General features: G+C 44.4%; 2 protein-coding genes across 5 annotated transcripts; one reads left to right on the top strand and one right to left on the bottom strand.

Moving 5' to 3' along the window:
* Positions 1 to 14,385: 14,385 nt before the first annotated feature.
* On the bottom strand, positions 14,386 to 28,010 carry mix23 (mitochondrial matrix import factor 23). Of its 3 annotated transcripts, none has more exons than XM_014159939.2 (5): positions 27,757 to 28,010; positions 21,852 to 21,977; positions 15,997 to 16,143; positions 14,837 to 14,896; positions 14,386 to 14,685 (listed from the first exon to the last, which is right to left on the bottom strand). In XM_014159939.2, the coding sequence occupies exons 2-5, from the start codon at positions 21,960 to 21,962 to the stop codon at positions 14,635 to 14,637; spliced, it is 369 nt and encodes a 122-aa protein (XP_014015414.1). In that variant the 5' UTR covers positions 21,963 to 21,977; positions 27,757 to 28,010; the 3' UTR covers positions 14,386 to 14,634.
* fam162a (family with sequence similarity 162 member A) lies at positions 27,749 to 50,592 on the top strand. 2 transcript variants are annotated; one of them, XM_045701898.1, is made up of 5 exons: positions 27,749 to 27,934; positions 33,758 to 33,898; positions 36,340 to 36,451; positions 38,091 to 38,199; positions 48,794 to 50,592. In XM_045701898.1, the coding sequence occupies exons 2-5, from the start codon at positions 33,784 to 33,786 to the stop codon at positions 48,908 to 48,910; spliced, it is 453 nt and encodes a 150-aa protein (XP_045557854.1). In that variant the 5' UTR covers positions 27,749 to 27,934; positions 33,758 to 33,783; the 3' UTR covers positions 48,911 to 50,592.
* The last annotated feature ends 21,497 nt before the right edge of the window (positions 50,593 to 72,089 follow it).

Genomic DNA, 72,089 nt, shown 5'->3' with positions numbered 1-72,089 from the left:
TCTTTGAAGCCCACCGCCAACTCTCTAACACACAACACTATACTTCTATCCCTGCTTCTACACAGATCCAGACACAAATAAAAATTAGACAGATAATATCAGATCTTTATAAAAATAAATACATTACATATAGACAAAAGGAATATCTAGATGGACCAGACTTACCCAGACAGAGACTCTTCTATCTCCTCCCTAAGATACATCAAACACCAGATACCTGGACAGTCCCTTTTGAGGTCCCGAAGGGAAGACCTATTGTGTCGGACTGTGGGAGTGAGTCCTCGCCAGCAGCGGAGTTTATTGACTACTTCCTCAACCCCATTTCACAAAGGCACCCCAGCTACCTGAAGGACACATACCACTTCATAGACACTCTTCACAACATTCCAGTCCCAGCAAATGCATACCTTTTCACCATAGATATAGATTCTCTTTACACTAACATAGATATCTTGTCAGGTTTAGCAGCAGTGAAATCTGCACTCCGGAGATACCCAGATCCAGACAGACCAGACTCACACCTCCTACAGCTTCTAGAACTTGGATTAAGAAACAATGACTTCACATTCAATAATAAACACTACTTACAGATTCATGGGACGGCAATGGGTAAAAAGTTTGCCCCAGCCTATGCTAATATTTATATGGCTGACTGGGAGTTGACAGCCTTAGATAAATGCCCATTGCGTCCCATGTTTTATAGACGATACCTGGATGATATCTTCGGAGTGTGGGAACACGATCTGGTACATTTCAAAACGTTCATTGAAATACTCAATAATCATCATCCGACCATAACTGTTAAATATGTCATTCACCAACATACAATCAACTTCCTGGATACAACAATATTCTTTCCAGATACTGACACACACATAGTCTCTTTACAAACAAAAGTATACTTTAAAGACACAGACACACATGCCTTACTTCACAAGTCCAGTTATCACCCAAAACATACATTCACTGGTATTGTAAAATCACAACTCATTCGATTCCATAGACTATGTACACAACAGAAAGACTTTCATCTAGCCACACAGACTCTTTTTAGTGCACTGAGGAAGAGGGGATATTCAAAGAGATCACTGAGGTACATAAAGGCTAACACACTGGCGGGCTTCCCCCAAAACAGATTGCCTGATCCCCCTAACCCTACCTCTAACACTAACCTTAACCTTAACCCTAACCTTAACCTTAACCTTAACCCTAACCCTAACCTTAACCTTAACCCTGACCTTAACCTTAACCTTAACCCTAACTTTAACCTTAACCTTAACCCTAACCTTAACCCTAACCTTAACCCTAACCTTAACCCTAACCTTAACCCTAACCTTAACCTTAACCCTAACCCTAACCATAACCTTAACCTTCATAACGCTCCCGCTAGAACTCTGGACCTGGTACTGACTCCTGACCTGGGCGAACAGCCCACACCCATCCTTATCCCTTTCCCGATTCTGGGTCCGTATCCCTATCCCCCCCATCCTATCCCTGTCCTCCACCCTCAGACCTTTCCCAGACCCCCCTGCTCCCACTCCCCCAACAGACACAGAACCCCACATTATACCCATTATCAGCACCTTCTCTGACGTAAACAGACTCCTTCACTCCAGACTGAAAGCCGCTTTCACCCAAACACAACGCACATTTCCCCCACTTCAGGAATTCAGACCCATATCAGCTTTCCGCAGAAACCCCAACTTAAGGGATCTTTAATTTTTGCAAAATTTTCCAATAAACCCACTCCTAAACTACCCATTGAACAACAGTATTATAGACAACTTTCGCACATTCAAAATCCACATGCACAAACCTCCAGTCCTATCTCACAACTGATGACCATTCAAAGCACTAATATTGTCTATGCCATAACATGCACACTATGCCATAACATTTATATAGGAGAAACCGGTCACACAGTCTTGACACGCCTCAAACAGCACCTCTACACAATTGTAAAAAACATTTTACAAACACACCTGGTCCAACACTTTCAAACCCATCCAACCACCTCCCTCCGTATTACCGGTCTGGAGATGAAATCCACCTGGACCACAGGCCAGAGGAAAGCGGCCGAATCCAGGTGGATTTCAAAACTTAATACTTTGGCTCCACTGGGCATGAACATTAAGGAATGATAGAAAACACTAATAGTGGGAGGGGGTGGGGAGCTAATTAAGAGGGCTGGAGGGACCACTGGAACGAGGAGGAGGTTAAAATAATAAGAAAGAAGCATTTGATTGCTGAACCTGGTGGTGTCTTTTTTTGTATTTGGTGCTGAGTTTTATTATATTATACATTTTAACATGACAGGTGATTCCTTCATCTTATTTACTTGATTATTTATTCAACTTTTAAAGGAAATCCAATTTTTCTTTTTTAGTTGCCTATTGATCTGGTATGCATGTTTTAATGTGATTTTATATGAAATTTGGTTTAAGGTTAAACATTTTACTCCCAGGTGGTTTTTGGATGATTGTCCTCCTCCTACTTTTGAATTGTTGTGGATGGCCCCTCGGAGCGCTCAGTCTCTCATGCCCTCCCACTTTCTCCGGACCGGTAGGGGGTGCAATAGGCCCGTGCAACCTAAGGTTTGACACCAACACAAACATAAACCCTCTTAAACCTAACCCTAACCCTAACCCTAACCCTAACCCTAACCCTAACCCTCTAACCCTAACCCTAACCCTAACCCTAACCCTAACCCTAACCCTAACCCTAACCCTACCCAGCCCTGCCCTTAGAACCAATCTTTACCCCGAAGTTACGGATCTGACTCATCAACTTTCCTTAACATGCATTGTTCTAACATGCCAGAGGATGTTGCCCTTGGAGACCTGCTGCGGATATGGGTACGGCCCGACGTGAGATTTACACCCTCTCTTACGGATTTTCAAGGGCCAGCAAGAGCTCACCGGACGCCGCCCGGAACTGCAACTCTTTCCAGGGCTTGGGCCCCTCTCTCGGGTTTCCCGCCCAGCTTCCGTGCTCACCGCGGTGATCGGACAACCGATTTGCACGTCAGGACCGCCCAGGCATAGTTCATCATCTTTCGGGTCCTATCGCACACGCTCACGCTCCACCTCCCCGACAGAGCGGGCGAGACGGGCCGGTGGTGCGCCCAACCCCGTAGGGGCCGGGATCCCACCTCAGCCAGCGGCGCCGGCCCTCACTTTCATTGCGCCACGGGGTGTGTCGGAGAAAACACTCTGACTTGCGCGTGCGTTAGTCTCCTTGGTCCGTGTTTCAAGGGTTGGGAGTTGGGGAGGTTGCCCTCCTTTCCTCCGCCCTTCGCCAGAGCGAGAGGTCATAGTTCAAAGACAGGTAGGTTTAACTTTATGGGGCCTCCGGGTGCTCCTCTGCCGCCGTCGCGAAGCGCCGGTGGGGCCGGGAGACATTAAACCCCGCCTGCGCCGGGCGCAGAGCGGTTGACTGGGTTCCCAGTGCCCGGCGAGGATACTGGGTGATACTCAAGCCGCTTAAAAATGTGAGACCATTTCGGGAAGTCCCGGTTCACCGGACACCCCCAGTCCCCCTCGGTAGCGGCCTACACACCCACCCATCGGTGCGTCATCTAGCCGTGCCTAACGGGGAAAGGGGATGGAGCCAGTCGGGCGCATCCCAGGCAAAAAGGAACTGCGGGGAACCGGGCTAGGACCAGAACCCTAACCATAACCCTAACCATAACCCTAACCCTAACCACAACCCTAACCCTAACCATAACCCTAACCCTAACCATAACCCTAACCCTAACCATAACCCTAACCATAACCCTAACCCTAACCACAACCCTAACCACAACCCTAACCCTAACCCTAACCACAACCCTAACCCTAACCCTAACCCTAACCCTAACCATAACCCTAACCATAACCCTAACCCTAACCACAACCCTAACCCTAACCCCCAGACTTCCCCTAGAAACCCCATTCCCACATTGGGGACGGGGCCGGAACCCAAGAGGCTACCAATCATCAGCACCTATTCACACATAAACCAACGTATACATTCAAGACTGAAAAGTGCATTTTCTAACACACAACAGGCCTTCCCCCCACTACAACCATTCCGACCAATCTCAGCATACAGGAGGAATCCTAATCTGAAGGATCTCCTAGTCAATGCAACATTTTCAAACAGGCCCTCTCCCCAGTACCCACTGAAAGCACCTACTACAGACAACTGACAAACATACACAACCCATACGCACACACCGGTAGCCAAATCACACAACTGATGAACATAAATAGCACCAACATAGTCTATGCAATCACCTGTGCATTATGCAAAAAAATCTATGTGGGGGAAACTGGATCGACAATTCTAACACGTCTCAAACAACATCTATATACAATCACCAAGAATAAACTGTCAACACATTTAGTTACACACTTCCAAACACACCATATTATACACCTCAATATCACTGGGCTAGAAACAGTCTCTACCTGGACCATAGCCCAGAGAAAGGCCGCTGAATCCAAGTGGATAGCCAACCTTAGATCTCTGGCTCCACTTGGATTGAAAATGGCAAACTATGAGTAGGGAAACCATTCATACATCTCACATATCCACAAACACAACCCTCCCAATAAACACCAGACTGGTAGCAATAACAGAGATCACAATAGGCCAGTGCAACACAGGGTAAAAAAAACCACCAAAAACAGAATTTATCATAAACCCAACCCCAACCCCAACCCAACCCTAACCCAACCCTAACCCTAACCCTAACCCCAACCCCAAACCCCAACCCCAAACCCTAAACCCAACCCAACCAAACCAACAAAAAAAACTAAACCCTAACCCAACAACCAACCCCAACCAACAACCTAACCAACCTAACCAACCAACCCAACAACAAACAAAACAAACAAAAAAAAAACAACCCCAACTAACCCAACAACCTAACCCAAAACTAACAATAACAACAACAACAAAAACCAACAACCCCAACCCAAAACCCAACCCAACCAAACCTAACCCAACCAACCTAAACAACAAAACCCAACCAATAACTAACAACAAAACTAAAACAAAAAAAACAAACCCAAAACAACAAAACCTAACCCTAACCCCAACCCTAACCCCTAACCCTAACCCTAACCTAACCCTAACCCTAACCCTAACCCCAAACCCCAACCCTAAACCCTAACCTAACCCAACCCTAACCAACCAATACAACCCAACTAAACCTTAAATCTAACCTTAACCTTTTGTATCCCTTTATGTAACCTTTATATCCCCTTAGCTCTAACTCTTAACCTTATACCCCTTATCTAACCCTAACCCTTATACCTGCTTATCTAACCCTAACCTTGATACCCCCTTACCTACCCAAACCTTTACATCCCCTTATCTAACCCTCAGTTTACCCTTTATATTTCTTTATTTAACCTTTACATCCCCTTAGTTCTAACCTTAACCCCTTATACCCTTTTATCTAACCTTAACCTTTATACCTTCTTATCTAATCCTAACCCTTATACCCCCTTATCTAACTTTCATATCCCCTCATCTAATTCTAACCCTTATACCTCTCTTGACCCTTATATCACCCCGTTTGGCCCTAACTCTTGGAGCTGGTGTCGTACTTCAACCCCTGTATGTCTATGACCATCCTAATTTCAGGCTGGTGGTCTTGACCTTGGGTTTTGGCTTCATCCCTTAGGGATTGCATCTTGGGTTGCAAAACCTAGGTTTATCTTCCGGGAATCTGTTTGTAAATATTTTTATTTTCCTTCTTTCCTCCCCCCTTTCGAATTAAGGTATTTTATATAGGTTTTTAATTTATTTAAAGTTTTGTGTGCAGTGCATATAGATCGGCCTGTTTTTTTAAACTAACCCAACCAACCCAACCCTAACCCTAACCTAACCCAACCTAAACCCAACCCCAACCAACCTAACCAACAACTAACCCTAACCCTAACCCCAACCCTTAACCAACCCAACAACCAAAACCCAACCCAACCCAACCAACCAACAAAACCCAACCCAACCAACCCAAAACCCAACCCAAACCCAACAACCCAAAAAAAACAACCCAACCAAAACCCAACCTACCCCCAAAACCAACAATAACCAACCTAACCCTAACCCAACCAACCCAACCAACCCTAACCCCAACCTAACCCAACCCAAACAAAACCCTAACAACAACCCAAACCAAAACAACCAAAAAAAAAACAAAAAAACTAAAAAACAAAACAACAAAACCCAAAAAACAACCAAAACACAACAACCAACCAACCCTAAAACAACAACACTAACAACCAACAAAACCCTAACAACAACAACAACCCAAAAAAAAAAAACCAAAACAACCTAAAAAACAACCAAACCAAACCCAACTAACAACCTAACCCAACCTAACAAACCAAAACCCAAAACAACACCCAACCCCAACTAAAACAACAACAAACCCATAAAACACAAAACCCAAACACAAAACCAAAAAAAACAACCAACCAACCCACAACAAAACAAAACCAACCCTAACCCAAACCCAAAACAAACCAACAACCAAACAACAAACCCAAAAACCCAAAACCAACAACCCAACTAAACCAACCCTAACCCAACCCAACCAAACCAACCCAACCAACCCAACCCAACAACAACCAACAAAAAACAAAACAACCCAACCAAACCAACCCAACCCAACCCAATAACAACAACCAACCAAACAAACAAAAACCAAACCCAAAAAAAAAACCAACCCTAACCCTAACCCAACAACAAACCCAAAACCAACCAACAAAAAACAAACAATAAAACCCAACCTAACCAACCCAAAACCAACAACCAACCTAACAACCAACAACCCCAACCCAAAAACCAACCAAAACCCCAAAACCAACCCAACCAAAACCAAACCCAACAACCCCAACAACCAACCTAACCCCAACCTAACCAACCAACAAACCCAACAAAACCCAACCAACAACAACCCCAAAAACCTAACAACCAACCAAAACCAAAACCCAACCCTAAAACCACCAACAACAACAAAACCAAAACCAACAACCCTAACCCAACCCTAACCTAACCCAACCCAACCAAAACCAAAAAAAAACAATAACAATAAAAAAAACAAAAAAAAAACCAACCAACCAACCCAAAAAAAAAATAACAAAAAACCAACAAAACAACAACCCTAACAAAACAACAACCTAAAACAAAAAAAAAACAAAACCAACAAAAACAACAAAAAACCCAAAAAAAACCCCTAACCCTAACCAACTAACCAACCCAACTAACTAACCCAACAAAACCCTAACCCTAACCCTAACCTAACCCCTAACAACCAAACCCTAACCTAACCAACCCAACCTAACCTAACTAACCTAACCCTACTAACCTAACAACCCAACAAAAAAAAAAACCAAAACCTAACAAAACAAACCCAACCCTAACCCCAACCCAACCCAACCAACCAACCCTAAAACCAAAACCCAACCCAACCAACCCAAACCTAACCAATAACCATAACAACCCAATAACCCTAACCCAAACCCAAACCCAACAACTAACAACAACCCAACCCCTAACTAACCTAACCCAACCCTAAAACTAACCCTAAACCAAACCCAACCCTAACCCCTAACCCCTAAACCCTAACCCCTAAACCCTAACCCTAACCCTAACCCTAACCTAACCTAACCCTAACCCTAACCCTACCCTAACCTAACCCTAACCCCTAACCCTAACCCTAACCCTAAACCTAACCCTAACCCTAACCCTAACAATTGTAGTTCTTCTTTCTAATCCCTATCGAAACTACAGTGTCTGTGGGGTCACGTTGCACTTCCTAAGGCTTCCATTGGCTGTCAAAAGCCTTCAGAAAGTTTTTTCATCCGTCTCCTGTAACCGGGCAGAGAATAGGAGCTCAGTCAATCAGTAGACTGCCTGGGGACAAAGGGATTGATGATGCGCGATCCCGTGAGCGTGCCGTTCCTTCTTTTTCTTCTTGAATGAATACGCTATTGTCCAGTTGGAATATTATCGCATTTTTACATAAAAAATACCATAAAGATTGATTTTAAACATTGTTTGACATGCTTCTAAGAACGGTAATGGAACATTTTGACTTTTCGTCTCTGGTACTGCGCTTGCGCGTTATGCCTTTGGATAGTGCTCTGTACGCACGAACAAAACGGAGGGATTTGGACATAAATATGGATTATTTCGAACAAAAACAACATTTCTTGTGGAAGTAGCAGTCCTGGGAGTGCATTCTGACGAAGATCAGCAATGGTGAGAGAATATTTATAATACTAATTCTGAGTTTAGGTGACCCCAGAACTTGGCGGGTGTCTGTATAGCTTGCTTTGATGGCAAGCTATGTACACAGAATATTGAAAAATGTGCTTTCGCCGAAAAACTATTTTAACCTCTCTAGGGTAGGTGGCACCAAATCGTCCCACCTACGCAACAGCCAGTCTAATCCCGTGGCGCGATATTCAAATACCTTAAAAATGCTATTACTTCAATTTCTCAAACATATAACTATTTTACACCATTTTAAAGACAAGACTCTCCTTTATCTAACCACACTGTCCGATTTCAAAAAGGCTTTACAACGAAAGCAAAACATTAGATTATGTCAGCAGAGTACCCAGCCAGAAATAATCAGACACCCATTTTTCAAGCTAGCATATAATGTCACATAAACCCAAACCACAGCTAAATGTAGCACTAACCTTTGATGATCTTCATCAGATGACACACCTAGGACATTATGTTATACAATACATGCATGTTTTGTTCAATCAAGTTCATATTTATATCAAAACAGCTTTTTACATTAGCATGTGACGTTCAGAACTAGCATACCCCCGCAAACTTCCGGGGAATTTACTAACAATTTACAAAATTACTCACGATAAACGTTCACAAAAAGCATAACAATTATTTTAAGAATTATAGATACAGAACTCCTCTATGCACTCGATATGTCCGATTTTAAAATAGCTTTTTGGTGAAAGCACATTTTGCAATATTCTAAGTACATAGCCCAGCCATCACGGGCTAGCTATTTAGACACCCAGCAAGTTTAGCCTTCACCAAAATCAGATTTACTATAACAAAAATGTTATTACCTTTGCTGTTCTTCGTCAGAATGCACTCCCAGGACTTCTACTTCAATAACAAATGTTGGTTTGGTCCCAAATAATCCATTGTTATATCCAAACAGCAGCGTTTTGTTCGTGCGTTCTAGACACTATCCGAAATGGTAAATCAGGGTTATGAGCATGGCGCATTTCGTGACAAAAAAATTCGAAATATTCCATTACCTTACTTCGAAGCATGTCAACCGCTGTTTAAAATCAATTTTTATGCAATTTATCTCGTAAAAAAAGCGATAATATTCCGACCGGGAATCTGCGTTTCGGTAAATAGAGGAAAAAAAAAGAAAGACGGGGGCGACCAGTGCACGCGCCTAACCCTAACCCTAACCCTAACCCTTCAACAGGAAAACCTTGTCAGAACCCGTAGCATTCGGGTAACCATCCAATGCGTCCTCTATGCCAGCTAGGAATATATCAGTATCGCATTTAAGTTGGTAGCAGGTTACCCCCTGAGTTTTCACCTTCCCTTGACCAGCCCAGGTAATTTACATTTTTACACATACACAAATTCCTTCACAATCCCAGGATTGGAAACAATAACAGAGAAGGAGACCACAATAGGCCAGTGCAATTCAAGATGTAAAACCTCTACAAACAGAATTTATCATAACCTTAACTTTATCGGTAAATAGTCTGGTCTGCAGCGTATCATGAGCTATCCTCCCAACATAGGAACTACATTGGGACAGCGGTAAAACAGCAACTTTTTTACCTACTACACTGGAAGTGTAACTCTTGGCCAGTGCAAGCAGAACGCAAGCCACTTCTATCGATTTTTCTCAGTTGTGAGCCACACGTCAAAATCCTGTAAATATAACCAAATCGTAATTTTTTGTTTCTTGTGGAGCCAGCATGCTTCCACCCAGGTTTTTTACAATTATTTTTTTAGGGGGAAGATCAGCTTTAATATTGCAGCTAGATTGTGGCTTCTATCAATGTAATAGCCTGCATAATTTCCAAATATATTATTTTAAATAAATATTTCCTATATAATTTCCTTTATTTTCCCCTAACCCTACGACACTTCCCCTAATTGGAGTAAACAAATTAAATATATTTTGCTTTATTATTTTCCCCTAACTCTACCATCCCTCCCCTAATTGAAGTAAACTAATGGACAACACTTAGGCTTCCACTTCCAGCTTATACATACATTTCACGGACACAGTATATTTTACAATAGTTATCTTGTTGTTTTTAGTCCCAGGATTAAGCTCTACTCAACCCCTGCCATCTATCTCTGAACACCATCCAGTTTTGATTTTTAGCTGCCATATCTTTCCACTGTGCTGTGATGTTTCTGAAACTTCTATTCTCATAGTTTCTACCAGTGGAGGCTCCTCAGAGGAGGAAGGGGAGGACCATCCTCCTCAGCATATCTTACAATAATACAAATAGTGATACATAAAAAAGTATGCTTTTTAGATAAAACTATTATAAATATATTCACGTCACCAAATAATTTTAAAACACTGTTTTGCAATGGTCTACAGTAGCCTCAACAGCATCTGTAGGGTAGCACCATGGTGTAGCTGGAGGACAGCTATCTTTTGTCCTCCTCTGGGTACATTGACTTCAATACAAAGCCTAGGAGGCTTGTGGTTCTCACCCCCTTTCATAGACTTACACAGTAATTATGACAACTTCTGGAGGACGTCCTCCAATCTATCAGAGCTCTGAATCTTCAGCATGAAGATGGCTGGCCATGCTTTCCACCTGGCTACCCCTAGTCCAGTCAAGAGATCTGCACCCCCCACAGCAACTTGCCCAAGCTTCCCCCATTTCTCCTTCACCCAAATCCAGATAGCTGATGTTCTGAAAGAGCTGCAAAATCTGGACCCCTACAAATCAGCCGGGGTAGACAATCTAGACCCTCTCTTCTAAAATTATCCACCAAAAATTGTTGCAACCCGTTTCTAGCCTATTCGACCTCTCTTTCATATCGTCTGAGATCCCCAAAGATTGGAAAGCTGCCACGGTCATCCCCCTCTTCAAAGGGGGAGACACTAGACCCAAACTGCTACAGACCTATATCTATCCTGCCCTGCCTCTCTAAAGTCTTCGAAAGCCAAGGTAATAAACCGATCACCGACCATTTCGAATCCCACCATACCTTCTCCGCTGTGCAATCCGGTTTCCGAGCTGGTCACGGGTGCACCTCAGCCACGCTCAAGGTACTAAATGATATCATAACCGCCATCGATAAAAGACAGTACTGTGCAGCCGTCTTCATCGACCTGGCCAAGGCTTCGACTCTGTCAATCACCGTATTCTTATCGGCAGACTCAATAGCCTTGGTTTTTCAAATGACTGCCTCGCCTGGTTCACCAACTACTTCGCAGACAGAGTTCAGTGTGTCAAATCGGAGGGCCTGTTGTCCGGACCTCTGGCAGTCTCTATGGGGGTACCACAGGGTTCAATTCTCGCGCCGACTCTTTTCTCTGTATATATCAATGATGCCGCTCTTGCTGCGGGTGATTCCCTAAACCACCTCTACGCAGACGACACCATTCTGTATACATCTGGCCCTTCTTTGGACACTGTGTTAACTAACCTCCAAATGAGCTTCAATGCCATACAAACACTCTTTCCGAGGCCTCCAACTGCTCTTAAACGCTAGTAAAACCGAATGCATGCTTTTCAACCGTTCGCTGCCTGCACCCGCCCGCCAGACTAGCATCACTACCCTGGACGGTTCTGACCTAGAACATGTGGACTACAAATACCTAGGTGTCTGGCTAGACTGTAAACTCTCCTTCCAGACTCATATTATACCCCCGTGCTTCTACACCTGCATTGCTTGCTGTTTCGGGTTTTAGGCTGGGTTTCTGTACAGCACTTTGAGATATCAGCTGATGTAAGAAGGGCTATATAAATACATTTGATTTGATATTAAACATCTCCAATCCAAAATCAAATCTAGAATTGGCTTTCTATTTCGCAACAAAGCCTCCTTCACTCACGCCTCCAAACTTCCCTAGTAAAACTGACTATCCTACCGATCCTCATCTTCGGCGATGTCATCTACAAAATAGCTTCCAATACTACTCAGCAAACTGGATGCAGTCTATCACAGTGCCATCCGTTTTGTTACCAAAATCCCTTATACCACCCACCACTGCGACCTGTATGCTCTAGTCGGCTGGCCCTCGCTACATATTTGTCGCCAGACCCACTGGCTCCAGGTCATCTATAAGTCTATGCTAGGTAAAGCCCCGCCTTATCTCAGCTCACTGGTCACGATAACAACACCCACCCGTAGCACACGCTCCAGCAGGTATATCTCACTGGTCAGCCACAAAGCCAACACTTCCTTTGGCCACCTTTCCTTCCAGTTCTCTGCTGCCAGTGACTGGAATGAATTGCAAAAATTGGTGAAGCTGGAGACTTATATTTCCCTCACTAACTTTAAACATCAGCTATCTGAGCAGCTAACCGATCGCTGCAGCTGTACATAGTCCATCTGTAAATAGCCCACCCAAGCTACCTACCTCATCCCCATATTGTTTTTATTTACTTTTCTGCTCTTTTGCACACCAGTATCTCTACTTGCACATCATCATCTGCTCATTTATCACTCCAGTGTTAATCTGCTAAATTGTAATTACTTCGCTAATATGGCCTATTTATTGCCTACCTCCTCACGCCATTTGCACACACTGTATATAGACTTTCTTTTTTTCTATTGTTAGACTGTACGCTTGTTTATTCCATGTGTAACTCAGTGTTGTTGTTTGTGTCGCATTGCTTTGCTTTATCTTGGCCAGGTCGCAGTTGTAAATGAGAACTTGTTCTCAACTACCTTACCTGGTTAAATAAAGGTGAAATAACATTTTTTTTAAAAGCACCCCCACAACATGATGCTGCCACACCCATGCTTCATGGTTGGGATGGTGTTCTTCGGCTTGCAAGCCTCCCCCTTTTTCCTCCAAACATAACAATGGTCATTATGGCCAAACAGTTCTATTTTTGTTTCATCAGGCCAGAGGACATTTCTCCAAAAAGTACAATCTTTGTCCCCATGTGCAGTTGCAAACCGTAGTCTGGCATTTTTTATGGCTGTTTTGGAGCAGTGACTTCTTCCTTGCTGAGTGGCCTTTCAGGTTGTCGATATAAGACTCGTTTTACTGTGGATATAGATACTTTTGTACCCGTTTCCTCCAGCATCTTCACAAGGTCCTTTGCTGTTGTTCTGGGATTGATTTGCACTTTTCGCACCAAAGTATGTTACTCTCTAGGAGACAGAATGCATCTCCTTCCTGAGCGGTATGATGGCTGCGTGGTCCCATGGTGTTTATACTTGCGTACTATTGTTTGTACAGATAAACGTGGTACCTTCAGGCATTTAAATTGTTCCCAAGGATGAACCAGACTTGTGGAGGTCTACAATATTTTTCCTGAGGTCTTGGCTGATTTCTTTTGATTTTCCCATGATGTCAAGCAAAGAGGCAGAGTTTGAAGGTAGGCCTTGAAATACATCCACAGGTACACCTCCAATTGACTCAAATTATGTCAATTAGCCTATCAGAAGCCATGACATAATTTTCTGGAATTTTCCAAGCTGTTTAAAAGGCACAGTCAACTTAGTGTATGTAAACTTCTGACCCACTGGAATTGTAATACAGTGAATTGAAAGTGAAAAAACCTGTCTGTAAACAATTGTTGGAAAAATTACTTGTGTCATGCACAAAGCAGATGTCCTAACCGACTTGCCAAAACTATAGTTTGCTAACAAGAAATTTGTGGAGAGGTTGAAAAATGAGTTTTATTGACTTCCGACTTCAACTGTACAGTATATTTCATTCTATTGGTTGCAAGAATTTAGTATGATCATTTAAATCCGGCGTCGTTTTGTGTATCAGTTCATAAACCATGTACCATGCAATCAGTACATCTAAAATCTCCTCCCAACTATGTTGCAACCTGTATGGCACAGCTGTCAATAAAAAAAATGAAACTGGTATACTTCATTTATCACAATTATCTTTAGCCAATTTTGGTATTTAATGCAGGGCCGACAGAGAATTTCCTCACCTTCTCTCCTTTCCTTCTCCATTTTTGCATTAATGCTGCAATCAGTTGGTTGTAATTTTAGATTGAGCAGACATTTCCACCCAGGTTTCATTGAAATGAATAGGAGCGTCTCACGCTCAGCAAGTCTAGTGTAGCAGGACATTAAGTTACGCCTCGACTGGGGGAGGGGCCATTGGAAAACACTTCATTGTTTAAAAAATAAGTCAGACACCAGAGGGCCATTGGAAAACACTTCATTGTATAAAAAAATTCAAAAAAAACTACAATCATGAAAATAAACAGAGCAGATTGCTTGATGGAGGTGGCCTTGTGAGGCAACGCAGCGGTCCCCATGGGTGATAACAGTCGGCTGGAGGCCAGGGGTCCCTCAGGTCAAGTCCACAGATGACTCAATGGCTCGGTCTGGTTCTGGTCCTGATGCAGCCACCTGGATCTGCAGCTATTCTCACCAGAGCAGCTCAGACAGTCACTTGACCGTAGGAGGCGTGTAGTGGGTCCGGCACCGTTCACTGAACACCTGAGGAAGGAACAGCACAAGAGAAGGTCATTAAAGTGCATATATCTGTGTCTGTGTGAGAGATCTTGTGAGTGTGCTTGAGAGGTCAAACAGGCCATGAGGTGAGAGGTCAAACAGGCCATGAGGTGAGAGGTCAGAGTGATGTTCTAACCTTCAGACTTCTGTCATTAACAACCTCTTCAACATTCAGCTCCGACCGCATGAGTTTTAACTGGAGGAGAAAAGACAAGCAGACACTCATATCACTACAACAAGGTAACACTGAACCCTGCTTCTAATACAGTCCAATACTGCCAACAACAGAAACCTGGAGACTATTGAGGATTAGTGTTAAGAATTACAGCTCCTAGTTAGCAGTTTTAGCAACCCTGAACTGGTAGTTTGTTCTGCTTGCCCATCACTCCTTATTAGTGGTACCTACAAGTCACCTCACTTGTATCAGCCAATCACAGTTCGCCATTCCCTGTGTGCCTCACTGAACCCCGCTGCTGCCGTCCGAGTGAGATCGTGGTCAGAATGGACTGACTGTTTGACCTGTGTTTTAGGGCATCGAAGTGTCAGTACTGTTATTGCTTCTTTAGGTCATTACTTCATTGCTGTTAAGGGAGCCATTGTTATTTACCATGTTAATAATGTTTACAAGGTATTTTCCTGTTCCATGTGCGTCATGTCATTTCTAGCCTGCTAGCCAAGATGTTAGCCAGCCATGCTAGCTCATTTATGCTGTGTGACACATGCCTCGTTTAGGATATATATTATTCTGTTTATACTGTCTGGTTAAGTTTATAGCCATTTATAACCTTTGTGACGCGTCACACTACCGGGTAGTGTATTTACCATGTAGCCTCATTTAGCCCGTCTTTCCTCGTGTGTCTTTTCCACGTTAGTCGTGGTCTCGTGTTGCCATTTTAGCTAACAACTGCTGCATCCAAAATAGGGATTTTGCAACGATCAAAAGCAAATAATCTTAGCGACTGTTCAAGCAACGATGAAAACAACATTGTATGCATATATAATTTAGTTGTTTTTATCTATAAAATATGTAGAGAATCTTATAAACCTAGCCTGGCTAGCTGGATTCATCATAGTGTTGGACCCATTGTTCACCTAATACCTGTTTTGCACTATTGGTTAGAGCCTGTAAGTAAGCATTTCACTGTAAGGTTTACTTTGATTTGATTGTGTGTTGTCAAAAAAATGTCAGCTGTCTACCTACATTACCATGGAGGGGTGTAGCAGCGGGAAGAGGTTTGGGGGTCGGGGCAGCTACGTGGAGGGCTGTAGCTTAGTGTAATATAGGTCATGTATTACCTTGGTCTGTTCCTTCCTGAGTAGTTTGACAGTTGTCATGTTGTCTCCGTCCTTGGCCCTCTGCTCTCTCAGCTGGCCCACCACCTCAGAGGTCTGGGCTATACACGTCTTAATGGCTCGGTCTCTGCTCAGGTGGGCCTCCATCAGCTGCAACACAACACCACAAACACATCAGCAAACATGACACAAACACAACATACACCAAACATGACACCACCTATATACACAACACCACATAACAAACATCAAATACAAAACTCCACATACAGTTGAAGTGGGAAGTTTACATACACCTTAGCTAAATACATTTAAACTCAGTTTTTCACAATTCCTGACAATAAAATCCTAGTAAAAATTCCCTGTCTTAGGTCAGTTAGGATCCCCACTTTATTTTAAGAATGTGAAAGGTCAGAATAATAGTAGAGAGAATCATTAATTTCAGCTGTTATTTCTTTCATCACATTCCCACTGGGTCAGAAGTTTACATACACTCAATTAGTATTTGGTAGCATTGCCTTTAAATTGTTTAAGTTGGGTCAAACGTTTCTGGTAGCCTTCCACAAGCTTCCCACAATAAGTTGGGAGAATTTTGGCCCATCCCTCCTGACAGAGCTGGTGTAACTGAGTCAGGTTTGTAGGCCTCCTTGCTCACACACGCTTTTTCAGTTCTGCCCACACATTTTCGATATAATTGAGGTCAGGGCTTTGTGATGGCCACTCCAATACCTTGACTTTGTTGTCCTTAAGCCATTTTGCCACAACTTTGGAAGTATGCTTGGGGTCATTGTCCATTTGGAAGACCCATTTGCGACCAAGCTTTTAACTTCCTGACTGATGTCTTGAGATGTTGCTTCAATATATCCACATCATTTTCCTCCCTCATGAAGCCATCTATTTTGTGAAGTGCACCAGTCCCTCCTGCAGCAAAGCACCCCCACAACATGATGCTGCCACCCCCGTGCTTCACGGTTGGGATGGTGTTTTTCGGCTTGCAAGCCTCCCCCTTTTTCCTCCAAACATAACGATGGTCATTACAGCCAAAAAGTTGTATTTTTGTTTCATCAGACCAGAGGACATTTCTCCAAAAAGTACGATCTTTGTCCCCAAGTGCAGTTGCAAACCGTAGTCTGGCTTTTTAATGCGGTTTTGGAGCAGTGGCTTCTTCCTTGCTGAGCGGCCTTTCAGGTTATGTCGATATAGGACTCGTTTTACTGTCGATATAGATACTTTTGTACCCGTTTCCTCCAGCATCTTCACAAGGTCCTTTGCTGTTGTTCTGGGATTGATTTGCTCTTTTCGCACCAAAGTACGTTCATCTCTGGGAGACAGAATGCGTCTCCTTCCTGAGCGGTATGACGGCTGCGTGGTCCCATGGTGTTTATGCTTGCATACTATTGTTTGTACAGATGAACGTGTTACCTTCAGGCGTTTAGAAATTGCTCCCAAGGATGAACCAGACTTGTGGAGGTCTATCATTTTCTTTTTCTGAGGTCTTGGCTGATTTCTTTTGATTTTCCCATGATGTCAAGCAAAGAGGCACTATCAGAAGCTTCTAAAGCCATGACATCATTTTCTGGAATTTTCCAAGCTGTTTAAAAGAACAGTCAACTTAGTGTATGTAAACTTCTGACCCACTGGAATTGTGATACAGTGAATTATAGGTGAAATAACCTGTCTGTAAACAATTGTTGGACAAATGACTTGTGTCATGCACAAAGTAGATGTCCTAACCGACTTGCCAAAACTATAGCATCACATTAGCCCATTACAATCTGCTAGCTAGCATTTGCCCCAGCACTTTTCAAATCAGCACTTTAACCTAATGAAAATATTGACACAAAATCATTCAAAGACAATACTGTTTTTTGAGATTGATTTGTCAACTTGCGAATAATTGATCAGAGTGCTGCAGGGTGTGTGTGAGTGTTGACCTAATCAGATTCACGGAAATAAAAGGTGGCGCCGGCCACAACGCACCTTGTCTAGCAAAGCATTCCACTTACCTCTGGTATTCATTGAGAGATAACACCTCACTCCCAATAGACAATCTCTACACAGAGATGTTGCAGAAACCTACACCTAAACATTAGCAATCTGACATGCTGTATGGTATGAAAACAAAATGTTCAGTCTGATCAACTGTAGGCTACTGATCTCAACCACAGCTGCTACGGCCAACGCGCCCAGTCCCCTCTGGCCAGGGTAAATCAAGTGGTAACCTTCTGGTTCTGTATTTATAACAGAGGTGGCACCACAGGTCCCAGACTGGTAACCTTCTGGTTCTGTATTTATAACAGAGGTGGCACCACAGGTCCCAGACTGATATAACTCCTGACCCCATAGGACATGACAGGGATTTATCAGTTGTAAAAATATTTAATATGTCTATGATAGCACCAGTTTCCTAATCAGGCTCCATGTTTTTTTATTTAATTTTATTAAACCTGTATTTCACTAGCCAGCCCAAGATGGAATATAAACCACTTTAACTAGGCAAGTCCAAATTATATTATATTCACATTGTCTCCTAACACAAACAAACGGACTATAAATACATGACCAATATGTTAACCCTGGCCAGATGGTCAGGGTGCATCGGCTGTTTGCAGCTGCTGTTGTTAGTAGCCTACAGTTGATCAAATCAAATCAAGTTTATTTACATAGCCCTTCTTACATCAGCTGATATCTCAAAGTGCTGTACAGAAACCCAGCCTAAAACCCCAAACAGCAAGCAATGCAGGTGTAGAAGCACGGTGGCTAGGAAAAACTCCCTAGAAAGGCCAAAACCTAGGAAGAAACCTAGAGAGGAACCAGGCTATGAGGGGTGGCCAGTCCTCTTCTGGCTGTGCTGGGTGGATATTATAACAGAACATGGCCAAGATGTTAAAATGTTCATAGATGACCAGCATGGGTCAAATAATAATAATAATCATAGTAGTTGTCGAGGGTGCAACAAGTCATTAACACAAGAGTAAGTGTCAGTTGGCTTTTTCATAGCCGATCTTTGAGAGCATCTCTACCGCTCCTGCTGTCTCTAGAGAGTTGAAAACAGCAGGTCTGGGACAGGTAGCACGAGGACTGCAGACTGAAACATTGTCTCATTACAATTTTGGGTTCTAGTTTGAAATACTTGCTACACCAGAAGTGAATTGTTACATGTATGAGGAATGTAAACTCGGCAAAAAGAAATTCCCCTTTTCAGGACCCTGTCTTTCAAAGATCATTCGTAAAAATCCAAATAACTTCACAGATCTTCATTGTAAAGGGTTGAAACACAGTTTCCCATGCTTGTTCAATGAACCATAAACAATTAATGAACATGCACCTGTGGAACGGTGGTTAAGACACAAACAGTTTACAGACGGTAGACAATTAAGGTCACAGTTATGAAGACTTTGGACACTAAAGAGGCCTTTCTACTGACTCTGAAAAGCACCAAAAGAAAGATGCCCAGGGTCCCTGCTCATCTGCGTGAACGTGCCTTAGGCATGCTGCAAGGAGGCATGAGGACTGCAGATGTGGCCAGGGCAATAAATTGCGATGTCCGTACTGTGAGACGCCTAAGACAGCGCTACAGGGAGACAGGACGGACAGGTGATCATCCTCGCAGTGGCAGACCACGTGTAACAACACCTGCACAGGATCGGTACATCCGAACATCACACCTGCGGGACATGTACAGGATGGCAACAACAACTGCCTGAGTTACACAAGGAACGCACAATCCCTCCATCAGTGCTCAGACTGTCCACAATAGGCTGAGAGGGGCTGGACTGAGGGCTTGTAGGCCTGTTGTAAGGCAGGTCCTCACCAGACATCACCGGCAACGTCACCTATGGGCACAAGCCCACCGTCGCTGAAACAGACAAGAATGGCAAAAAGTGCTCTTCACTGACGAGTCGCGGTTTTGTCTAACCAGGGGTGATGGTCGGATTCACGTTTATCGTCGAAGGAATGAGCGTTACACTGAGGCCTGTACTCTGGAGCGGGATCGATTTGGAGGTGGAGGGTCTGTCATGGTCTGGGGCGGTGTGTTACAGCATCATCAGACTGCCTGCAATGACAACAAGCTCAGTCTCAACGCTGTGCGTTACAGGGAAGACATCCTCCTCCCTCATGTGGTACCCTTCCTGCAGGCTCATCCTGACGTGACCCTCCAGCATGACAATGCCACCAGCCATACTGCTCGTTCTGTGCGTGATTTCCTGCAAGACAGGATCGTCAGTGTTCTGCCATGGCCAGCGAAGAGCCCGGATCTCAATCCCATTGAGCACATCTGGGACCTGTTGGATCGGAGGGTGAGGGCTAGGGCCATTCCCCCCTGAAAGGTCCGGGAACTTGCAGGTGTCTTGGTGGAAGAGTGGGGTAACATCTCACAGCAAGAACTGGCAAATCTGGTGCAGTCCATGAGGAGGAGATGCACTGCAGTACTTAATGCAGCTGGTGGCCACACCAGATACTGACTGTTACTTTTGATTTTGACCCCCCCCCATCCCCTTTGTTCAGGGACACATTATTCCATTTCTGTTAGTCACGTCTGTGGAACTTTATGTCTCAGTTGTTGAATCTTATGTTCATACAAATATTTACACATGTTCAGTTTGCTGAAAATAAACGCAGTTGACAGTGAGGACGTTTCTTTTTTTTGCTGAGATTATATGGTGGGGTTGGATAAGAAGTATGGGCCTGAAGAGTTACTAAGTGAAGGAAAAGGCAATCACTTGGTTGTGGCAACTGATAGGGTTGGATACCTGTGGATTAGTGAGGAATGTGGGTCAGGTCAGACGAAGTGAGGAGGAACAGTCCTATGACATACACACATGGGAAGCAGGGCCATGACTATACCAATGAGAGGAAGCACTTTAGTTCCTGCCTAGCAACAGAGATGTATTGGCTAGCTGACTCCACCCAGTAGAGGGTATAAACATATATACTTGTGAAAACATGTCTTTGTCTTTTCAGCTGTTTGACCCAGTGGGTGAATAAACTTGGCTTGAGCTTTTCTTAGTCGTCCGTGAGTTTTACCCTGTTTATTTAGAACCAAGCACTATCCAATGCAAAGGCTACAGCATGCCGGATATCACAGGCTTAAGGTATACTGGTGTAGAGGCGAGGTTAAAGGTATACTGGTGTGGAGAAGAGGTTAAAGGTATACTGGTGTGGAGTAGAGGTTAAAGGTATACTGGTGTGGAGGAGAGTAGAGGTTAAAGGTATACTGGTGTGGAGTAGAGGTTAAAGGTATACTGGTGTGGAGTAGAGGTTAAAGGTATACTGGTGTGGAGTAGAGGTTAAAGGTATACTGGTGTGGAGTAGAGGTTAAAGGTATACTGGTGTGGAGTAGAGGTTAAAGGTATACTGGTGTGGAATAGAGGTTAAAGGTATACTGGTGTGGAGTAGAGGTTAAAGGTATACTGGTGTGGAGTAGAGGTTAAAGGTATACTGGTGTGGAGTAGAGGTTAAAGGTATACTGGTGTGGAGAAGAGGTTAAAGGTATACTGGTGTGGAGTAGAGGTTAAAGGTATACTGGTGTGGAGTAGAGGTTAAAGGTATACTGGTGTGGAATAGAGGTTAAAGGTATACTGGTGTGGAGGAGAGGAGAGGTTAAAGGTATACTGGTGTGGAGGAGAGGAGAGGTTAAAGGTATACTGGTGTGGAGTAGAGGTTAAAGGTATACTGGTGTGGAGTAGAGGTTAAAGGTATACTGGTGTGGAATAGAGGTTAAAGGTATACTGGTGTGGAGTAGAGGTTAAAGGTATACTGGTGTGGAGTAGAGGTTAAAGGTATACTGGTGTGGAGTAGAGGTTAAAGGTATACTGTGTAGAGGGGAGAGGTTAAAGATTAAAGCTGTGACTCACAGACTCATAGAGCTGTCTGCATGTCTGGGAGGCGTCCACTCTGCCTGAGAAGGAGACCGTCGGCACGGTGGTGTTGAGAGAATGGACGATACGGTCATCTATGTTACGCATCACCTTCAGAACATCCTGGGGGTTAGGGAGGGACAGACAGATCGTTACTGACAGACAGACCCAGACAGTTTATTGACAAAATAGACAAAGTCTACTGACAATATAGAACAGTGCAGATCTTCTGAGAGGCCAACTGAGGCAGAGACACCGTCCTTAGACCCAGGGGCGAACTGGCCATCTGGTACTTCGGCCATCTTTAGCTCAGTGGGCCTGTCTAACTTGTTTTTTGTTGTTGTGCAAAATCATTATTATCTGTCAAAAAAAAATTGGGGCTTCAAAGAAAAAAAGTTGCCGGTGTGTTAGGGCTGATTTTTGGTCCCTGTCCGCCCCTGCTTAGACCACAAGCAAAAGGTTGTCAAGCGCTAACTACATATGGGGTGTGAAACTTCCATTGACCCTAGCTAGCTCAAACACACAATGCTGTGCTCTCTCTTCTTTAAAAGGATGAATGAATGTGTAGAACTCATAGCTAACTGATTTAGACATTAGGCTACATATCTAGCTAGCTAGCTAGCTGTAACACAGTATTACGTGTGTAAATAATACGTGTCACCTGACCATTTTGTTATGCACGTTGCACAATCTAAGCCAGGGGATATAGCATGATTGCTAAAATAGCAGAGTGCATTCAGCATTCAACACAAGTGAAGATGTTGCCTGACATCAGACTGTGATACCTCTGGTTCACGCATTTCTGGTTCACAGTCAAATTAATGCCATATATTAGTTTGCAAAATTTCCTCAAGCTCTAGAATCCAGAATAAAATGATATTTTAACTTACTTTACGGGTTGTCCGTGTGGTTGATCCTTTTGCAGGTGGGAATATATCCACAGGAAAGTATAATTAAATAACCTTGTACTAAGTTCAGATTTCTAACACCTAAAGCATGTGCAGAACTCGTCAAGTATGTGTGCGTGTCCTGCATGTATTAGAAATCTGAACACACAACCAGTGCTTTGAAAAGTTTATGTAATTATACTTTCCTGTGGATATACAGTATTGTCTCACATTCCTACCTGCATAAGGACCAACCACACAGACAACCGGTAAAGTACGTTAAAATATAATTTTCTTCAACATTCAGGCTTGTAGAGGTCGTGAATGAAATTCAAGTCAGGTCTTCAGGCTATGGAAGATGCAGAGTGAATTTGGCATCCCTAGCTAGGTTTCCATCCAATCGGTGACAGATTTTCATGCGAGTATTCTAAAATCCACATAAAGAAAATATGCACATTTTCCCAACAGTGGTGTGTTTCCACCAAACTGACTTGTTGTGGATAAAAATCAGTGCGCGATGATGTAGTGCACACTAGAGGTCGACCGATTAATCGGAATGGCCGATTAATTAGGGCCGATTTCAAGTTTTCATAACAATCGGAAATCTGTATTTTTGGACGCCGATTTGGCCGTTTTCTATTTTATTTATTTATTTATAAAAAAATTAAAAAAAGACCTTTATTTAACTAGGCAAGTCAGTTAAGAACACATTCTTATTTTCAATGACGGCCTAGGAACGGTGGGTTAACTGCCTTGTTCAGGGGCAGAAAGACAGATTTTTACCTTGTCAGCTCAGGGATTCAATCTTGCAACCTTACGGTTAACTAGTCCAACGCTCTAACCACCTGCTTTACATTGCACTCCACGAGGAGCCTGCCTGTTACGCGAATGCAGTAAGAAGCTAAGGTAAGTTGCTAGCTAGCATTAAACTTATCTTATAAAAAACAATCAATCAATCAATCATAATCACTAGTTAACTACACATGGTTGATGATATTACTAGTTTATCTAGCCTGTCCTGCGATGCATATAAACGCTTAGGTACACGTTGCTCCAACCATAAACATCAATGCCTTTCTTAAAATCAATACACAAGTAAATATTTTTAAACCTGCATATTTAGTTAATATTGCCTGCTAACATGAATTTCTTTTAACTAGGGAAAATGTGTCACTTCTCTTGCAAACAGAGTCAGGGTATATGCAGCAGTTTGGGCCGCCTGGCTCGTTGCGAACTGTGAAGACTATTTCTTCCTAACAAAGACAGCCGACTTCGCCAAACGGGGATGATTTTACAAAAGCGCATTTGCGAAAAAAGCACAATCGTTGCACGACTGTACCTAACCATAAACATCAATGCCTTTCTTAAAATCAATACACAGAAGTATATATTTTTAAACCTGCATATTTAGCTAAATGAAATCCATGTTAGGAGGCAATATTAACCAGCTGAAATCGTGTCAGTTTGCATTCATTGCACGCAGAGTCAGGGTATATGCAACAGTTTGGGCCGCCTGGCTCGTTGCAAACTAATTTGCCAGAATTTTACGTAATTATGACATAACACTGAAGGTTGTGCAATGTAACAGGAATAACGTTTTGTTTTCGAGATGATAGTTTCCGGATTCGACCATATTAATGACCTAAGGCTCGTGTTTCTGTGTGTTATTATGTTATAATTAAGTCTATGATTTGATAGAGCAGTCTGACTGAGCGGTGGTAGGCAGCAGCAGGCTCATAAGCATTCATTCAAAATAGCACTTTCGTGCGTTTTGCCAGCAGCCCTTCGCAATGCATTGCGCTGTTTATGACTTCAAGCCTACCTACTCCCGAGATTAGGCTGGTGTAACCGATGTGAAATGGCTAGCTAGTTAGCCGGGTGCGCGCTAATAGCGTTTTAAACGTCACTCGCTCTGAGACTTGGAGTAGTTTTTTCCCTTCCTCTACATGGATAACGCTGCTTCGAGGGTGGCTGTTGTCGATGTGTTCCTGGTTCGAGCCCAGGTAGGAGCGAGGAGAGGGACGGAAGCTATACTGTTACACTGGCAATACTAAAGTGCCTATAAGAACATCCAATAGTCAAAGGTATATGAAATACAAATCGTATAGAGAGAAATAGTCCTATAATTCCTGTAATAACTACAACCTAAAACATCTTACCTGGGAATATTGAAGACTCATGTTAAAAGGAACCACCAGCTTTCATATGTTCCCATGTTCTGAGCAAGGAACTTAAACGTTAGCTTTTTTACATGGCACATATTGCACTTTTACTTTCTTCTCCAACACTTTGTTTTTGCATTATTTAAATCAAATTGAACATGTTTCATTATTTATTTGAGGCTAAATTGATTTTATTGATGTATTATATTAAGTTAAAATAAGTGTTCATTCAGTATTGTTGTAATTGTCATTATTACAAAAAAATTATAATAATAAATAAATATATATATACAAATAAATAAAAATCGGACGATTAATCGGTACCGTTTTTTTTGGGGTCCTCCAATAATCGGTATTGGCGTTGAAAAATCATAATCGGTCGACCTCTAGTCACACAACATTTTATTTTTTGCTTAAGTTTTCATGTACCGAATAACAAGCTAAAGTTCAATGTGTGTCCAACGCTGACAGTAGTCACCTGAAATGCATTCCAGGTGACTACCTCATGAAGCCGGTTGAGAATGCCAAGAGTGTGCAAAGCTGTTTAGTAGGATGGAGGCGCCATAGCTGTATGGATCTGTAACTACTACAGTGTAGTTTCTAGGATGAAGGCTCCATAGCTGTATGGATCTGTAACTACTACAGTGTAGTTTCTAGGATGAAGGCTCCATAGCTGTATGGATCTGTAACTACTACAGTGTAGTTTCTAGGATGAAGGCTCGATAGCTGTATGGATCTGTAACTGCTACAGTGTAGTTTCTAGGATGAAGGCTCCATAGCTGTATGGATCTGTAACTGCTACAGTAAGTGTATCTTTTTTATTCGAAGGATTCTTTCTTGCTGATGATAGATCAAGGCTATATGTTTTGAAAGTCGCATCGCAAGCGATGATTATTCACGTTTCTAAAAGCTAATAGCTGAGGACTGTAACGGGAAGGCAGAATGCCGCCTAGCTAAAGGCAGGTTAGCTTTGCTTTCTTGGGCACAGAGACTATGGTGGCCTGCTTGAAACATGTAGGTATTACAGACTCGGTCAGGGAGAAGTTGAAAACGTCAGTGAAGACACTTGACAGTTGGTCCGTGGATGCTTTGAGTACACGTCCTGGTAATCCGTCTGGCCCAGCGGCTTTGTGAATGTTGACCAGTTTAAAGGTTTTGTTCACATCGGCTACCGTCAGCGTTATCACACAGTCATCCAGAACAGCTGGTGCTCTTGTGCATGCTTCAGTGTTGCTTGCCTTGAAGCGAGCATAAAAGGCCTTTAGCTCGTCTGGTAGGTTCGCATCATTGGGCAGCTCACATCCGGGTTTCCCTTTGTAGTCCGTAATAGTTTTCAAGCCCTGCCACATCCGACGAGCCGGTGTAGTAGGATTCAATCTTAATCCTGTATTGACGCTTTGCTTGTTTGATGCTTTGTCTGAAGGCATAGCGGGATTTCTTATAAGCGTCCGGATTAGGTGTGCCAAGCTTGTAGCGTCATACCCAAGAAGAGTTGAGGCTGTAATCGCTGCCAAAGATGCTTCAACAAAGTACTGAGTAAAGGGTCTGAATACTTATGCGTTTGGGGACGTTCCATTCACTCCATTTCGGCCATTATTATGAGCCGTTCTCCCCTCATTAACCTCCTGGGGTATGTATGGTGATGCCAAAAGACAAATGTTCATCCTGGATGGACTCTATTCTATGTTTCGGCACCCAGGGTAGACAATCACACCACTGGGGAAGAGGTGGTGGGAAATGTTCAGGAACCACAAGAACCTGAGCATGAGGAGGCCGGACACCCTGGACTGGGAGAGAGCGGAGTGTGCAAACAGTCCGACACCTTCTTTGCTACTAATGAGAAGCACTTGGAGGAGAGCGAGTTGAGGGAGAAACCCAAACAAATCTATAATTGCGATGAGTCTGGGTTTCGTAGCGACCAGAACAGGCAGAAGGTGCTGACTCTCCGGGCGCAAAATATGCAGCATAGAAAAGAGGAAAAACTCCACCAGCAACCTCTGTCACGCCACCACCCTCAGGTACGTTTATATTTTTATTCAGTATAGTAAACACTTCGGAGACGAGGTTAGTCTCTCTTTTTTTTAACACAATTAACTAGATATTACAATTGTAAGGTGGCCAATAACTGGGGACCGTATGCCGATACGGGATGTATTTTCTTTGCTAAACCGCTTATTAAAAAGTGATAATAGTATTTCCACTGAAATGTCAAGCATGCTTTTTATGACACCAGTAATCACATAACGTTGATGGCTTGATCGCAGAATAATACTGTTGAAAATCATATATTTCTTAAACGCTGTTGAATATGCCGATAATACGGGGTTGCACAAGTTTGAGAGCTAGGTCCATATCAGCGGGTGTCACTCATTCAATCCGATCACGACACAGAGCTTCACAATTATCCGTGTTTATCGGTTGTCGTGAATGTCATACTAAAATGCTATTCATGGGAATACAAAAAGATGACACCATTATTACCTGAAACATTGAAAAGTCCTCACAGTTTAAAGTTCCGTCGGGCGCCGCCATTGTGGACTACAAGGTCCCCCCACGGGTCCTACATGCGCAACACGTGAAATACATGCCCTGCCTGAATGCCTGAACATAATAAACTCATCCAAATGATAAAAACGATATTTACTGAAATAACAAACCAATTAACATACAATATTACGATATGATAAAGTTAATTTCCGTTCATAATTTTGCACCAAAGATTCGCCGAATAAACATGGCATTTAATTCTGAAAGGTGCCTCTTTCAAGTGCCATGCCAATGTACAGTACATGTAGAACCGTGATTAAAAATAAGTGACAAGAGTTGCGGAACAGGGAGAGTAAGGGAAGACACCTGTATAAGATCCAGGAAAAGTGGGGGCAGGGAGGTCCTCAGGCCGAGAGAGAAGGAGGGAAAGAGTTGTCACAAGGCTGAGACGCACAACGCTAATTTGTTGAAAGTTGTGGCTGTAATGCACCTTAACGTTGGCTGCCAACCGCCATATAAAATCCACAGAAGAAGAACAGAACAGGTACTAATTTACCAGTTGACCTCTGTCTGAAGTACCATCAAAGACACTGAATAACATTTTTTTTTTATATAACATTTCTGTAATATGTATTGTAATGAAACGGGCAGGGAGCAGGCCCCGAACCCTCGACCTAGCCCGAAGTCCTGCGTGCTTTCGACTGTGATGCAAAAGCATGCTCGAGCAGCAGAGTCGATATCCGCGTTTATAACCCCAGGGTCCTTACAGTATCTTTGTATAACATGTTTTATTGAGCAGGCGATAGTAAGGCACCCTGCGCTCATGTAGGGTCCTTCTTATTTCACTGCAACGCATTTGTCCCTAGTTACCACAGCCACAAAGTCGAAATTGGCAATATCGTAAAGATTCATGAAAACTAAAATTTGGTTTTTGGTCTAGGTTGGGCATAATGTTAGCAGTGTGGATACGTTTATGGTTAGGTTTCAAATCCGATTTTAAGGAGATACATTGTAGAAATAAGCGTGGTTTAGACATAATAATGACTTTGTGGTTGTGGTAACCAGTGAAGTGCCTTCTCCACCCCCTTCGCGGTCGCAGTTATATATTTTGGGACGTACGTGTGTTGTGCTGCGTGACTTTCAACAGCTGAAGGGAACTGTCGAATAACGTTTTTGTTACGTTTTCATGGCATAATAACGGCGCATCTTATTTAAAACCTTTTAACATGAACTTCATCAGACCCTACAATGCCCTTGGCACGACCATAGGTGAGTACTGCATGTCGGTGTTTGAACCGTTCTATATCTGAATAACATTGTGGGACAACAATCACGTACGACAGACGGTCTGAACAGTGCTAGTTAGTTTGAGATTCGATATTCACCAGACATTTGGAGCTTCAAACTTCAATAGCTCGTTAACGATTTGAAGTACAGTATTCAGGTTAGGAAAAATGGTGTAAAACATTGGACATTTCTTATTTTCCCGATTCCGACCTGTTTCATTATCACACGGCATGGAGTAGGCAGCCTGGCCCACGGTCTAATGCAACTAGTTAGGTACCGTCAACAAATTGCATGATTAAAATATTCAAACTTCAATAACTCTGACCACCTCGAAAGTTCAAACAAACTTTAAACTGTTCAGAAGGGAGGGACACATGCTGCACACCTTTTCGTTTTCCTGTAAAGCACTTACACAATTATAACTGAAACTTTTTACAATTTCAGTATTCAAAATTTCACTTCAGCCATGTGACCTAGCAACCTCAGTATGTTGCACACCCCTTTTTTTTCTTCATAAAATGATTCCAACATTTTTCTTATTTACAATACAATAGCTCCTTGACCATGTGACACACCCCAAACTAACTTTGAACTGTTCTAATGGTAGGAAAAAACAACACGCATCCTTTGGTTTTCTGAAAAATGCATGAATTTCTTTGACCTTAATTTTGTTAGTTTTAGTTTTTGACTAATTTCAATAGCTCCTTGATCACATGACCTAGGCATCTGAAACCAACTAATAGCTCCTTGATCACATGACCTAGGCATCTGAAACCAACTAATAGCTCCTTGATCACATGACCTAGGCATCTGAAACCAACTAATAGCTCCTTGATCACATGACCTAGGCATCTGAAACCAACTAATAGCTCCTTGATCACATGACCTAGGCATCTGAAACCAACTAATAGCTCCTTGATCACATGACCTAGGCATCTGAAACCAACTAATAGCTCCTTGATCACATGACCTAGGCATCTGAAACCAACTAATAGCTCCTTGATCACATGACCTAGGCATCTGAAACCAACTAATAGCTCCTTGATCACATGACCTAGGCACATCAAACCAACATTAGATTGTTCAGTGTAGGGAAACACATTCCACACCATTTGGTTTTCCCATAAAGCATTTACACACTTTTATATACATTTTTGAAATGTTACCATTTCTATAGCTCATCTAAGCTCTTTATTTATACCACGGTATTGTTGAATATTAATTTCTGATTGGCTTGAAGGGCATTCTAGAATGGACATTAAAACCAGATATTGGGGCACCTTGCAATCATGATGCAATAATATACCAAAAGATGTGTGTGAAATTTGCTTATAAATGAAGATATCAGCGAAAATGCATATTTCTACCGTTAATTGTGTGCTTTCATATTGTTTTCTTTGGCAGCTGTGGTATAAGCGGGATAAACGCCTCAGTTCTGTACATTAACTTGGAAAAATGAACTCCGCTAAGGGACTAAAATGTTGGTGTTTATCTCCTACATAAGGAGGCAAGTTGCACACAATTTAGTTTACACAGAAAATTATTCGAAAATGTGTGTGTATACATGCATACCTGTCAAAAGTTTTAGAACACCTACTCGGGTTCATGCTATCAAGAAAACCCTGCTAGCGTGATGGGCAGCTAGGCTAGCATCTACGCCAAATAGCTCCTCAGACCCGGACTTAGTCGTTCGTGAGCTATTGACATTTGAAGATGCGAATATCGAATCTCAAACCAACTTTTTACTGTGCAAGACAGTGGTAAACTAGCCAGCACAGAGTGAGTAGCACAGTAGAAATATGTCACCTGCTGTAGGATGTTCCTAGCTAATACCTGATTTATTTATTTTAATAAAAAAAAAAAAAAAACGTTTTAAATGTAATCCGGGCCTCCTGAGTGGCGCAGTGGTCTAAGGCACTGCATTGCAGTGCTGAGGCACCACTCAGGAGGACTGATATTGGTTGTCAGTTCGACAGTGTTTCCTCTGACCACATTGGTGCGACTGGGTTAAGTGAGCAGTGTGGTGTTTCGGAGAACGAATGGCTCTCGACCTTCGCCTCCTGAGTCCGTAGGGGAGTTGCAGCGACGAGACAAGATTGTAACTACCAATTGGGTTGCACAAAAAAATGAGGCGAAAAGGGTGTTAACCTCTCAGGGGTATGTGGGACGCTAGCCCACCTCGCCAACAGCCAGTGAAATTGCAGGGCGCCAAATTCAAACAGAAATCTCACAATTAAAATTCCTCAAACATACAAGTATTATACACCATTTTAAAGATACACTTGTTAATCCAGCCACAGTGTCTGATTTCAGAAAGGCTTCACGGCAAAAGCACACCATGCGATTATGTTAGGTCAGCGCCTAGCCACAGAGAACCATACAGCTGTTTTCCAACCAAGGAGAGATGTCACAAAAGTCAGAAATAACGTTAAAATGAATCACTTACCTTTGATCTTCATCTGATGGCACTCCCAGGTCTCCATGTTAGACAAATGTTCGTTTTGTTCAATAAAATTCATCTTTATGTCCAAATACCTCCTTTTTGTTCGCGCGTTTAGTCCAGTAATCCAAATGCACAAGGCGCGCTCACAAAGTCAAAAAAGTTCCATTATAGTTCGTAGAAACATGTCAAACAATTTTTAGGATGTTTTTATCATAAATCTTCAATAATATTCCAACCGGACAATTCCTTTGTCTTTAGAAATGAAAGGGAACGGAGCTCACGGCCGTGCGCGATAAACAACAAGGCTTTCAGCCAGACCACTGGTTCAAACAGCTCTTATTCGCTCCCCTTTCACAGTAGAAGCCTGTAACAACGTTCTAAAGACTGTTGACATCTAGTGGAAGCCGTAGGAAGTGCAATCTGACCCCATAGACACAGTATATTGGATAGGCAATCGCTTAAAAAAACGACAAACCTCAGATTTCCCACTTCCTGGTTGGATTTTTCTCAGGTTTTTGTCTGCCATATGAGTTCTGTTATACACACAGACATTATTTTAACAGTTTTGGAAACTTTAGAGTTTTCTATCCAATATTTAAAAAAAAAAAAAAATGTAATCATAGGTGGTAGGGGTTTGAGCAAGTGTTCAGCTCATAGCCATGGTAGTAGTGGTTGTCACTAGTGGGTTTTTTTATATATATTTTTGTATTTTACCTCCTTCTCCCCAATTTTGTGATATCCAATTACGATCTTGTCTCTTCGCTGCAACTCTCCAACGGGCCCGGGAGAGGTGAAGGTGGAGTCGTGCGTCCTCCGAAACATGACCCACCAAACCGCGCCTGTTAACCTGTTGGGGATAGGGGGCAGTATTTGCACGGCTGGATAAAAAACGTACCCGATTTAATCTGGTTACTACTCCTGCCCAGTAACTAGAATATGCATATAATTATTGGCTTTGGATAGAAAACACCCTAAAGTTTCTAAAACTGTTTGAATGGTGTCTGTGAGTATAACAGAACTCCTATGGCAGGCCAAAACCTGAGAAGATTTCAAGCAGGAAGTGGCCTGTCTGAGAAGTAGTGTTTCATCTTGGCTCTTTTTATTGAAGACTCAGGATCTGTGCAATAACGTGACACTTTCTACGTCTTCCATAGGGTCTCAGAGCCCGGGAAAACGTTGAACGATATCGAGGCAGGCTCTGGCTGAAACACTTTATCGCTTTTGGCAAGTGGCCACTCAGAGTACTATGGGCTTAGGCGCGTGCCCGCTTCGACCGAACGGTTTCTTTTCCTTTGTCTGTTTATCTAAACGCAGATTCCCGGTCGGAATATTATCGCTTTTTATGAGAAAAATGGCATAAAAATTGATTTTAAACAGCGGTTGACATGCTTCGAAGTACGGTAATGGAATATTTAGAATTCTTTTGTCACGAATTGCGCCATGCTCGTCACCCTTATTTAGCCTTTAGGATAGTGTCTAGAACGCACGAACAAAACGCCGCTGTTTGGATATAACGATGGATTATTTTGGACCAAACCAACATTTGTTATTGAAGTAGAAGTCCTGGGAGTGCATTCTGACGAAGACAACAAAGGTAAGAACATTTTTCTTATAGTAAATCTGACTTTGATGAGTGCTAAACCTGCTGGGTGTCTAAATAGCTAGACCTGTGATGCCGGGCTATCTACTGAGAATATTGCAAAATGTGCTTTCACCGAAAAGCTATTTTAAAATCGGACATATCGAGTGCATAGAGGAGTTCTGTATCTATAATTCTTAAAATAATTGTTATGCTTTTTGTGAATGTTTATCGTGAGTAATTTAGTAAATTCACCGGCAGTGTTCGGTGGGAATGCTAGTCACATGCTAATGTAAAAAGCTGGTTTTTGATATAAATATGAACTTGATTGAACAAAACATGCATGTATTGTATAACATAATGTCCTAGGGTTGTCATCTGATGAAGATCATCAAAGGTTAGTGCTACATTTAGCTGTGGTTTGGGTTTATGTGACATATATGCTAGCTTGAAAAATGGGTGTCTGATTATTTCTGTCTGGGTACTCTGCTGACATAATCTAATGTTTTGCTTTCTTTGTAAAGCCTTTTTGAAATCGGACAGTGTGGTTAGATTAACGAGAGTCTTTAAAATGGTGTAAAATAGTCATATTTTTGAAAAATTGAAGTAATATCATATCTAAGGATTTGAATAACGCGCCACAGGATTCAAATGGCTGTTGAGTAGGTGGGACGCAAGCGTCCCACCTAGCCCATAGAGGTTAACACCAGCCCGCTTAACCCGGAAGCCAGCTACACCAATGTGTTGGAGTAAACAGCATTCAACTGATGACCGAAGTCCGCCTGCTGGCGCTCGACCCGCCACAAGGAGTAGCTGGAGCTCGTTGGGCCTAGTAAAGCCTCCTGGCCAAACTTTGCCTTAATCCGGACAGCGCTGGGTCAATTATGTGCTGCCCTATAGGACCTCCCGGTGAAGGGAGGTTGTGACACAGCCTGGGCTCGAACCGGGTTCTGTAGTGATGAAGCGCCTTAGACTGTTCTCATTGAAGCTGATGTTGTGCTCTTTCTGCTGTGGAGGTTAAAGGTCTCTTCTGACTGATGTGCCGGTCTCTCTCACAGGTCAGTGGTGCAGACAGGTGGGACAGATGGGGGGACGGAGCAGAGCTCTGGCTGAGCTGGGGGGACAGAGGAGGATGTGCAGTAAACCTCAGACAGGAAACCCAGAACCTCCGCCTGCAGCACCTGCAGTCCCAGCACATGGTAGGAACACACACCTGATTCCCTGGTGAGGGATGAGTTCATCTGATTTAATTATCCTGATCCTGTTCGCCAGCCTCTGAGCCTGTCTGTTTTGTTCTCTAGCCTTTGGCTGTGTGCTCAGTCAGGAAGTCATTCCGGAGTCTTTTTGTTCCCAGTGGACTCACAGTACATACAAAACAAATACTTATGTGACGGAAGAGGTTCCTCCAAAAGATAGCACAGCTAGTCATGTCAACATCAGCTGTGTACTGTAGTTCTGTTAGTAAATCACTGAGCCAACTCTTCAGTAATAATATCTTCATTAATCATCTGATCTCAGTCTAGTCTAAGCCACAGGGGTGCCTGATGTTTAGTTGCCATAGAAACTGGGAGGAAGTTCACTCCTGAGGATGAGGGAAGAGATGTCACCATGGAGGTCGACGCTAACAGCCGGAGCGTGGGAAATTAAACGATTCCAAAATCGGAGTCTTAACTGTCTATTAGAGGTCGACTGATTAATCGGAATGGCTGATTCACTTAGGGCCGATGTTATGAAATCTTGAAAATCGCTAATCGGCATTTTTGGACGCCGATTTTGGACGATTACATTGCACTCCACAAGGAGACTGCGTGGCAGGCTGACTATCTGTTGGGCGAGTGCAGCAAGGAGCCAAGGTAAGTTGCTAGCTAGAATTAAACTTATCTAATAAAAATAAATCTTAACATAATCACTAGTTAACTACACATGGTGATGATATTACTAGTTTAACTAGCTTTTCCTGCGTTGCAAATAATCAATACGGTGCCTGTTCATTTATTATCGAATCACAGCCGACTTCGCCAAACGGGGGATGATTTAACAAGGGCATTCTCGAAAAATGCACTGTCGTTTTACCTAACCATAAACATCAATGCCTTTCTTAAAATCAATACACAAGTGTTTTTTTTAAACTTGCATGTTTAATTAAAAGAAATTCATGTTAGCAGGCAATATTAACTAGAGAAATTGTGTCACTTCTCTTGCGTTCTGTGCAAAACAGTCTGGGTACATGCAGCAGTTTGGGCCACCTGCCTCGTTGCGAACTGTGTGAAGACCATTTCTTCCTAACAAAGACCGGAATTAATTTGCCAGAATTTTACATAATTATGACATACCATTGAAGTTTGTGCAATGTAACAGGAATATTTAGACTTAGGGATGCCACCCGTTCGATAAAATACGGAACGGTTCCGTATTTCACTGAAAGAATAAACATTTTGTTTTCAAAATGATAGTTTCTGGATTTGACCATATTAATGACCTAAGGCTCATATTTCTGTGTGTTTATTATAATTAAGTCTATGATTTGATAAGAGCAGTCTGACTGAGCGGTGGTAGGCAGCAGCAGGCTCGTAAGCATTAATTCAAACAGCACTTGCCTGTTTGCCAACAGGCCTTCGCAATGCTTGCTTCACAGCGCTGTTTATGACTTCAAGCCTATCAACTCCCGAGATTAGGCTGGCAATATTATTGTGCCTATAAGAACATCTAACAGTCAAAGGTATATGAAATACAAATGGTATAGAGAGAAATAGTCCTATAATTCCTACAACCTAAAACATCTTACCTGGGAATATTGAAGACTCATGTTAAAAGGAACCACCAGCTTTCATATGTTCCCATGTTCTGAGCAAGGAACTTTAACGTTAGCTTTTTTACATGGAACATATTGCACTTTTACTTTCTTCTAACACTGTTTTTGCATTATTTTAAACTGAAATTGAACATGTTTCATTATATATTTGAGGCTAAATTGATTTTTATTTGTATTAAGTTAAAATAAGTGTTCATTCAGTATAGTTGTAATTGTCATTATATATATATCCATTTTTAATCGGTATCGGATTTCTTTGGTCCTCAAATCGGTATCGGCGTTGAAAAATCATATTCGGTCGACCTCTAGTCTCTATACAATCAACTATATCCCTGTCCAGGAGGTGTACAGTACATCAAGCTGCCTTGCTACAGAAACAGGACCCCATCTCCTATGGGCCGTTCTGGCTCGGACAAGGCTTTCGGAGAATGGATTAAACTATTTACCCATTTAATAACCAGACCTTCATTCAAACTTGCTATGCTGAATTCATGATGCACAACCAAACTGCTGCTATAGACTAGTTGTTTGTTCAGCAACAAAACCGACGTGTGTACAACTATGGGGCCAAAACAGATGAGGTTGGTTTAGATTGACAACACGTAAGCTACATTTCTTCAATGTTTATTGAAACAGTAATACATTTGCACAATGAGTGAATTTTAGCCATATTGGCATAGACATCAGTCAAACACCTCAAAACAAGACATGGTATCCAGATGAAACGAGCCACCACATGGCAGTTTCTTTTCATTGTTGCCATCTGGCCATTCAGGATCACACGGTTTTCGTGACCTCGTCTGTGCATTGATTGTTGTCTTTTCCCAGATCCTCGTCCAGCCTTTAAACTCCCCGGCTACAGACCCTCTCCCATGGACCGGAGGATCCTGGTCTGGTCTGGACGCTTCAAGACCCCTGACCAGATCCCAGAGCAAGTGTCGTAAGTGGACACTTCCTGTTTACAACCAGACCTCCCAACACACCCGCCCCTGATTGGCTCTTAACACTGTAGTTCAAGGTCTCTCTGCGTCTCTCGCTCTTTCAGGTGTGTGTCTCTGTAGCAGGTAATGTTTTAGGTCATTTCTGTGGTTCAGGTTCCTGACATCTGAGAAATTATCTGCTGGTTTGATATGAAGCAGAAGTAGCACACTGTCACGTACACACGCACACACACCCCCCACTCTGTCCTATACACTTAATCACCTTCAAGATCCCTCTTTTAGATGGTCACTCCAACAGGAAGACTCATGTGGAGTTACATTTTACATTTACATTTTAGTCATTTAGCAGACGCTCTTATCCAGAGCGACTTACAGTAGTGAATGCATACATTTCATATATATATTTTTTTCTGTGCTGGCCCCCCGTGGGAATCGAACCCACAACCCTGGCGTTGCAAACACCATGCTCTACCAACTGCGCTACAGGGAAGGCTAACCCTTACCCTTTTACATGGTCACTCCAACAGTTTGAAAATGTTGTGGAGTTTTGAAATGTTGTGCCTGGCTATGTTCCTTGTTTGAGATGCAACACCTCATGATCAAAGGTGTGTGGACACCTGCTCGTCGACCATCTCATTCCAAAATCATGGACATTAATATGGAGTCGGTCCCCATTTGCTGCTATAACAGCCTCCAGTCTTCTGGGGAAGGCTTTCCACGAGATGTTGGAACATTGCTGCACGGACTTGCTTCCATTCAGCCACAAGCATTAGTGAGGTCGGGCACTGATGTTGGGCGATTAGGCCCAGCTCGCAGTCAGCGTTCCAATCAGGGATGCAAACTAGTCACATTAAGGCGAAATTTGCCGTTTTTAATCCAAAATAGGTAACCTACGTGATTCGTGTACGTCCGATGAGAGAAGTTTAAGGGGGGGGGGGGGGCTTTGTATGCGAACGAGTGATGCGCGTTTGGAGAAATCCTGGTTGTTTCCAAGGCTCAGCCAATTGTTCACATAACTACAGAATGCAGCACGTGACTGAAGAGGGGAGACAACCAATTTGCTAGTTACAGCATCAGCGTGTGCTTTGGAATGAGAGTGGAAAGGCAGTTTGCCAATTAATTCACTTACAGCAGCACTTCCCCTGAACAGTAACGAAGAGGTAGGTGAGAAGCCTGACCACGGAGACTGGGGTGAAAAGGTGATGAAGCGTACTTCATGACCTGTAACCGAAAAACTCACGTCGGCCGCGTAGAACGAGAGTCCACAGTCTTTGGTAGCGGGCTGTGTCTGTGCCACTGTTATCCTCAAAGCGGGCGACGGTATTGAGCTTGTCCGGGAGCAAGACGTCGGTGTCTCTGACGTGGTTTTCCCTTGGTAGTCCGTGATCGTACAGAGACGAACGTTTTGCCTGTTTGATTGCCTTGCGGAAGGAATAGCTACACTGTTTGTATTCAACCATATTCCCATATTCCCAATCACCTTGACGGGGTTAAATGAGGTGGTTCGCCCTTTGTTTTGCTCAAAATATGCCATCTATCCACGGTTTGTATGTTTTTAATAATCTGTGGGAACAACATCCCCCCCCCCATACACTTCCTGATTAATTCAGTCACCGTGTCTTTATTTGTGTGTTGCAGGTTTGAGATGCTAGATGCAGCCAGGAACAGGGTGAGAGTGAAAGCGTGTTACGGGATGATGATTGCAACCATTGCAGCCTGCCTGTTAACTGTCATCATGGGGAAGAGGGTGAGTATCATTACAGCCTGTTAACTGTCATCATGGGGAAGAGGGAGAGTATCATTACAGCCTGGTAACTGTCATCATGGGGAAGAGGGTGAGTATCATTACAGCCTGGTAACTGTCATCATGGGGAAGAGGGTGAGTATCATTACAGCCTGGTAACTGTCATCATGGGGAAGAGGGTGAGTATCATTACAGCCTGGTAACTGTCATCATGGGGAAGAGGGTGAGTATCATTACAGCCTGGTAACTGTCATCCTGGGGAAGAACGGGTATAAGCCAAGGTTGGTGATTTACTGCCCCCTGGAGTTATGGAATGTTTGCTCAGCAGTATAATTAATTAGCTGATCCCTCCTGATGACCTGGATGGCATCATTTGATCCTTCCTTAACCCATAGGAAGTCCCACGCAGTTGACTACTTCAGCCCATGCTAAAAATACTTTTGGTCACTAGAGTCCTATATACATGTATATGGTGGGACATATAGCCCGGAATTCAATCCAATGCGATTGGATCATCTAATTGGCATTCACATCACATTTTCCACGTGGACGGGGATATTGTACATTTTATCAAAGTTAAAAATAGGTTGTCCTCCAGTAAACTAAGACAAAATTATTTATAGCTGAATTTTTCCAGTATAATATAGGTTCAGAAAATCCCCTTATTGTTTGGGATACCTTTTTTAAATGTACCTTCACGGGTCATTCAATTCAATAATAAAAAAGCAGTTTCTGGCTAAAGAGACAAGACTAACAAGGGAAATCCATGAACTAATAGTACAGGTAGATGGCAATAAAAATCATATTAGAGATACAAAAAGAACTTGAGGTACTTATTCAAGAATTATCTAATTTAATCTATTACAAAAATTAAGCAAGCTGGATGGACTATGTAGAAAAATGCACAAAATTCTTCCTGAATCTCCAATACAGGAACGCTAACAAAAAATTTGCAGAAACTCGTTACTGAAGACGGGGTCATATGATTCTCTGAATAATACACTGCTCAAAAAAATAAAGGGAACACTTAAACAACACAATGTAACTCCAAGTCAATCACACTTCTGTGAAATCAAACTGTCCACTTAGGAAGCAACACTGATTGACAATACATTTCACATGCTGTTGTGCAAATGGAATAGACAACAGGTGGAAATTATAGGCAATTAGCAAGACACCCCCAATAAAGGAGTGGTTCTGCAGGTGGGGACCACAGACCACTTCTCAGTTCCTATGCTTCCTGGCTGATGTTTTGGTCACTTTTGAATGCTGGCGGTGCTTTCACTCTAGTGGTAGCATGAGACGGAGTCTACAACCCACACAAGTGTTTCAGGTAGTGCAGCTCATCCAGGATGGCACATCAATGCGAGCTGTGGCAAGAAGGTTTGCTGTGTCTGTCAGCGTAGTGTCCAGAGCATGGAGGCGCTACCAGGAGACAGGCCAGTACACCAGGAGACGTGGAGGAGGCCGTAGGAGGGCAACAACCCAGCAGCAGGACCGCTAAATCCGCCTTTGTGCAAGGAGGAGCAGGAGAAGCACTGCCAGAGCCCTGCAAAATGACCTCCAGCAGGCCACAAATGTGCATGTGTCTGCTCAAACGGTCAGAAACAGACTCCATGAGGGTGGTATGAGGGCCCGACGTCCACAGGTGGGGGTTCTGCTTACAGCCCAACACCGTGCAGGACGTTTGGCATTTGCCAGAGAACACCAAGATTGGCAAATTCGCCACTGGCACCCTGTGCTCTTCACAGATGAAAGCAGGTTCACACTGAGCACGAGAGTGACAGAGTCTGGAGACGCCGTGGAGAACGTTCTGCTGCCTGCAACATCCTCCAGCATGACCAGTTTGGCGGTGGGTCAGTCATGGTGTGGGGTGGCATTTCTTTGGGGGCCGCACAGCCCTCCATGTGCTCGCCAGAGGTAGCCTGATTGCCATTAGGTACCGAGATGAGATCCTCAGACCCCTTGTGAGACCATATGCTGGTGCGGTTGGCCCTGGGTTCCTCCTAACGCAAGACAATGCTAGACCTCATGTGGCTGGAGTGTGTCAGCAGTTCCTGCAAGAGGAAGGCATTGATGCTATGGACTAGCCCGCCCGTTCCCCAGACCTGAATCCAATTGAGCACATCTGGGACATCATGTCTCGCTCCATCCACCAACGCCACGTTGCACCACAGACTGTCCAGGAGTTGGCGGATGCTTTAGTCCAGGTCTGGGAGGAGATCCCTCAGGAGACCATCCGCCACCTCATCAGGAGCATGCCCAGGCGTTGTAGGGAGGTCATACAGGCACGTGGAGGCCACACACACTACTGAGCCTCATTTTGACTTGTTTTAAGGACATTACATCAAAGTTGGATCAGCCTGTAGTGTGGTTTTCCACTTTAATTTTGAGTGTGACTCCAAATCCAGACCTCCATGGGTTGATAAATTGGATTTCCATTGATTATTTTTGTGTGATTTTGTTGTCAGCACATTCAACTATGTAAAGAAAAGTATTTAATAAGATTATTTCTTTCATTCAGATCTAGGATGTGTTGTTTAAGTGTTCACTTTATTTTTTTGAGCCGTATATTTTAAGAGGAAGCTAATTATTTTAGGCAGATGTTCTCTTTTCCGTCTCATCCTCTCCCACTGAATGAAGATTACGTTCAGGAATTCTTTCCAAACAATATAAAACAATTGAAAATTAACAAAAGGTCAGTGCAAAAGATCAGTGTGAAGGCCAAATTAGAGAAACTTTTTGATGCTTTTAAATCCTATCAGTCTGGAAAAACCCAGGGCTTGATGGAATACCGTTCGAGGTATATCAAGTGTTTTTTATTATTTTTTTTTTATTTTTTTATATATAGTGTTTTAACTACTCCTATAGAAATGGTACTCAGCACGAAGGTCTGATTTCTCTATTAAAACAAGACCCAGGTGGAAAATATCAAGACCCAGTCGATCTAAAAAAAAAAACAACCTTACATTTCAATGTTGTGATGCAAAATGCATAGCTAGTTTTACCTGCTATTGTAAATCCTGATCAGACAGGTTTTTTACATAGACGATACATTGGAGGTAATATTCGACAATTACTAGAAATAATAGAAAATCATGAAACATATAAGAAGCCAGGAATGGTATTTATAGTGGATTTTGAAAAGGCATTTGATAAAGTAAGACTGGATTTTATTTATAAATGCCTGGATTTTTTTCAATTTTGGTAAGTCTCTTATAAAATGGGTAAAAAAATAATGTATCGCAACCCCAGGTGTAAAATAGTAAATAACGGATACTTCTCAGTTTTCAATTGTCAAGGGTGTCCGCTGTCACCTTATCTATTCGTTGTGGCCATTGAAATGCTAGCTATTAAAATCAGATCCAATAACAACATTAGAGGATTATAAATCCAAGGCTTAAAAACAAAGGTGTCCATGTATGCCGATGACTCAAGTTTTATATTAAGTCCACGAGCTAGATCCCTGAAATGTCTCATTTGAATATCTAAACTTTTCTGTACTCTGGACTAAAACCTAATTATGATAAGTGTACAATATTACGTATTGGATCCTTAAACAACAAATGTTGGTTTGGTTTCAAATAATCCATAGTTATATCCAAATAGCGGCGTTTTGTTAGTGCGTTCAAGACACTATCCGAAGGGTGATGCGCGGCACATATCGTGACAATTTTTTTTTTAAATATTCCATTACCGTACTTCGAAGCATGTCAAACGCTGTTTAAAATCAATTTTAATGTGATTTTTCTCGTAAAATAGCGATAATATTCCGACCGGGAGTCGTCGTTTTCGTTCAAAGACTTAAAATGTAAAATGGCCTCTTCACGTGCACGCGCAAGCCCGTCTCATTGTTCTCAGATCGACCACTATCCAAATGCGCTACTGTTTTTCAGACAGTCTGCAGAGTCATCATTCAACGTTCTGGTGCCTTCTGAGAGCCTATGGGAGCCTTAGAAAGTGTCACGTTACAGCAGAGATCCTCTGTTTTGGATAGAGATGACAAAGAAGGCCAAGAAATGGTCAGACAGGGTACTTCCTGTACAGAATCTTCTCAGGTTTTGGCCTGCCATTTGAGTTCTGTTATACTCACAGACACCATTCAAACAGTTTTAGAATCAGTCATTTTCCATGCAAGGACATGTCACAAAAACCCAAAACACAGCTAAATGAAGCACTAACCTTTGACGATCTTCATCAGATGACACTCCTAGAACATCATGTTACACAATACATGTATGTTTTGTTCAATAAAGTTCATATTTATATCCAAAAACAGCATTTTACATTGGCACGTGATGTTCAGAAAATGTATTCCCACCAAAACCCCCGGTGAATGACCACATCAATTTGCATAAATACTCATCATAAACGTTGACAAAATATAGAACAATTATTTAAAGAATTATAGATAGAGTACTCCTGGATGCAACCGCTGTGTCAGATTTTAAAATAGCTTTACGGAGAAAGAATATTGAAAAATGTGCTAAGTACATAGCTCGCCTTCACAGCAAGCTATTCAGACACCCGCCAAGTTCTGGGGTCACCTAACCTCAGAATTAGTATTATAAATATTGTCTTACCTTTGATCTTTGTCAGAGTGCACTCCCAGGACTGCTACTTCCACAAGAAATGTTTTTGTTCGAAATAATCCATATTTATGTCCAAATACCTCCGATTTGTTCATGCGTACAGAGCACTATCCAAAGGCATAACGCGTGTGCGCGGTACCAGAGACAAAGTCAAAATGTTCCATTACCGTACTTAGAAGCATGTCAAACGCTTTTTAAAATCAATCTTTATGGTATTTTTTTACGTAAAACTGCGATAATATACCAACCGGACAATGGCATATTAATTCATGAAGAAAAAGAAGGAACGGTGCGCTCATGGGACCGCGCGTATCCAATCACTTTGTCCCCAGGCAGTCCACTCAGTGACTGAGCTCCTATTTTCTGCCCAGTGACAGGAGAATGCTGAAAGAACTTTCTGAAGGCTGTTGGCAGCCAATGGAAGCCTTAGGAAGTGCAACGTGACCCCACAGAAACTGTAGTTTTGATAGAGAATCAAAAGAACTTCAATTATCAGACTTTCCAATTCCTGGTTGGATTTTTCTCAGGTTTTTGCCTGCCATATGAGTTCTGTTATACTCACAGACACCATTCAAACAGTTTTAGAAACTTCAGTGTCTTCTATCAAAATCTACTAATAATATGATATTCTAGTTTCTGGGCCTGAGTAGTAGCCAGTTTAATTTGGGTAGGTTTTTCATCCGGCCGTGAAAATACTGCCCCCTACACCTCAACAGGTTAACATGAGTCTTCAATATTCCCAGGTAAGAAGTTTTAGGTTGTAGTTATTATAGGACTATTTCTCTCTATACGATTTGTATTTCATATACCTTGACTATTGGATGTTCTTATAGGCATTTTAGTATTGCCAGTGTAACAGTATAGCTTCCGTCCCTCTCCTTGCTCGAACCAGGAACATATCGACAACAGCCACCCTCGAAGCAGCGTTACCCATGCAGAGCAAGGGGAACAACTACTCCAAGTCTCAGAGCAAGTGTAGTTTGAAACGCTATTAGCGCGCACCCGCTAACTAGCTAGCCATTTCACATCGGTTACACCAGCCTCATCTTGGGAGTTGATAGGCTCTAAGTCATAAACAGCGCAATGCTTGAAGCACAGTGAAGAGCTGCTGGCAAAACGCACAAAAGTGCTATTTTGAATGAATGCTTATGAGCCTGCTGCTGCCGACCACCGCTCAGTCAGACTGCTCTATCAAATCATAGACTTAATTATAACATAATAACACACAGAAATACGAGCCTTAGGTCATTAATATGGTCGAATCTGGAAACTATCATCTCGAAAACAAAAAGTTATTCCTGTTACATTGCACAACCTTCAGTGTTATGTCATAATTACGTAAAAATCTGACAAATTAGTTTGCAACGAGCCAGGCGGCTTTTTTCGCAAATGCGCTTTTGTTAAATCATCCCCCGTTTGGCGAAGTCGGCTGTCTTTGATAGGAAGAAATAGTCTTCACAGTTCGCAACGAGCCAGGTGGCCCAAACTGCTGCAAGAGAAGTGACACATTTTCCCTAGTTAAAAGAAATTCATGTTAGCAGGCAATATTAACTAAATATGCAGGTTTAAAAATATATACTTGTGTATTGATTTTAAGAAAGGCATTGATGTTTATGGTTGGAGCAACGTGTACCTAAGCGATTATATGCAACGCAGGACAGGCTAGATAACTACACATGGTTGATGACATCACTAGTTTAACTAGTGATTATGATTGATTTGTTTTTTTATAAGTTAAGTTTAATGCTAGCTAGCCACTTACCTTGGCTTCTTACTGCATTCACGTAACAGGCAGGCTCCTCGTGGAGTGCAATGTAAAGGAGGTGGTTAGAGCGTTCTGCCCCTGAACAAGGCAGTTAACCCACCGTTCCTAGGCCGTCATTGAAAATAAGAATGCGTTCTTAACTTCCCTGGGCTAGGTGGGACGCTTGACCTAGTCAACAGCCAGTGGAATCGCGTGGCGCGAAATACAAATACCTCAAATGCTATAACTTCAATTTCTCAAACATATGACTATTTTACTCCATTTTAAAGACAAGACTCTCGTTAATCTAACCACATTGTCCGATTTCAAAAAGCCTTTACAGTGAAAAGCAAAACATTAGATTATGTCAGGAGAGTACCCTGACAAAAATAATCACACAGCCATTTTCAAAGCAAGCATATATGTCACCAAAACCACAGCTAAATGCAGCACTAACCTTTGATCTTCATCAGATGACACTCCTAGGACATTATGTTATACAATACATGCATGTTTTGTTCAATCAAGTTCATATTTATATCAAAAAACAGCTTTTTACATTAGCATGTGACTTTCAGAAGTAGCATACCCACCGCAAACTTCTGGTGAATTATACTAAATTACTCACGATTAACGTTCACAAAATGCCTAACAATTATTTTAAGAATTATAGATACAGAACTCCTTTATGCAATCGCGGTGTCAGATTTTAAAATAGCTTTTCGGCGAAAGTACATTTTGCAATATTCTGAGTAGATATCACGGCTAGCTAATTTGACACCCACCAAGTTTGGCCCTCACCAAACTCAGATTTACTATAAGAATTGGATTACCTTTGCTGTTCTTTGTCAGAATGCACTCCCAGGACTTCTACTTCAACAACGTTGTTTTGGTTCCAAATAATCCATAGTTGTATCCAAATGGCTCCATTTTGTTCGCATTTCGTGACAATTTGTTTTTTTTAAATATTCCATTACCATTACCGTACTTCGAAGCATGTCAAACGCTGTTTAAAATCAATTTTTATGCTATTTTTCTCGTAAAATAGCGCTAATATTCTAACCGGGCGACGTTGTATTCATTCAAAGGCTGAAAGAAAAAAATGGAGAATTCTCGTGAACGCGCATCTCCAGTGTCACTGTTCCCAGCCTGACCACTCACAAAATCTCCTGCTGTTCTTCATCCAGAGACAGGAGACATGTCATTCCACTTTCTGGCGCCTTCTGAGAGCCAATGGAAGCCTTAGAAAATGTCACGTTACAGCACAGATGCTGTATTTTTGATAGAGATGCAACAGAAGGACAACAAATTGTCACAGGGCACTTCCTGCATGGAATCTTCTCAGGTTTTGGCCTGCCATATGAGTTCTGTTATACTCACAGACACCATTCAAACAGTTTTAGAAACTTTAGGGTGTTTTCTATCCAAATCTACTAATTATATGCATATTCTCGTTTCTGGGCAGGAGTAATAACCAGATTAAATCGGGTCCGTTTTTTATCCGGCCGTGAAAATACTGCCCCCTAGCCGAAACGGGTTAACTGACTTGCCTAGTTAAATAAAGGTCTACAAATTTTTTTTTAAATTACATGTCCAAAAAAATAATTATAATCGGCGTCCAAAAATACAGATTTTCAGATTTTTTTTTTTATATATATATTTTTTTATGAACACTTGAAATCGGCCCTAATTAACCGGCCATTCCGATTAATCGGTCCACCTCTGCTACAAACGTTGTGCAATATGTTCTAATATAGTGTGAAGCTGCATGATGAGACTCTAATGCTTGTTTTTTTGTGTGCAGGCTGTACACACTCCAATAGTCTCTCATTAACAATTTGACAAGCACTTGATGATGCCTCGAATTTCACAGCGGCATCCCCTTTGTGGCTGTAATGCACCCTAAAAAAAATCCATCCGTTTTGCGGCCCTATAACTGGCAGATCTGTGGCAGTCCATGAGGAGGAGATGCACTGCAGTACTTAACCTCTTGGGGCTAGGTGGGACGCTAGCGTGCCACCTGTGGTGCACTCCATCAACAGCAGGTGCATTTCAAGAGCGGCAAATTTGAATCCAAATAAATGTCAAAATTCAAATTTTTCAAAAATACAACTATGTTACACCATTTGAAAGATAAACATCTCCTTAATCTAACCACGTTTTACGATTTCAAAAAGGTTTTACGGCGAAAGCATAAATTTAGAGTATGTTAGGACAGTACATTTACAAGAGTTGTGTGTAATGTTTTGTCAAGTCAAAGACAGGGTCACCAAAACCATAAAACCAGCTAAAATGATACACTAACCTTTTACAATCTCCATCAGATGACACTCCTAGGACATTATGTTAGACAATGCATGCATTTTTAGTTCTATCAAGTTCATATTTATATACAAAAACAGCGTTTTACTATGGCATTGATGTTGAGGAAATCGTTTCCCTCCAATAACCGGCAGTCAAGTCAGCGTCAGAAATTAAATAATTAAAATTAGAAAACATTGGTAAAATATTATATTGTCATTTAAAGAATTATAGATTTACATCTTTTGAACGCAATCAACTTGCCAGATTTAAAAATAACCTTACTGGGAAATCACACTTTGCAATAATCTGAGCACTGTGCCCAGAAAAATACGCGCGTTGCGATACAGACTAGACGTCATGTTGGGGAGATCTAAAATCGAAAATACTATGTAAATAATCCATTACCTTTGATTCTCTTCATCAGATGTCACTTCCAGGTATCACAGGTCCATAACGAATGTAGTTTTGTTCAAAAAAGCTCATCATTTATGTCCAAAAATCTCCGTCTCGTTAGCACATGATGTAAGCCAGCCGGACTTCTCGTCATGAACGAGGGGAAAAAATATATTTCCGTTCGTTCAAACATGTCAAACGTTGTATAGCATAAATCATTAGGGCCTTTTTAACCAGAACATGAATAATATTCAAGGTGGACGAATGCATAGCCTTTTATAACGTATTGGAACGAGGGTACCCAACATGAAGTAGCGCCAGGTGTCTAATGGGACATCACCGTTCCATGGCTCTTGTTCGGTCAGATCTCCCTCCAGAAGACTCAAAACACTTTGTAAAGGCTGGTGACATCTAGTGGAAGCAATAGGAAGTGCCAAAATATTCCTAAACCCCTGTGTTTTTCAATGGGAGAGGTTTAAAGTCAATACAACACATCAGGTATCCACTTCCTGTCAGAAAATGTCTCAGGGTTTTGCCTGCCAAATGAGTTCTGTTATACTCACAGACACCATTCAAACAGTTTTGGAAACTTTAGAGTGTTTTCTATCCATATATAATAAGTATATGCATATTCTAGTTACTGGGTAGGATTAGTAACCAGATTAAATCGGGTACATTTTTTTTATCCAGACGTGCAAATGCTGCCCCCTAGACCCAACAGGTTAATGCAGCTGGTGGCCACACCAGATACTGTTACTTTTGATTTTGACCCCCCCTTTGTTCAGGGGCACACTATTCCATTTCTGTTAATCACATGTCTGGAACTTGTTCAGTTTGTCTCAGTTGTTGAAATATTTACACATGTTAAGTTTGCTGAAAATAAATGCAGTTGACAGTGAGCATGTTTATTTTTTTGCTGAGTTTGGTAATTCACAAGTGATAGGCTATTGTCACCATCAGACAATTTAAAAAATGTATCTTGTCTTTATGTACTAAATAATATGTGACATTGGTTTTGATTTTTAAAATGGACCGTTATGCACCTGTATCGAAATGGGCAGTGGGGAAAAAAATGTCATCTATGCACTTAAATAGAGATGTTGTGCAACATGGGCTCTCATGAAGTATTTGATTAGGTTTTTGTTTACATTTGAATTGATGTCAGTGATTCGAGGGACAGTATAGTGCTGAGTACCAGGCAGTTAGCTAGGCTGCTAATGACATTCAGCAGCATCAGAGCTTGGAGAAGAAGCCTCATTACCGTGACTAAATGGTCATGTGGCATTTGACTGCCAGTGTGGCGGTAATACGGTCCTTGCAACAGCCCTAATCCATAATAAATACACTGGACAGCCAGCAATGCTCCTTTTAAAAGCAATTTCCCTTACGTTCATGGAGTTTGCATTCACAGGAAAATGCTGTGCGTGTCGGCTCAAGCATAAATGAATTGTCTGCTATAATGGGCCTGGAATTGAATCCCGGCAATTGTTTCGCTGCCCCGTGTGTGTGTGTGTGTGTGTGTGTGGTGAGAAGGATCGACTGACCAATTGCGTGTGTTCCTCAGGCGGCCGGCAGACATGAATCTCTAACAGCTCAGAACATGGAGAAGAAGGCAAGATGGAGGCAGGAGGCCAAGATGGAGAGAGAGGAGGAGGAGGCTGCTGCTGAGAAGACTTCTTGAGGAAGACACCCTCCTGTGTCTGGAAGAATGCCCGTACTTGGCTCTTCCTGTCTGGCACACTCATAGAGAGAGGACTCCTCATGGATAAAACCCATTTTAGCATGGACATTGCCATAGAGGGCTTACACCATTTTAGAGTAGTCAACTGAGTGGAGAGCAATTGGCTAAGAAGAAAATGTACTACTTTAAAATGGAGATGGCCTCAATGGCACTGCTCATTCTGTCACATACGCTATAATGGCACAGATACAAAGATGAGTCCTCTATCTACCTCTATGGTCACACTAAGAACTCCCCAACTGGACCAGCAGTGGTTCTGCAGCTGTTGTACCCAGAGCTACTCAACCCCGATCTCTAGTACCATAGGACTTTCCTCCAATCAGGAAGCAGGATTTCAGTACAGTAGTTATACAGCTGCTAGCAATATGGGCTGTTTTTCTCTTATGCTGTCTGGTTCTTTGTTTTCTTAAGATAACCTCCAACCGAAAAGTTGTTTTCCTTTTAAATTAATGGATTAAATATCAAAATGTCCCATTTAACTGTGGTCCTGTGTTTTAGGGAGCTCGATCTGTACTGTTAGGAGATGGAAGGAACTGCACACTCTGGGTCTATGGACAGTAAAGTCTATATTTAATAGAAGCTACACACACCGGAGAGAGATTCTGGATGACTTTCCACCTCGTTATACAATGTACCTGCAAGTTGTTTTCTTTATCTAAACGCATCAGGGCACAGTGTCTTGACCAATGGTTGGTCAGGATGAGAACTCCTCTCCTCGGTCCTTTCGTACAGACGGACTTGTCCTAACCATGTCGCCTCACACATATTTTGCAGGTGCAGCGAAATGCTTATGTTTTTTAGCTCCAACAGTGCAGTAATACTTAACAATACACACAAATCCCAAGAAATATCAGAACGGGCAATATCAGTTTCCGGAATATAAATATATAGGATGGTGTGTGTGTAGACAGTAGTTTATATAGGATGGTGTTGGGTTCTGAGAATAGGAAATCTACTTATTCGTGTCACTGATGGAGTGCTGAGGTTTAGATGGTCTACACCAGAAGTTAATGGTTATCTGAAGGAGCCAGATGGCTTTGGAGTGTGTTGGGTGGATGGAAGGAAATCGCAGGATTGCTAGAGGGGATACGGGTGGAGGTCTTTGGATTAGGAGTGCTAGAGGGGATACGGGTGGAGGTCTTTGGATTAGGAGTGCGAGAGGGGATACGGGTGGAGGTCTTTGGATTAGGAGTGCTAGAGGGGATACGGGTGGAGGTCTTTGGATTAGGAGTGCTAGAGGGGATACGGGTGGAGGTCTTTGGATTAGGAGTGCTAGAGGGGATACGGGTGGAGGTCTTTGGATTAGGAGTGCGAGAGGGGATACGGGTGGAGGTCTTTGGATTAGGAGTGCTAGAGGGCATATGGGTGGAGGTCTGGATTAGGAGTGCTAGAGGGGATACGGATGGAGGTCTTTGGATTAGGCATCAAGGGGGTGGAGGTCAGGTCAGGCTAATAAACCATTGTTTCTCCCTTATTACTTCACCTTGCTGTCAAACCATAAAACATGTAAGGATTGGAGAGAAGTGCCTAAATTGGAGTATATATACTTGTGGTGGTGGAAACATGTTTTGTCTAATGCAGCTGTATTGATCCTCTGGGAAGAATAAACTTGGTTAAGCTTTCATAGTGTCCGTAGAGTTATTTACTCTGAGAATTAGAACCTAACAATGGACATTAGTTATATAGAATGGTGTGTATAGACAGTTATATAGAAGTGTGTGTGGACAGTAGTTATATAGAAGTGTGTGTGGACAGTAGTTATATAGAAGTGTGTGTGTGTGTGTGTGGACAGTAGTTATATTGGGAAAGGGGGATACCTAGTCAGTTGTACAACTGAATGCCTCCAACTGAAATGCGTCTTCCTCATTTAACCCAACCCCTCGAATCAGAATAACCAGGGGGGCTGCCTTAATCAACATCCACGTCTGTCTATACACACCATCCTATATAACTACTGTTAACTGCCTTGCTCAGGGGCAGAATGACAGATTTCTACGTAGTCAGATTGGGGATTCGATCCAGCAACCTTTTGGTTACTTGCCCAACGCGCTATCCACTAGGCTACCTGCCGCCCTGGTGAGCATAGACAGGATGGTGTGTATATAGACCGTAGTTATATAGGAATGTGTGTGTGTACACACGATCTTGATGCATAGATTGGTCAGACCAACGTTGAACAGTCCTTACCACAGGTGCTTCCTGTTGTGAGTTTCTGCCTATAGGAGGGGAGAAGCCAAATGGAGGCATGATTAGGACTGTGGCCGTCCTGAAATTTTGACAGCTGATTATTGTCACGCAAAAGACTGCCGGATTCACGGTAATTAACAAACACGTTTAGCATCTCCAGGCCTCCACGCCTTTTGGAACATAAGTCAATTTAATATACACTATCACAAATCAATTTATTTTAAACCGGTTTAAAGAAACATATGAAGAAAATGTATTTCAGAAGAACAGAATGAATTGGCCAACTGTATGTTATCTGGTTATGATATAGACTGTAGACTTGTTCATTTATCAGACTAGATACTGTATTAACCGGTACAAGACTTCCGGTTTGGAGCTTGGAGCGAGCAGTCGCACTACTCTTCGCTCCACAGGTAATATTACACTTCACTACATTACAACGGCTTGATTTGTTTGATCTGAGCAAATTCTTCTTAGCTAGCTACATAGCCGTCTTTGTATCAAAGATAATTGTGTAGTTTTAGAGTAATTGAGTAATTATCGAGGCTAGCTATCTTCGTCCTCCTAACGTAGTCAACACTCCTAGCTGCTAGCTAGCTAGTCATCACTGCTAGCTAGCCAACTTAATCCGACCAGCAGCACTGCAGAAACTATTACATTACAACGTAACGACTTGATTAGTGTGGTGTTAGTGTTAGTTAGCCAGCTACATAGTTGTCTTTGCTGTCTCTGTATCTAAGATAGTTGTGTAGTTTGAGTAATTATCGAGGTGAGCTAGCCAGCTGCGACGCGGCGCCAGACTTAGTCAACACACCTAGTCATCATTAACCCACTGCTAGCTAGCCAACCGTTACCGACTAGCAGCGCTGTAGATACTAATACTTTACAACGGAACGATTTGACTAGTGTAGTGTTAGCTAGCTAGCTACTTAGTTGTCTTTGTCATAGCTCGATAATTGTGTAGTTTAGTAATTACCGAGGTTAGCTAGCCAGCCATCGAGGTCAGCTGGCCAGCTATTTCCGTCCCCCGCGACGCCATTTTTCCTAACCCAGCCAACTATTACCGACGAGCAGCATGGTAGAAACTAAATACATACAAGGAACGTCTTGATTAGTGTTATGTTAGCTAGCTAGCTACAAAGTTGCTTTGTATCACGACAAGGTGTAGTACTGAAACTATCAAGGTTACCTAGCCAGCTACACGTTCAAAGTCGACAACGCAGCCACTGCTAAGCTAGCCTACTCCACCAGCCAGCAGTACTGTATCATTTTAGTCAATAAGATTTTTGCAACGTAAGCTTAACTTTCTGAACATTCGAGACGTGTAGTCCACTTGTCAGTCCAATCTCCTTTGCATTAGCGTAGCCTCTTCTGTAGCTTGTCTACTATGTGTCTGTCTATCCCTGTTCTCTCCCCTCTGCACAGGCCATACAAACGCTCCACACCGCGTGGCCGCTGCCACTCTAACCTGGTGGTCCCAGCGCGCACGACCCACGTGGAGTTCCAGGTCTCCGGCAGCCTCTGGAACTGCCGGTCTGCGGCCAACAAGGCTGAGTTCATCTCAGCCTATGCTACCCTCCAGTCCCTAGACTTCCTGGCGCTGACGGAAACATGGATTACCACAGATAACACTGCTACTCCTACTGCTCTCTCCTCGTCTGACTACGTGTTCTTGCATACCCCTAGAGCATCGAGCCAGCTGGGTGGTGGCACTGGAATCCTGACCCATCTGTCTATCTCCTCATTTGAATTCCATGCTGTCACAGTTACCAGCCCTTTCAAGCTTAACATCCTTATCATTTATCGCCCTCCAGGTTCCCTTGGAGAGTTCATCAATGAGCTTGACGCCTTGATAAGTTCCTTTCCTGAGGATGGCTCACCTCTCACAGTTCTGGGTGACTTTAACCTCCCCACGTCTACCTTCGACTCATTCCTCTCTGCCTCCTTCTTTCCACTCCTCTCCTCTTTCGACCTCACCCTCTCACCTTCCCCCCCTACTCACAAGGCAGGCAATACGCTTGACCTCATCTTTACTAGATGCTGTTCTTCCACTAATCTCATTGCAACTCCCCTCCAAGTCTCCGACCACTACCTTGTATCCTTTTCCCTCTCGCTCTCATCCAACACTTCTCACTCTGCCCCTACTCGGATGGTATTGCGCCGTCCCAACCTTCGCTCTCTCCCGCTACTCTCTCCTCTTCCATCCTATCATCTCTTCCCTCTGCTCAAACCTTCTCCAACCTATCTCCTGATTCTGCCTCCTCAACCCTCCTCTCCTCCCTCTCTGCATCCTTTGATTTCCTCTGTCCCCTATCCTCCAGGCCGGCTCGGTCCTCCCCTCCTGCTCCGTGGCTCGACGACTCACTGCGAGCTCACAGAACAGGGCTCCGGGCAGCCGAGCGGAAATGGAGGAAAACTCGCCTCCCTGCGGACCTGGCATCCTTTCACTCCCTCCTCTACATTTTCCTCTTCTGTCTCTGCTGCTAAAGCCACTTTCTACCACTCTCAAATCAAAATCAAATCAAATTTATTTTTATATAGCCCTTCGTACATCAGCTGATATTCTCAAAGTGCTGTACAGAAACCCAGCCTAAAACCCCAAACAGCAAGCAAAGCATGTGAAAGAAGCACGGTGGCTAGGAAAAACTCCCTAGGAAAAACTCCCTAGAAAGGCCAAAAACCTAGGAAGAAACCTAGAGAGGAACCAGGCTATGAGGGGTGGCCAGTCCTCTTCTGGCTGTGCAGGGTGGATATTAAAACAGAACATGGTCAAAATGTTAAAATGTTAAAATGTTCATAAATGACCAGCATGGTCAAATAATAATAATCATAGTAGTTGTCGAGGGTGCAACAAGCACGTCCGGTGAACAGGTCAGGGTTCCATAGCCGCAGGCAGAACAGTTGAAACTGGAGCAGCAGCACGGCCAGGTGGACTGGGGACAGCAAGGAGTCATCATACCAGGTAGTCCTGAGGCATGGTCCTAGGGCTCAGGTCCTCCGAGAGAAAGACAGAAAGAGAGAAAGAGAGAATTAGAGAGAGCATATTTAAATACACACAGGACACCGGATAAGACAAGAGAAATACTCCAGATGTAACAGACTGACCCTAGCCCCCCGACACATAAACTACTGCAGCATAAATACTGGAGGCTGAGACAGGAGGGATCAGAAGACACTGTGGCCCCATCCGATGATACCCCCGGACAGGGCCGGGGGTATCACTCTAAACTCCTAGCATCTGCCTCTAACCCTAGGAAGCTCTTTGCTACCTTTTCCTCCCTCCTGAATCCTCCTCCCCCCCCTCCTCCCTCTCTGCGGATGACTTCGTCAACCATTTTGAAAAGAAGGTTGACGACATCCGATCCTCGTTTGCTAAGTCAAACGACACCGCTGGTCCTGCTCACACTGCCCTACCCTGTGCTTTGACCTCTTTCTCCCCTCTCTCTCCAGATGAAATCTCGCGTCTTGTGACGGCCGGCCGCCCAACAACCTGCCCACTTGACCCTATCCCCTCCTCTCTTCTCCAGACCATTTCCGGAGACCTTCTCACCTCGCTCATCAACTCATCCTTGACCGCTGGCTACGTCCCTTCCGTCTTCAAGAGAGCGAGAGTTGCACCCCTTCTGAAAAAACCTACACTCGATCCCTCCGATGTCAACAACTACAGACCAGTATCCCTTCTTTCCTTTCTCTCCAAAACTCTTGAACGTGCCGTCCTTGGCCAGCTCTCTTGCTATCTCTCTCAGAATGACCTTCTTGATCCTAATCAGTCAGGTTTCAAGACTGGGCATTCAACTGAGACTGCTCTTCTCTGTGTCACGGAGGCTCTACGCACTGCTAAAGCTAACTCTCTCTCCTCTGCTCTCATCCTTCTAGACCTATCTGCTGCCTTTGATACCGTGAACCATCAGATCCTCCTCTCCACCCTCTCCGAGCTGGGCATCTCCGGCGCGGCCCACGCTTGGATTGCGTCCTACCTGACAGGACGCTCCTACCAGGTGGCGTGGCGAGAATCTGTCTCCGCACCACGTGCTCTCACCACTGGTGTCCCCCAGGGCTCTGTTCTAGGCCCACTCCTATTCTCGCTATACACCAAGTCACTTGGCTCTGTCATATCCTCACATGGTCTCTCATATCATTGCTATGCAGATGACACACAATTAATCTTCTCCTTTCCCCCTTCTGACAACCAGGTGGCGAATCGCATCTCTGCATGTCTGGCAGACATATCAGTGTGGATGACGGATCACCACCTCAAGCTGAACCTCGGCAAGACGGAGCTGCTCTTCCTCCCGGGGAAGGACTGCCCGTTCCATGATCTCGCCATCACGGTTGACAACTCCCTTGTGTCCTCCTCCCAGAGTGCTAAGAGCCTTGGCGTGACCCTGGACAACACCCTGTCGTTCTCCACTAACATCAAGGCGGTGACCCGATCCTGTAGGTTCATGCTTACAAATCGAGAGTACGACCCTGCCTCACACAGGAAGCGGCGCAGGTCCTAATCCAGGCACTTGTCATCTCCCGTCTGGATTACTGCAACTCGTTGTTGGCTGGGCTCCCTGCCTGTGCCATTAAACCCCTCCAACTCATCCAGAACGCCGCAGCCCGTCTGGTGTTCAACCTTCCCAAGTTCTCTCACGTCACCCCGCTCCTCCGCTCTCTCCACTGGCTTCCAGTCGAAGCTCGCATCCGCTACAAGACCATGGTGCTTGCCTACGGAGCTGTGAGGGGAACGGCACCTCCGTACCTTCAGGCTCTGATCAGGCCCTACACTCAAACAAGGGCACTGCGTTCATCCACCTCTGGCCTGCTCGCCTCCCTACCTCTGAGGAAGCACAGTTCCCGCTCAGCCCAGTCAAAACTGTTCGCTGCTCTGGCACCCCAATGGTGGAACAAGCTCCCTCACGACGCCAGGACAGCGGAGTCAATCACCACCTTCCGGAGACACCTGAAACCCCACCTCTTTAAGGAATACCTGGGATAGGATAAAGTAATCCTTCTAACCCCCCCCTTAAAAGATTTAGATGCACTATTGTAAAGTGGTTGTTCCACTGGATATTATAAGGTGAATGCACCAATTTGTAAGTCGCTCTGGATAAGAGCGTCTGCTAAATGACGTAAATGTAAATGTAAATGTTATGATATAGACTGTAGACTTGTTCATTTATCAGACTAGATACTGTATGTTATCTGGCTATTCTTTATGATATAGACTGTAGACTTGTTCATTTATCAGACTAGATACTGTATGTTATCTGGCTATGCTACATGCTGTAGGCTAGTTCATTTAGCTGACAAGATATGCTTATAAGTCTTGTGCCATTATTTTATATGATTTAATAGTAAGAATATAAATGAACTTAGCAGAATAAAATGGTGACGGTTACTGACTTCCAAAATTGAAATATTAAATGTCCTTATTCATCTTACTGAGGGAGAGAGGGGAATGCAGAGAGTTTACATTCTGTCAGAACATTGAGGGAGGAATTTGGGCTGAGGTCAGATCAGATGAAGTGAGAAGAACAGGAGTCACTAAAGTCCTGTCTAGCAACAGATGTATTGGCTATCCAGATGTGGAAGGAGGAAACCGCATAGGAGGAAGGTTTAAATACCAGTGCTTGTGTAAATATATGTTTGTCTTTGCAACTGTTTGACGCAGTAGGTGAATAAACTTGGTTTGAACTTTTCCTAGTTTTCCATTAGATTCTAAATAAACAGTAAAAACTAAAAATAGAAAGGATATTTTTTCCATTACGGAGCACGGAAGTGGCTATGTTGAGTGTAAAAGTGATAATCTGAAACCAGTCCTTATACTTGATTTGTAATTATTTGGCAACTTTAGTTGTGAATGACACAAACCTTAGAATGTGTTACAAATCAAAACATATATGGGCTGCCTTGGTGTGACTATAGGCTGCCTTGGTGTGACTGTGGGCTGCCTTGGTGTGACTGTGGGCTGCCTTGGTGTGACTGTGGGCTGCCTTGGTGTGACTGTGGGCTGCCTTGGTGTGACTATAGGCTGCCTTGGTGCAATTGGGGGCTGCCTTGGTGTGACCGTGGGCTGCCTTGGTGTGACCGTGGGCTGCCTTGGTGTGACCGTGGGCTGCCTTGGTGTGACCGTGGGCTGCCGGTGACTGTGGGCTGACTGGCGGGGCTGCATTGTGGGCTGCCTGGTATGGGGCTGCCGTGTGACTGTGGGCTGCCTTGTCCTGCATTGGTGCGACTGTGGGCTGCCTTGGTGCGACTGTGGGCTGCCTTGGTGCGACTGTGGGCTGCCTTGTGCGACTGGGCTGCCTTGGTGCGACTGTGGGCTGCCTTGGTGCGACTATAAGCTGCCTTGGTGCGACTGTGGGCTGCCTTGGTGCGACTGTGGGCTGCCTTGGTGCGACTGTGGGCTGCCTTGGTGCGACTGTGGGCTGCCTTGGTGCGACTGTGGGCTGCCTTGGTGCAATTGTGGGCTGCCTTGGTGCAATTGTGGGCTGACTTGGTGCGACTGTGGGCTGCCTTGGTGCGACTGTGGGCTGCCTTGGTGTGACTGTGGGCTGCCTTGGTGTGACTGTGGGCTGCCTTGGTGTGACTGTGGGCTGCCTTGGTGTGACTATGGGCTATTGATGATCTGAGAAAGTAGCAAGTAAAGCTTGTCATCTGTTCCTTAACTCCGGTAACCCTAACCCTGACCCTAACCCTAACCTCAGGCTGCACAGCTAACCCTAACCCTGACCCTAACCCTGACTGCACAGCTAACCCTGACCCTAACCCTGACCCTAACCCTAACCTCAGGCTGCACAGCTAACCCTGACCCTAACCCTAACCTCAGGCTGCACAGCTAACCCTGACCCTAACCCTAACCTCAGGCTGCATAGCTAACCCTAACCCTAACCCTGACCCTTACCCTGACTGCACAGCTAACCCTGACCCTAACCCTGACCCTAACCCTAACCTCAGGCTGCACAGCTAACCCTGACCCTAACCCTAACCTCAGGCTGCACAGCTGTTCTCGCATCATATGAGCATATTTTCACCCATCAGACTATTCTCAATTTAATCATGTCTTTACTATGTCAAATTCGTTTAGATTTAGAGTGGCCCATTATCAAATGGACAGGGGCAGGGGGATAAATGTAATCTGTATGCACTCGAATAGCGAATGGAGGCTGTGCGCTTCCCAACGGTCCGTTTTCTAGGCTACTTCGGTTTTATAGCGGAACTGCTTAATGAGTAGCTGAGGAAATTAATATAAGAACACTTCTTTAACCCCATGGATCAACAGAGTGGCGATTTTAGCATGTCAATCTTTGTTGGCATACTCCCCCCATGTGATGCATGCCAGCAAAACCACTACACAACACTAAACAATTCAGTGTCACCGTTATAGTGCGATTAAACAGTACCCACAAACCTGCAGAGTCCCAACACCTTACCACTGCTACACCTGGTTATCAGCACAACACCTTACCACTGCTACACCTGGTTATCAGCACAACACCTTACCACTGCTACACCTGGTTATCAGCAGAGTCCCAACACCTTACCACTGCTACACCTGGTTATCAGCACAACACCTTACCACTGTTACACCTGGTTATCAGCAGCAACACCTTACCACTGCTACACCTGGTTATCAGCAGAGTCCCAACACCTTACCACTGATACACCTGGTTATCAGCAGAGTCCCAACACCTTACCACTGCTACACCTGGTTATCAGCAGAGTCCCAACACCTTACCACTGTTACACCTGGTTATCAGCACAACACCTTACCACTGCTACACCTGGTTATCAGCACAACACCTTACCACTGCTACACCTGGTTATCAGCAGAGTCCCAACACCTTACCACTGCTACACCTGGTTATCAGCAAGCAACACCTTACCACTGCTACACCTGGTTATCAGCACAACACCTTACCACTGCTACACCTGGTTATCAGCACAACACCTTACCACTGCTACACCTGGTTATCAGCAGAGTCCCAACACCTTACCACTGTTACACCTGGTTATCAGCAGCAACACCTTACCACTGCTACACCTGGTTATCAGCACAACACCTTACCACTGCTACACCTGGTTATCAGCAGAGTCCCAACACCTTACCACTGTTACACCTGGTTATCAGCAGAGTCCCAACACCTTACCACTGCTACACCTGGTTATCAGCAGAGTCCCAACACCTTACCACTGCTACACCTGGTTATCAGCAGAGTCCCAACACCTTACCACTGTTACACCTGGTTATCAGCAGAGTCAACACCTTACCACTGCTACACCTGGTTATCAGCAGAGTCCCAACACCTTACCACTGCTACACCTGGTTATCAGCACAACACCTTACCACTGCTACACCTGGTTATCAGCAGAGTCCCAACACCTTACCACTGTTACACCTGGTTATCAGCAGAGTCCCAACACCTTACCACTGCTACACCTGGTTATCAGCAGAGCCCAACACCTTACCACTGCTACACCTGGTTATCAGCAGAGTCCCAACACCTTACCACTGATACACCTGGTTATCAGCACAACACCTTACCACTGCTACACCTGGTTATCAGCACAACACCTTACCACTGCTACACCTGGTTATCAGCAGAGTCCCAACACCTTACCACTGTTACACCTGGTTATCAGCAGAGTCCCAACACCGTACCACTGCTACACCTGGTTATCAGCACAACACCTTACCACTGCTACACCTGGTTATCAGCAGAGTCCCAACACCTTACCACTGCTACACCTGGTTATCAGCACAACACCTTACCACTGCTACACCTGGATATCAGCACAACACCTTACCACTGCTACACCTGGTTATCAGCAAGTCCAACACCTTACCACTGCTACACCTGGTTATCAGCACAACACCTTACCACTGTTACACCTGGTTATCAGCACAACACCTTACCACTGCTACACCTGGTTATCAGCACCAACACCTTACCACTGCTACACCTGGTTATCAGCACAACACCTTACCACTGCTACACCTGGTTATCAGCAGAGTCCCAACACCTTACCACTGTTACACCTGGTTATCAGCACAACACCTTACCACTGCTACACCTGGTTATCAGCACAACACCTTACCACTGCTACACCTGGTTATCAGCAGAGTCCCAACACCTTACCACTGCTACACCTGGTTATCAGCAGAGTCCCAACACCTTACCACTGCTACACCTGGTTATCAGCAGAGTCCCAACACCTTACCGCTGTTACACCTGGTTATCAGCACAACACCTTACCACTGCTACACCTGGTTATCAGCAGAGTCCCAACACCTTACCACTGCTACACCTGGTTATCAGCAGAGTCCCAACACCTTACCACTGTTACACCTGGTTATCAGCAGAGTCCCAACACCGTACCACTGCTACACCTGGTTATCAGCACAACACCTTACCACTGCTACACCTGGTTATCAGCACAACACCTTACCACTGCTACACCTGGATATCAGCACAACACCTTACCACTGTTACACCTGGTTATCAGCCCAACACCTTACCACTGCTACACCTGGTTATCAGCAGAGTCCCAACACCTTACCACTGCTACACCTGGTTATCAGCACAACACCTTACCACTGTTACACCTGGTTATCAGTACAACACCTTACCACTGCTACACCTGGTTATCAGCAGAGTCCCAACACCTTACCACTGATACACCTGGTTATCAGCAGAGTCCCAACACCTTACCACTGCTACACCTGGTTATCAGCAGAGTCCCAACACCTTACCACTGCTACACCTGGTTATCAGCACAACACCTTACCACTGTTACACCTGGTTATCAGTACAACACCTTACCACTGCTACACCTGGTTATCAGCAGGCAACACCTTACCACTGCTACACCTGGTTATCAGCACAACACCTTACCACTGCTACACCTGGTTATCAGCACAACACCTTACCACTGCTACACCTGGTTATCAGCAGAGTCCCAACACCTTACCACTGTTACACCTGGTTATCAGCACAACACCTTACCACTGCTACACCTGGTTATCAGCACAACACCTTACCACTGCTACACCTGGTTATCAGCACAACACCTTACCACTGCTACACCTGGTTATCAGCACAACACCTTACCACTGTTACACCTGGTTATCAGCAGAGTCCCAACACCTTACCACTGCTACACCTGGTTATCAGCAGAGTCCCAACACCTTACCACTGTTACACCTGGTTATCAGCACAACACCTTACCACTGCTACACCTGGTTATCAGCAGAGTCCCAACACCTTACCACTGCTACACCTGGTTATCAGCAGAGTCCAACACCTTACCACTGCTACACCTGGTTATCAGCACAACACCTTACCACTGCTACACCTGGTTATCAGCCCAACACCTTACCACTGATACACCTGGTTATCAGCACAACACCTTACCACTGTTACACCTGGTTATCAGCAGAGTCCCAACACCTTACCACTGCTACACCTGGTTATCAGCAGAGTCCCAACACCTTACCACTGTTACACCTGGTTATCAGCACAACACCTTACCACTGCTACACCTGGTTATCAGCAGAGTCCCAACACCTTACCACTGCTACACCTGGTTATCAGCAGAGTCCAACACCTTACCACTGCTACACCTGGTTATCAGCACAACACCTTACCACTGCTACACCTGGTTATCAGCCCAACACCTTACCACTGCTACACCTGGATATCAGCACAACACCTTACCACTGCTACACCTGGTTATCAGCAGAGTCCCAACACCTTACCACTGCTACACCTGGTTATCAGTACAACACCTTACCACTGATACACCTGGTTATCAGCAGAGTCCCAACACCTTACCACTGCTACACCTGGTTATCAGCACAACACCTTACCACTGCTACACCTGGTTATCAGCACAACACCTTACCACTGTTACACCTGGTTATCAGCAGAGTCACAACACCTTACCACTGTTACACCTGGTTATCAGCAGAGTCCCAACACCTTACCACTGATACACCTGGTTATCAGCAGAGTCCCAACACCTTACCACTGATACACCTGGTTATCAGCACAACACCTTACCACTGTTACACCTGGTTATCAGCAGAGTCCCAACACCTTACCACTGCTACACCTGGTTATCAGCAGAGTCCCAACACCTTACCACTGTTACACCTGGTTATCAGCAGAGTCCCAACACCTTACCACTGCTACACCTGGTTATCAGCAGAGTCCCAACACCTTACCACTGCTACACCTGGTTATCAGCAGAGTCCCAACACCTTACCACTGATACACCTGGTTATCAGCACAACACCTTACCACTGTTACACCTGGTTATCAGCACAACACCTTACCACTGTTACACCTGGTTATCAGCACAACACCTTACCACTGTTACACCTGGTTATCAGCAGAGTCCCAACACCTTACCACTGTTACACCTGGTTATCAGCACAACACCTTACCACTGATACACCTGGTTATCAGCACAACACCTTACCACTGATACACCTGGTTACCAGCAGAGTCCCAACACCTTACCACTGCTACACCTGGTTATCAGCAGAGTCCCAACACCTTACCACTGCTACACCTGGTTATCAGCAGAGTCCCAACACCTTACCACTGCTACACCTGGTTATCAGCAGAGTCCCAACACCTTACCACTGTTACACCTGGTTATCAGCACAACACCTTACCACTGCTACACCTGGTTATCAGCACAACACCTTACCACTGTTACACCTGGTTATCAGCACAACACCTTACCACTGCTACACCTGGTTATCAGCAGAGTCCCAACACCTTACCACTGCTACACCTGGTTATCAGCAGAGTCCCAACACCTTACCACTGCTACACCTGGTTATCAGCAGAGTCCCAACACCTTACCACTGCTACACCTGGTTATCAGCACAACACCTTACCACTGCTACACCTGGTTATCAGCACAACACCTTACCACTGCTACACCTGGTTATCAGCAGAGTCCCAACACCTTACCACTGATACACCTGGTTATCAGCACAACACCTTACCACTGCTACACCTGGTTATCAGCACAACACCTTACCACTGTTACACCTGGTTATCAGCACAACACCTTACCACTGCTACACCTGGTTATCAGCACAACACCTTACCACTGATACACCTGGTTATCAGCACAACACCTTACCACTGTTACACCTGGTTATCAGCACAACACCTTACCACTGCTACACCTGGTTATCAGCAGAGTCCCAACACCTTACCACTGCTACACCTGGTTATCAGCAGAGTCCCAACACCTTACCACTGTTACACCTGGTTATCAGCACAACACCTTACCACTGCTACACCTGGTTATCAGCAGAGTCCCAACACCTTACCACTGTTACACCTGGTTATCAGCAGAGTCCCAACACCTTACCACTGTTACACCTGGTTATCAGCAGAGTCCCAACACCTTACCACTGATACACCTGGTTATCAGCAGAGTCCCAACACCTTACCACTGATACACCTGGTTATCAGCAGAGTCCCAACACCTTACCACTGATACACCTGGTTATCAGCAGAGTCCCAACACCTTACCACTGCTACACCTGGTTATCAGCACAACACCTTACCACTGATACACCTGGTTATCAGCAGAGTCCCAACACCTTACCACTGTTACACCTGGTTATCAGCACAACACCTTACCACTGTTACACCTGGTTATCAGTACAACACCTTACCACTGCTACACCTGGTTATCAGCAGAGTCCCAACACCTTACCACTGTTACACCTGGTTATCAGCACAACACCTTACCACTGTTACACCTGGTTATCAGCAGAGTCCCAACACCTTACCACTGTTACACCTGGTTATCAGCACAACACCTTACCACTGCTACACCTGGTTATCAGCACAACACCTTACCACTGTTACACCTGGTTATCAGTACAACACCTTACCACTGCTACACCTGGTTATCAGCACAACACCTTACCACTGTTACACCTGGTTATCAGCACAACACCTTACCACTGTTACACCTGGTTATCAGCACAACACCTTACCACTGTTACACCTGGTTATCAGCACAACACCTTACCACTGTTACACCTGGTTATCAGCACAACACCTTACCACTGCTACACCTGGTTATCAGCAGAGTCCCAACACCTTACCACTGCTACACCTGGTTATCAGCACAACACCTTACCACTGATACACCTGGTTATCAGCCCAACACCTTACCACTGCTACACCTGGTTATCAGCACAACACCTTACCACTGCTACACCTGGTTATCAGCAGAGTCCCAACACCTTACCACTGCTACACCTGGTTATCAACACAACACCTTACCACTGCTACACCTGGTTATCAGCACAACACCTTACCACTGCTACACCTGGTTATCAGCAGAGTCCCAACACCTTACCACTGCTACACCTGGTTATCAGCAGAGTCCCAACACCTTACCACTGTTACACCTGGTTATCAGCAGAGTCCCAACACCTTACCACTGCTACACCTGGTTATCAGCAGAGTCCCAACACCTTACCACTGCTACACCTGGTTATCAGCACAACACCTTACCACTGTTACACCTGGTTATCAGCACAACACCTTACCACTGCTACACCTGGTTATCAGCACAACACCTTACCACTGTTACACCTGGTTATCAGCAGAGTCCCAACACCTTACCACTGCTACACCTGGTTATCAGCACAACACCTTACCACTGCTACACCTGGTTATCAGCACAACACCTTACCACTGTTACACCTGGTTATCAGCACAACACCTTACCACTGCTACACCTGGTTATCAGCACAACACCTTACCACTGCTACACCTGGTTATCAGCACAACACCTTACCACTGCTACACCTGGTTATCAGCACAACACCTTACCACTGTTACACCTGGTTATCAGCACAACACCTTACCACTGCTACACCTGGTTATCAGCACAACACCTTACCACTGCTACACCTGGTTATCAGCACAACACCTTACCACTGCTACACCTGGTTATCAGCAGAGTCCCAACACCTTACCACTGCTACACCTGGTTATCAGCAGAGTCCCAACACCTTACCACTGTTACACCTGGTTATCAGCACAACACCTTACCACTGTTACACCTGGTTATCAGCAGAGTCCCAACACCTTACCACTGCTACACCTGGTTATCAGCAGAGTCCCAACACCTTACCACTGTTACACCTGGTTATCAGCACAACACCTTACCACTGCTACACCTGGTTATCAGCACAACACCTTACCACTGTTACACCTGGTTATCAGCAGAGTCCCAACACCTTACCACTGCTACACCTGGTTATCAGCACAACACCTTACCACTGCTACACCTGGTTATCAGCACAACACCTTACCACTGCTACACCTGGTTATCAGCAGAGTCCCAACACCTTACCACTGTTACACCTGGTTATCAGCACAACACCTTACCACTGCTACACCTGGTTATCAGCACAACACCTTACCACTGCTACACCTGGATATCAGCACAACACCTTACCACTGTTACACCTGGTTATCAGCACAACACCTTACCACTGCTACACCTGGTTATCAGCAGAGTCCCAACACCTTACCACTGCTACACCTGGTTATCAGCACAACACCTTACCACTGCTACACCTGGTTATCAGCAGAGTCCCAACACCTTACCACTGCTACACCTGGTTATCAGCAGAGTCCCAACACCTTACCACTGCTACACCTGGTTATCAGCAGAGTCCCAACACCTTACCACTGCTACACCTGGTTATCAGCAGAGTCCCAACACCTTACCACTGTTACACCTGGTTATCAGCACAACACCTTACCACTGCTACACCTGGTTATCAGCACAACACCTTACCACTGCTACACCTGGTTATCAGCACAACACCTTACCACTGCTACACCTGGTTATCAGCAGAGTCCCAACACCTTACCACTGCTACACCTGGTTATCAGCAGAGTCCCAACACCTTACCACTGCTACACCTGGTTATCAGCACAACACCTTACCACTGTTACACCTGGTTATCAGCACAACACCTTACCACTGCTACACCTGGTTATCAGCAGAGTCCCAACACCTTACCACTGTTACACCTGGTTACCAGCAGAGTCCCAACACCTTACCACTGCTACACCTGGTTATCAGCAGAGTCCCAACACCTTACCACTGTTACACCTGGTTACCAGCAGAGTCCCAACACCTTACCACTGTTACACCTGGTTATCAGCAGAGTCCCAACACCTTACCACTGTTACACCTGGTTACCAGCAGAGTCCCAACACCTTACCACTGCTACACCTGGTTATCAGCAGAGTCCCAACACCTTACCACTGCTACACCTGGTTATCAGCAGAGTCCCAACACCTTACCACTGTTACACCTGGTTATCAGCACAACACCTTACCACTGCTACACCTGGTTATCAGCAGAGTCCCAACACCTTACCACTGCTACACCTGGTTATCAGCAGAGTCCCAACACCTTACCACTGCTACACCTGGTTATCAGCAGAGTCCCAACACCTTACCACTGCTACACCTGGTTATCAGCAGAGTCCCAACACCTTACCACTGCTACACCTGGATATCAGCACAACACCTTACCACTGTTACACCTGGTTATCAGCACAACACCTTACCACTGCTACACCTGGTTATCAGCACAACACCTTACCACTGTTACACCTGGTTATCAGCACAACACCTTACCACTGATACACCTGGTTATCAGCACAACACCTTACCACTGCTACACCTGGTTATCAGCAGAGTCCCAACACCTTACCACTGATACACCTGGTTATCAGCACAACACCTTACCACTGTTACACCTGGTTATCAGCACAACACCTTACCACTGATACACCTGGTTATCAGCCCAACACCTTACCACTGTTACACCTGGTTATCAGCAGAGTCCCAACACCTTACCACTGTTACACCTGGTTATCAGCACAACACCTTACCACTGCTACACCTGGTTATCAGCACAACACCTTACCACTGCTACACCTGGTTATCAGCACAACACCTTACCACTGCTACACCTGGTTATCAGCAGAGTCCCAACACCTTACCACTGCTACACCTGGTTATCAGCACAACACCTTACCACTGTTACACCTGGTTATCAGCACAACACCTTACCACTGCTACACCTGGTTATCAGCAGAGTCCCAACACCTTACCACTGTTACACCTGGTTATCAGCAGAGTCCCAACACCTTACCACTGCTACACCTGGTTATCAGCAGAGTCCCAACACCTTACCACTGCTACACCTGGTTATCAGCACAACACCTTACCACTGCTACACCTGGTTATCAGCACAACACCTTACCACTGCTACACCTGGTTATCAGCAGAGTCCCAACACCTTACCACTGTTACACCTGGTTATCAGCAGAGTCCCAACACCTTACCACTGCTACACCTGGTTATCAGCAGAGTCCCAACACCTTACCGCTGTTACACCTGGTTATCAGCACAACACCTTACCACTGCTACACCTGGTTATCAGCACAACACCTTACCACTGCTACACCTGGTTATCAGCACAACACCTTACCACTGCTACACCTGGTTATCAGCACAACACCTTACCACTGTTACACCTGGTTATCAGCACAACACCTTACCACTGCTACACCTGGTTATCAGCACAACACCTTACCACTGCTACACCTGGATATCAGCACAACACCTTACCACTGCTACACCTGGTTATCAGCAGAGTCCCAACACCTTACCACTGTTACACCTGGTTATCAGCAGAGTCCCAACACCGTACCACTGCTACACCTGGTTATCAGCAGAGTCCCAACACCTTACCACTGCTACACCTGGTTATCAGCACAACACCTTACCACTGCTACACCTGGTTATCAGCAGAGTCCCAACACCTTACCACTGCTACACCTGGTTATCAGCACAACACCTTACCACTGCTACACCTGGATATCAGCACAACACCTTACCACTGTTACACCTGGTTATCAGCAGAGTCCCAACACCTTACCACTGTTACACCTGGTTATCAGCAGAGTCCCAACACCGTACCACTGCTACACCTGGTTATCAGCACAACACCTTACCACTGCTACACCTGGTTATCAGCAGAGTCCCAACACCTTACCACTGATACACCTGGTTATCAGCAGAGTCCCAACACCTTACCACTGATACACCTGGTTATCAGCAGAGTCCCAACACCTTACCACTGATACACCTGGTTATCAGCAGAGTCCCAACACCTTACCACTGCTACACCTGGTTATCAGCACAACACCTTACCACTGATACACCTGGTTATCAGCAGAGTCCCAACACCTTACCACTGTTACACCTGGTTATCAGCACAACACCTTACCACTGTTACACCTGGTTATCAGTACAACACCTTACCACTGCTACACCTGGTTATCAGCAGAGTCCCAACACCTTACCACTGTTACACCTGGTTATCAGCACAACACCTTACCACTGTTACACCTGGTTATCAGCACAACACCTTACCACTGCTACACCTGGTTATCAGCACAACACCTTACCACTGTTACACCTGGTTATCAGTACAACACCTTACCACTGCTACACCTGGTTATCAGCACAACACCTTACCACTGTTACACCTGGTTATCAGCACAACACCTTACCACTGTTACACCTGGTTATCAGCACAACACCTTACCACTGTTACACCTGGTTATCAGCACAACACCTTACCACTGTTACACCTGGTTATCAGCACAACACCTTACCACTGCTACACCTGGTTATCAGCAGAGTCACAACACCTTACCACTGCTACACCTGGTTATCAGCACAACACCTTACCACTGATACACCTGGTTATCAGCCCAACACCTTACCACTGCTACACCTGGTTATCAGCACAACACCTTACCACTGCTACACCTGGTTATCAGCAGAGTCCCAACACCTTACCACTGCTACACCTGGTTATCAGCACAACACCTTACCACTGCTACACCTGGTTATCAGCACAACACCTTACCACTGCTACACCTGGTTATCAGCAGAGTCCCAACACCTTACCACTGCTACACCTGGTTATCAGCAGAGTCCCAACACCTTACCACTGTTACACCTGGTTATCAGCAGAGTCCCAACACCTTACCACTGCTACACCTGGTTATCAGCAGAGTCCCAACACCTTACCACTGCTACACCTGGTTATCAGCACAACACCTTACCACTGTTACACCTGGTTATCAGCACAACACCTTACCACTGCTACACCTGGTTATCAGCACAACACCTTACCACTGCTACACCTGGTTATCAGCAGAGTCCCAACACCTTACCACTGTTACACCTGGTTATCAGTACAACACCTTACCACTGCTACACCTGGTTATCAGCACAACACCTTACCACTGTTACACCTGGTTATCAGCACAACACCTTACCACTGCTACACCTGGTTATCAGCAGAGTCCCAACACCTTACCACTGCTACACCTGGTTATCAGCACAACACCTTACCACTGTTACACCTGGTTATCAGCAGAGTCCCAACACCTTACCACTGCTACACCTGGTTATCAGCACAACACCTTACCACTGCTACACCTGGTTATCAGCACAACACCTTACCACTGTTACACCTGGTTATCAGCACAACACCTTACCACTGCTACACCTGGTTATCAGCACAACACCTTACCACTGCTACACCTGGTTATCAGCACAACACCTTACCACTGCTACACCTGGTTATCAGCACAACACCTTACCACTGTTACACCTGGTTATCAGCACAACACCTTACCACTGCTACACCTGGTTATCAGCACAACACCTTACCACTGCTACACCTGGTTATCAGCACAACACCTTACCACTGCTACACCTGGTTATCAGCAGAGTCCCAACACCTTACCACTGCTACACCTGGTTATCAGCAGAGTCCCAACACCTTACCACTGTTACACCTGGTTATCAGCACAACACCTTACCACTGCTACACCTGGTTATCAGCACAACACCTTACCACTGTTACACCTGGTTATCAGCACAACACCTTACCACTGTTACACCTGGTTATCAGCAGAGTCCCAACACCTTACCACTGCTACACCTGGTTATCAGCACAACACCTTACCACTGCTACACCTGGTTATCAGCACAACACCTTACCACTGCTACACCTGGTTATCAGCAGAGTCCCAACACCTTACCACTGTTACACCTGGTTATCAGCACAACACCTTACCACTGCTACACCTGGTTATCAGCACAACACCTTACCACTGCTACACCTGGATATCAGCACAACACCTTACCACTGTTACACCTGGTTATCAGCACAACACCTTACCACTGCTACACCTGGTTATCAGCAGAGTCCCAACACCTTACCACTGCTACACCTGGTTATCAGCACAACACCTTACCACTGCTACACCTGGTTATCAGCAGAGTCCCAACACCTTACCACTGCTACACCTGGTTATCAGCAGAGTCCCAACACCTTACCACTGCTACACCTGGTTATCAGCAGAGTCCCAACACCTTACCACTGCTACACCTGGTTATCAGCAGAGTCCCAACACCTTACCACTGTTACACCTGGTTATCAGCACAACACCTTACCACTGCTACACCTGGTTATCAGCACAACACCTTACCACTGCTACACCTGGTTATCAGCACAACACCTTACCACTGCTACACCTGGTTATCAGCAGAGTCCCAACACCTTACCACTGCTACACCTGGTTATCAGCAGAGTCCCAACACCTTACCACTGCTACACCTGGTTATCAGCACAACACCTTACCACTGTTACACCTGGTTATCAGCACAACACCTTACCACTGCTACACCTGGTTATCAGCAGAGTCCCAACACCTTACCACTGTTACACCTGGTTACCAGCAGAGTCCCAACACCTTACCACTGCTACACCTGGTTATCAGCAGAGTCCCAACACCTTACCACTGTTACACCTGGTTATCAGCCCAACACCTTACCACTGCTACACCTGGTTATCAGCAGAGTCCCAACACCTTACCACTGCTACACCTGGTTATCAGCAGAGTCCCAACACCTTACCACTGCTACAGCTGGTTATCAGCACAACACCTTACCACTGCTACACCTGGTTACCAGCAGAGTCCCAACACCTTACCACTGTTACACCTGGTTATCAGCAGAGTCCCAACACCTTACCACTGTTACACCTGGTTACCAGCAGAGTCCCAACACCTTACCACTGCTACACCTGGTTATCAGCAGAGTCCCAACACCTTACCACTGCTACACCTGGTTATCAGCAGAGTCCCAACACCTTACCACTGTTACACCTGGTTATCAGCACAACACCTTACCACTGCTACACCTGGTTATCAGCAGAGTCCCAACACCTTACCACTGCTACACCTGGTTATCAGCAGAGTCCCAACACCTTACCACTGCTACACCTGGTTATCAGCAGAGTCCCAACACCTTACCACTGCTACACCTGGTTATCAGCAGAGTCCCAACACCTTACCACTGCTACACCTGGATATCAGCACAACACCTTACCACTGTTACACCTGGTTATCAGCACAACACCTTACCACTGCTACACCTGGTTATCAGCACAACACCTTACCACTGTTACACCTGGTTATCAGCACAACACCTTACCACTGATACACCTGGTTATCAGCACAACACCTTACCACTGCTACACCTGGTTATCAGCACAACACCTTACCACTGTTACACCTGGTTATCAGCACAACACCTTACCACTGCTACACCTGGTTATCAGCAGAGTCCCAACACCTTACCACTGTTACACCTGGTTACCAGCAGAGTCCCAACACCTTACCACTGCTACACCTGGTTATCAGCAGAGTCCCAACACCTTACCACTGTTACACCTGGTTATCAGCCCAACACCTTACCACTGCTACACCTGGTTATCA

The sequence above is a fragment of the Salmo salar genome, chromosome ssa19 (assembly GCF_905237065.1).
Source record: "Salmo salar chromosome ssa19, Ssal_v3.1, whole genome shotgun sequence".
In the NCBI taxonomy this organism is placed as follows: domain Eukaryota; kingdom Metazoa; phylum Chordata; class Actinopteri; order Salmoniformes; family Salmonidae; genus Salmo; species Salmo salar.
Note: the sequence above shows the minus strand (reverse complement) of the source record. Positions and strands in the feature narration are given on the sequence as shown.

Excerpts from the sequence above, each read along its gene's own strand:
- fam162a (XM_045701898.1), top strand. The coding sequence starts at position 33,784 with ATGGGGGGACGGAGCAGAGCTCTGGCTGAGCTGGGGGGACAGAGGAGG. Across the intron at positions 36,452-38,090 it reads CAGATCCCAGAGCAAGTGTC|GTTTGAGATGCTAGATGCAG; the intron begins GTAAGTGGACAC and ends TGTGTGTTGCAG. Across the intron at positions 38,200-48,793 it reads CTGTCATCATGGGGAAGAGG|GCGGCCGGCAGACATGAATC; the intron begins GTGAGTATCATT and ends TGTGTTCCTCAG.
- mix23 (XM_014159938.2), bottom strand. The coding sequence starts at position 27,435 with ATGGCGGCGCCCGACGGAACTTTAAACTGTGAGGACTTTTCAATGTTT. Across the intron at positions 21,978-27,384 it reads AGGACTTTTCAATGTTTCAG|GATGTTCTGAAGGTGATGCG; the intron begins GTAATAATGGTG and ends CCTAACCCCCAG. Across the intron at positions 14,686-15,996 it reads TCAGGAAGGAACAGACCAAG|GTGTTCAGTGAACGGTGCCG; the intron begins GTAATACATGAC and ends TTCCTTCCTCAG.